Below are 69,990 nucleotides of genomic sequence, written 5' to 3' on the forward strand. Positions count from 1 at the left end.
ATGCAACCAGTGTCTGAAAAGTCTGCTAGCAGCTGTCCGCTGCAAAGCGAGAGGTGGCAAGCGAAAATCACTTTATATGTGGACAGGGCTATAGCCAAAATTAATGACCAGAAATATTGTCCACTTGGATTTCCTGGTAGGCCAATATCGGTTGACGAGGGCAGCATGTCGACATCTGTAGTCCACTGCACAAACATGGTATGACCTGTAAATTGGTAACCTCAGGAGGTGGATTATGTTTGCCTCCGTGAATGAAGCTTCATATTTAGTAAACAGATGTGAATGATGATAATCTTCTGGTCTAACTCTTGGCAAGAAAGACACTATCCTGCACTCCTCACCCAAATGTCCAAATTTAAAACCCTTTGGGAAACAGTATCTACATGGACTGTTTGGCAGTCTGACCCAACAGAATATTCAAAATTGAACTTAACGCTTCAAGTAGAGTAAAAGTCGCTACAGGAACAGCTTAGTTTGGACATCTGGCTGCAATAACCCAAATGCTCCCTAACTGCAAAGTGTAATCCACCTCAGTTTTTTTTTTTTTTTTTTTTTTTAATAGCAAATTTGGTACAACATCCAAATGCTGTTATTATCAGATATGCATGTTTTCCCACCTCCTGTCACTCCGAGTTTAAAAAAGGAAAAAAAAAAAGAGAGAAACCACACCTCACTTTGGAGTACAAGAGAACAATTTATCTTCCAGATTCCTCCCTAACCAATGCTCCCTTTACTTTCTATGCAAACCTTCGAATGTGGGGAAACGCATTGACTTCTTGGCGGACTGAGTCAGTGACTAGACGGGACATTTTAAATGCTATATATAGGTAGACGACAAACTCCTGGTACCAAACTCCAAACACCTGTAAATATGTAACACTATATTTAAGTACTGATAATAATCCCAGTTTTGTTTTGTTTTTTCATTTCTTCTTTTTTTTGTCTTTGAAATTTTAAAGATAGAGTTGTATTTATCGTTGCTGTCAGCATATACCGTAGCTTGAAATGACAGCATTTGTACATAGGTCACCTTTTAGTATTATTTCACATTGAAAAGTAGAGGGCGTTTGTGATGGAAATGACTATTGAGTTTCTAATAGAGTTTCTCTCTAGTTTTGTATGGTAGAAGGAAGGATAGTGCTAACACGGTACAGTAGTGGCAGTCCACTTGTTTTTAAAGATATATATCACACACAAAAAACACACACGTATAAAGCTGCTAGATACAATCACTAATTTTATTGTGTTGACAGAGAAAATCAGCTATGAACGACTGTTAAACCTTAATTCTCCAACAGCATATAACGACAACGGTCAGTTTTGAAATGTTTGATTGCTCTGTGTGATGAAGTGGACACTTGTGCATGTGTGTGGGTGCGAGAGTGTTACTATATTGTGCCCACGGCTGTGTGTTTGTATGTGTGCGTGCTAGATTCCAGGTAGGTTGGCGGTGTGCATGTGCGTTGGTGTGTGTGTGTGTGTGTGTGTGTGTGTGTGTAACCAAATGTTTGGTTGGTTGTCTTTTTCTCCCATTGTAATCTGATTACCCTGCATTATTGCAAGCTGAACCAAGGTTTGATGAACCTGATTAAAACTTGCTGGCTGAGAAGCAAAATGTAGGATGTGCATTTATACAAAGTGTAGAGAATGCTGAAATAACACTTCTCATTCTGCATTAACCAGCACAGTGCAACTTCCTGTCATGTACTGTATTATATATGCAACATGTGTCTGTCCGCTTTAATATATATATATATTTTTTTGACCTGCATTATATAAAGACTTCAGTTTTAACCACTTTGCTGCTAGTCTTTTATCCTCTTTCAATCTTGGAAACTGTGCATATCTTTGGGAATGCATACAAGTGTACATTCTTGACATTGTGTAGATTAAGAAAGATGAAAAAAAAGCTATATAAACCTGTTTCTCTTCAGTGTATTGTTTTAAAAACGGTTACTTTTTACAGCAGTTGAGTGGTTATGTTTCAATTCTCCGATGCTTTGGTGCACTGATACTATACGTAAGCTTTTTTTCATCTTACAGCGCTCGATGTAACATTTACGTGATTAGTTCTAAATAGTGGAAGACATTTGTGTTTTGAAACTTGCAGTATAAATGGTACTATTCTTAACTATTCTGTAAAACACTGCCTGTTTTCTTACTTTTCGTTCTTTCACTTTCTCTATTTGTGCACATTTCTTTTTCCTGTGCATCTTTTTTTTTTTGGTTTCCTTTTAGTGCCATCTGCTTTCACATCCTGACAACCTCAAAAAAGTGCCTCACGTCCATCCTAGTTTCCATCTTAACGTCTCTTGTTCTGGTTTTATTGGTTTCTACACGTCTAGGTATTATCATGGTTCGAGAATACCAAGTATCTGTTGTAAAATTTATAGTACCAATAACTCATGTCATAGTTGTATTTTCTTTATACAGATGTAGCTTGTTACTTTTCATAAACATAATGTAAATATGCATACATATGTTTGTAACTGTTTTTATGTTACATCATACACTTGTAATTTGACATATCAAATAACATTATCATAATAAAATGGTGAGTTTTAATCTTTTGCCTGCGCTTGATTGATTTCTTGATCACAGCCAACATATACAATGTTGCATAGAGAAGACAAAATATAAGAAGACATACATTTAGTGAACCGCAACATTAAATGGGTGGGGACCTCTGAAGATTGACAACCAAGACTTCAGCAACAGATCCTTTAGGTTCTATATGTTGTGAGGTGGGACCACAAAATGTAGAACTAGTTCAAGCCCAAAACCCATCTAGCCATCAATTCATCCGTCTTCTGTCACTTATCTGGGGCAGTGTTGATGGGTCAGCAGTCAAAGCAGAAATGTCCAGACCTCACTCTCTGCAGACATCTTCCCCAAGTCTTCCAGGAGGATACTGAAGCATTCCCAAGCCAGTTGAAAGATATAATCTCTCAAACATGTCCTGGATCTCCTCCCAATGGGACATGGCCAGGAGGCATCCTAATCAGATGTCTGAACCACGTTAACTGGCTCTTTTCGATACAGAGGAGTAGCTGCTCTACTTTGAGTCGATGTCAGTGGTTGCAAAGGACGCTGCAGAAAAGACTTTATCAACAGCTGAGAGACCCAATGTGCTAAATTCCTACAAAATTCACAGCAACGTCTGCCGGTAATGGTATGCAATAGAAATGTGAGCTGGTTCTCAGAAGCCATGAAGGCAGAATTTTCTGTATATATAGAGGGCCTTTTAACATCGTGTTGTCTTCAATGACGTTCCTCAAAAAGATTCCTGATTATTCTTTTTTTTAATCTTTAGAACTTGCTAAGACTTAAAAAAAATTATTCTCACTTAGATGGGCAGTAGTATAATTAACAGTTATGTTGATAGGATTACAGACTCATTATCCTGCAGAATAAGGTTTCCACTATCAGGAAAAGCAGTTGTCATAAGTGGTTGTTAGTGGTCTAGAACATTAGGTGGGGGGTAGCACCCACATGGAAGTCAGGACAAAGTTTCCCAGCAGAACATTCCCTAGAGCATCACACTGCCTCCATGATGTTGGCGGCTTCCTTTGGTGCATCCAGCCGTCATCACTTTCATCATACCAGTCGGCTGACAGTTCAGTTCTGATGCTGATTACCCCATTGTAGATGCTTTCATATGTTTATCTACACTTTAAAATAGAGGATTTAAGTGTTCACCGTATATAATTGGATAAATATCCTCAGCTTTAATAATAAACATCAATAAAAGTGACTCAGAAATGCACTCATTGTGAGCACAGCGATGAGAGGGCCCTGCAGCAGTCCCACCGGGACGTCGCCCGGGTGGTGTTTGTAGTCAGAGACGCGCGTGTATCCCACATACAGAACGACACCAGGAAGAACTGGATGGTGGGTCGAACCAGTCTCGTCCATTTCCCCTGCATCCGGGTCTGGACATAGAGCTTTACACACAAAAGTACAGATTCGAGCTAAACTTAAAGGTTACATGCACATAAAAGAACCAATTTTTGTGGAAAAAGAACAAGAAAACAAACAAGACAACCCCCAGGTTAAGATTGGAGCCATTTATCTATAGCTACAATCTTTTCGGACCATTCCCTGTAAACCCTAGACATGGGTTCAAAGTCCCTTAATTGACCTTTCTCTTCCATTCTGATGCTAAATTTGGTCATAGGTCTAAATGCCTAAATGAGCTGCTGCCATATAATTGGCTGATTAGATGTTAGCATTTGTATTTGTCATCTATTTTCCGACATCAATGCACAAAGTTTATTGTTTTAACTTTAACAATATATACCTCTAATTTTGGAAATAGACACGCTTTACTTACAGTTTTGCTAAAACTGGCGGAACCTAGGCGGAACCAAAGTTGCGGAACGTAGTTCCGAAATTCGCCCGTTTCATTCCGGGTCATTGTCTTGGTCGGACCACAGTGGAGGCGGATATCCACGGTAACGGAATGAATGGATGCTAAAGCCCCCTGTGCTGTCATGTTTTTAGTAGATACACGCGCGTGAAACAGCTCGCGGCTTCAGCGATGGAGTGTGACATTTTGGACTCGTTAGAGCAGCTTGGGTAAGCGAAGTCACTGCTAGCATAACTGTTTAGCTTCCACATCCTGCGGCGTGTTTTCAATCAAAATAAAGCAGCCAAGACCCCCGTCTAACTCCTGGATGTGTTTGACTTTTGGTGGTGTGTGCTGGTCCGTAGCTATGACGGCCCTCTGCTTGAGGAGAAGGCGCTGCTCAGAGCCGCAGAAGGAGGCCTGCAGTCGCTTGAATATGTGGACCTCTGCAAGTGGCTGTCAGCCAGGTTAAAGCCCCTGTGTGACCTGGAGGAGAGCATCACCTCAGGCCCAGGTAAGCAGCATCCATTCTCACCTTAATCTGATCTAAAAAACAGTGTCTAATCTTTGCGCTCACATCTGTTTTGTTTGCTCTTCTCCTCCAAGACGATATGGACAGCCTCCAGCTGGAGATGAGTGGTCTGCTGAGGGAGCTGCACTGCCCCTGTGAAGTTTCAGGGATTCTCAAGGGCACTGGGCAGAAAACAAAAGACCATCTCAAGTTTGTCTGTATGTATCATTCTGTGTAATCCACTCTGTGGGCTGTAAACTGTAAGTAAGTAGGAAGATTAGATTTTTGTGTCTGTTTTTCAGTGTTTTTAAGCTCTGAGCTTCAGGCCGCCCAGATTGTGAGAAGCAGGCAAGTCTCTGATAAACAAGGCCAGAGTCCAGTGAACCAGGAGCTCACAGCAATCTGTGAAACTCTGAAACTACCTGTGCCAAAGGGACAGGAGGCCGCAGGAGTTTTCTCTCAACTTCAAAATAAGGTGAGGCTGTTTAAACTGCACGTGATTTCAGTTAGGATGAGCAAGAATAAGGCTCAATTTACTGATCAAAATGTATGTATAGTAGTAGCAGTGTGCGCAATTCTTTTACGGTAATTGCAAAACGATCAAACAAAAAAAGAAAATGAACAAAGATCTGCTCCTCCTTCTTTAACACAAGGCATGATGCAATCTTAAAAAAAAAGTATGCTATAAACCAGCGGTCCCCAAACCCCGGGCCTCGGACCGGTACCGGTCCGTGAGTCGTTTGGTACCGGGCCGCGAGAGTTGAGGCTCAGGTGTGAAATGTATGGTTTTCAGGGTTTTTATCGGTTTTCAGCGTTATTTTGTTATCATTTTTATCGTTTACTCGGTTTTCCTGGGTCTTTTCACGTGTGTTATGAATAAATCTTCTTTTTATCGGTACCGGTACTAGTTTTATTTTGTTGTATTTATCCGCGACACCTTAAAGGCCGGTCCGTGAAAATATTGTCGGGCATAAACCGGTCCGCGGCGCAAAAATGGTTGGGGACCGCTGCTATAAGCTGTAGATAAGAACCCACTCGGACACACTGAGAACATGCAAACTCCACACAGAAAGGCCTTGGGGAGATGGTGTGGTCGAACCCAGGACCTTCTTGCTGTGAGGCAACTACTGTCCCACCCATTCCAAAATAATCAGAGTAACACATAAAAAAAACCTCTTGGCTGTGTAATTTAAATGTGTAGCACTCTCTGCTCATTATTATTAGGTGGCACAGACAGACATCGACACATTTTCTTCCTGCATTGCTTCATTAGCTGTCAATACTTGAGATAGCAAGTTAGGAGGAAATTGTTGTGTGTGATACATTAATCATTGTATTTTTACATCACTGTCTCTCTTTGATCGTTTTGTTGTTGTTGTTGTTGTTTGTTTAACAGGTTGAAAACTTGCTTAAAACCCTTCCTGGTGCCTCTGTTGGAAACCCAGTGCTGAAGAAATCACTCAGTAGTGAACAGTGGGTATGTATATGATCGGCTAGTAGCTACACTGTACTGTGTATGTATCTGGTTGTATTGTTGTTACAGGTCTCTTTTTAATGCTTGCAGGAAAAATTACAAAGCATCAACGCAACTCTATCGTCGGAGTACGAATGTCGCCGCAGGATGCTGATCAAACGGCTCGACGTCGCTGTTCAGTCATTTGGGTGGTCAGACAGAGCCAAGGTATGTTTACAGTCACACTTCAAACTAACGTCTGCTTGTTTGAAGAATGTTTTGTGGTTATTTGGCGAATAGCGAGAAGCATTCAGATAGTTGTTGTGTTTTAGGTGAAGGTGGACAGCATGGCAGGAGCCTACCAGCCTAAGAGACACTCTCTGAGGCCTCAGTCCTTTGTGGACATAGCGGCGCTGCTGGCTGCCAGAGAAGATCTCTGCAATGTGGTGAAGACCAGCAGCGGCTCGAGCAGGGAGAAGACCGCTTGTGCCGTCAACAAGGTGCAGCAAACGTTTCCCACGGCCAGAATAGTCGGGCCGATTTGGACGTTTTCTTCATAGATGTTCTGTTTAACCTGTCTTTGCAGATCTTGATGGGAAGAGTACCAGATCGAGGAGGACGTCCCTCAGAGATCGAAGCCCCACCTCCTGAGATGCCCCCCTGGCAGAAAAGACAAGATGGCGGAGGTGGTGGCTGGGGAGGACGTGGTGGTGGGGGACGAGGTGGAGGAGCCTGGGGACAAGGAGGACGAGGTGGTGGAGGTGGATGGGGAGGAGGAGGAAGAGGAGGAGGTGGTGGTTGGAGAGGAGGTGGACACGGCAGACACGGAGATTACGGAGGACACAGTGGGCATGGAGGGAAGCAAGGACGGTACCAGTATTAGCTTCCACTCATTGTCTTTTGCTGGGTTTTGTTGTTGTTTTTGTTTTCTTGCGACACTAGACGTAGTTTTTCCACATGACCTCAACTGTTTGTTTGGTTTTTATGGATGAAAAGCTGATGGATGATTGTCAGTATTGGGTGGAAAACCTTAAGCTTTTATCTGTGCTCATCGTTCCCCCCCACATTTTTAAAGTGAAAGTAGCATTCAGTACATGAGTTTTCACTCATACAAAAGTGGCAAACACAAACACTGTGGCCATAATATTGCAGTTACAGTCCAAATGAAGACTGCATTCTAAACACTGGCAAAGTGACTTTAAATGATAAATCCAGCTGAGATCCTTTTATATACTACAAAAACAAAAACACATTCTGCAGCGTTCAGGTGTTAAGTATTTAGTGTTGCAGTAGTTTGACACAGCCTGTATCTTTAACATTGCTCAGCACATATACCATATCCATGCTTCAGAACAAAATGTAACTTCTTGCCTCTTGTGCATATTACTGTAAATTTGCACATCTGGAATATTAAGAGGCAGATGGATTGAAGGATTTTTAAAATGATGACTGCATTTTTAAATGTGACCTTTATAAATTACTAGCTCCCTATGCTGCATGGACTCTGATGACTGAAACCACTGCTAGCTGAATAACCCGATTACAATGAGGACAACTACACTGTAGTTCCATTGATTGATCCTTCAGTATGCCCCTTTAAGCACAGGAGACTGTTTTTATTTTTTCCCCTTCCAGGATCCTGTAATAGTTATTTATATAATGGTGAGAAGCCTTTTCTTGTTGTTTTTAATTAATAAACCTCTTTCAATTCTACAATCATGTTGTATTGAAATTATTAAAAAACAGCAGAAGTGGTATAGCACATTTCTACCACAAGGTGGCAGCATGGACTCACATAAATTGAAGCTACAGATGACAGTTTATTTCCAAGTTTTTATTCTTGGCTGAAAATAATTTCTACACTTTTTTTGTTTTTGTCCAATGGCATACCAAGTTCAGTTCAATAGAGTTTGTACAGTTTGTACAACAACCAATATTCATCAAAGCATACTTTTACATTGTGTACATTATGAACAACCTGTACATGGACAAAACGCTTACACCATATTTTCAGTCTCCAAACTAAGACTCCGTCTTTCTGCCAAAACCAAACAATCAGAAGGAAATTATGGTCACCCCCCCCCAAAAAAAGTTCCACTTAATAAATCTCAGCAACATTTCACCCCCTCCTGTTGAGTAACATGTTTCTTTGATGCAAAAAATCCACCAAACATCAGGTCAGTAAAACTAGTATTACTTTGGCATCCAGAACAATTTTGTTCTGCACAGGGAAAAAAATGGATCTGGATGCAACTCACAGCTGCAGCAGAGCAGCTAAACCCAACTCCGGTTTAATATGACTGCACAAGTGTTCATTAACAGTCTGGCAGCCATTTGTGGAAGCAGGAAGTGTATCTACAGAGTGACATTTCTCATTGGAGTCGGGACAAGTGTGGCAGCCAGAATACTGAAACTAGAGATACACCATCCACACAAGTTTGCACTTCAAACCGAGCACCATGGCCAGCAGAGGTGATGCAAAACTCAACACACTGCATGCACTCTTATGGTAACACTGTTGCAACACCACCTCCTTGTTTTTTTTTTTAGTTTTATGCCCTTCATTGAAACTTCATCTTCAGTTTAAGATAAAAACAGATGAATGCATTAAAAAAAAGATTTTCCAGTTTTACTCTAAACCCAGCATTTATTTTAGCTTTTTAAACCCATGCAGCAAATTTCTACTTTGATCAGTACAGTGTGTGTTTTCTTTTTTTTCCCATCACTTCCCATGCCTCTTTCAGCAGGTGTATTGGTTCAGTAAACAAATGTTGGGCAGGTATGGCGTCTTTAAAAAAAAAAAAAAAAAAAAGTACTATTAATAATACAGATGACTACACTAAATCACACAGCCATATCCGTGTTTATTGCATGAATTGGCATCCTTCTGTCTGCACCAGCAGAGGTCACTAAATAAAGTTTAAATCCATGGATTTCATATCAAACACATTTTCCAAGCTTTTCCAAACTTAAAAAAAATAAATCCTTCATTATCGGAATTAATAAAGCAACAGCAATTCAAAACATACTGACAATAAAAGTGTTCTTAGGCAAGTTAAAAATCAACCAATGATTTTTGATAGATATCTAAAAGAATTTTTAATGCAGCTTAATATTGGTTCTTTATGTACAGCATGGTACTCTGAAAGTGCTGGGCTTTATAAAGTAGCCAATATATGTAAGAAATAATATATAATACTGTTTAGAGACAGGTCACAAGTCTTTGTGCCCCTTCATGTGGCACAGCGTCTTGCACATCTCAACAATCGGCACCTCCCGGCTTGCCGGCTCTAATACACGGCCAGAACAGAATGTAAGCAGCCACCTTTCAGAACAGATTCAAACATCTGCATCACTGCACTGCAGTTTGGCACAACTGTGGAGCAAAATCCACTGCAATCATCTGTGCTGATGCCCGTGGTCAGATCAGCCGGGAGTTGCGGAGGTACTGGATGAGGACCCTGTACACGAAGGTGTACTGGGACAAGGTCTGAACCATCAGCATCCTCTGATTGCGTAGCGCCAACAGGTGCTTGGGAACATCCAATGGCTGAAAGAGAAAATATTCATTTTTGATAATACAAAGATAATACACAGAAACCCCCCCAAAAAAATCACTTAAAAAACAAAACAAAACAAAAACTCCTTCATTAGGGTAAGAAAATTACCTCATTGTGCTCTAGACACGCTATCATGATCTCAGACAGGATGACAACTCCAGTCCGACCCACTCCTGCGCTGCAGTGCACCAGCACAGGCTGGTTGGAGTTCTTTGGGTCACTGATGCTATTCGTGTGTCTTCTCACAGACTGGATCTCCTCCAAGTAGGCTGGAGAAAGATGAGAACGCAAACTTTATATTTAACTACATTTCTGGAAACCTGAATGTAGCAGAGGTTATTAGGCTCAAAAAGGTAAAGATCTGATTATAAACTGATACTGATCCACTCACTGAGGAAGCCTTTGAAGTCCTCGGGACAGCCGTGGTCAGGCCAGTCTGTATACTGCAGGTGCCAGACAGTCCTCTCTTGTTGCGTCAGGAGGTGTTTGATCTTTAGCCCAGTGGTGGCGTAGCAGCCGGACTCTGTGCGGAACCGCGTGGTGATCTTGAAGCGCCCATACGTCACTGTGTTGTGCCGGGAGCCAAGTCGGGGCCAGTATCTAAAGCTCTTTTCTCGACCGCTCTCCTGAACGAAGGAGATGATGCGCATATGTCAGTGCGCATAGAGACAGGGAGGGAAAAAAAAATATGAAGGAGTTTAAAATTAAATCAACATACCTCTTCGGCAGTGACCATGGCAATGATGGAGACACCCTGTTCCCACACCATCTGCCAGAAATCCTGACACGTGTGCGACATGGGACCCTGCGAGGCAATGTAATTCCACTCCTGCCCACCTACTGTCATCTAATGAGAAATAAGACATAAGGAGCATTCTCAGTCATTTCTTTTAAAAAGGGAGAGCCAGTGCAGCAGAAAATATTATTCATCCATGGAAGATGTTATGTTGTCATGCCTGAAACTCCAGAAAGAGGAAGAAAAGGTAACTAACACGCTGCCTTACCACAAACCATTAAGCACGACTGAAATTTAAGAGTCGCAGAAATCTGAGGGAGTATTTGCACAGTATTTCTAGTTATCTGGTTTGCAAATGTATGTACATACATCCCCAAAACAACTTACTCTAATGTGTGATGCATTGATGTAGCCCGTGTTGTTCTCTTTAGTGGGAACCAGCTCCACTCGGGTATCGTCATAAGGCAGGACGTCTTGGAAGCGGTTTCTGTCTCCGCTTTCTGGCAGCTGGGCGATCGTGTACTCCCCTCTTGGACGTTTTGGGATGCTCTCGTACTCCTTCAACACTTCACCCTTCTCCATGTGCTGCTCCAACACTTTGCACTGACAAATGCAAACGGAAAATATGTCACTGTCATGGACAATGCTGTCAAAGAAGATATTTTGGATGGAAGTGAAAATATATCAAATGCTTAAACTGAGAAAATGCATTCTTTTAACAAACAGGTCACAACAATGACTGTAAAATCAATACTGGATGTCTAATCTGTGGTTACACTCGGGTGGTGCTGCATGGGCTCAGGAACACATCCAGAAATTAGTGCCTGAACAGAGTTCACCGTGTCTCCCACAAATTCAAAGAAGTGATGTGTAATCATAATCCACAACCACCACTGTCTGTTCTGGGACAAAGCTCATTTTCACAGACTAATTGAAAATGCAAAGTCTGTTTTTCACATCATGTCCTCCAGACTAAAGAGGAAAGAAGCCATCATGCTTGTTATTAGCACTTAGTTCAAAAGTCTGCATCTCTGATGACAAGTAGTTGCATTAGTGCCTATAAAAATGGCATCTTGAATATTTCTAGAAAGCCAGCATAAATGCTGAAAGGCATATGCATACTGCATCTTTTACAGTAGCCTGGCTTCGTGGTAGAAGGAGCTGATCTAGCCTGCCTGTAGTCCAGATATTTCACCAACTAAAAACATCTGACATCACAGCATCAATGAAAAATATGACAGAGAAGACCTGTTCAGCAGCTAGAAGATAAAAGACAACATTCGTCTCCCAAAAGTCCAGCAGCTGGCCTCCTCAGTTCTTCAGACTCTTACAGACTGTTTTTGAAGAAGAGGAGATGCTACACAGTAGTAAAAATGACCCTGTCCCTGCCTTTTTGACTCACATTGCTGCCATCAAATTCAAAACATTTTCTTTTTCTCATTTGATGTTTTCTATGTTCCATTGTGAATAAAATTTATGGTTTATGGGATATGCAAATCATTCTGCATTTATTTAGTGTCCCAACTTTTTGGGTTTACTTTCACTGTTAGCGCAACAACCATAAAGATTAGCAATCCTTACGAGTTCAGTTGTGTTTCAAAGCTCTGAACAAGAACACGTACCCTCCATAAAAAGTCCTCCAAGAGTCTAAACGAAGTTCAAACACATCCCATTCACATAGAAAATCACTCACGAATTCAAACATTTTTAGATGCCTTACCCTTTCATCATTCGAGGCTCGTTCAGGCTCATCCTTAATCTCGCTGTGGACTGGCTGCCTGGATATGGACAGGCCATTGAGGTGGGCAACTTTCAGAGGGCCCATCTTCTTCACCTCTGACTTGGCTCCTTTTTTCATGCCCTAGAAAGACGTTAAAGTGGTGACAGAGAAGAAGTGAGAATGACAGTGAACCCCAGAGAATAGACGGACAAGAGGCGGGGACAACGCAGCCTCGCTGGGCGTTTCTAGAGGAATGTCACCTATCTGGTTTACCAAGGTAGACCGACCGCATTCTTTTCAAATACGTTTGCGTCATTACAAGCTGGCCACTGAAACTTCTTCTAATTCTTTCAGGATGTGCACTCATGTGATGTTGATGTAGGGCAGAGGCATCAGGTTACAGAGAAAGCAGTTTTTGTTTTCTGACGTTAACAGTGCAGCAACCGGCCAAAACAGAAACAGACTTAGGCTTGTACTACTGGCAATCACACTGACGATTCAAGAAAGAAAATCTTGTATGTTTTTCCCTTATTGGTGATTATTGTTAATCAGCACAGGTGACTGCGTCTTCACTGTCATTACAGTCTTACATTACAGTCTGCTGCAACTGCACGACTCCAAACCACTTTGCTTTCGAATGTATTCACCATAAATACATAGTGCACTTAGCGACAGTAACAAGTCATTAGGTATACAGTAAAACCAGTTTTATGTGTAGGTAATTATTATAGGAACACCAACACAGGAAAAAAAACCCAAAAGACAACAACCCTGGTCTCAGACAAACCAAGCTAGTGTCACGTAAAAACTTGTTTTCTTGTTAGTAATGTGTACATCATTGTAAAATTATGACAATGTTGTTAAAAATGAAGCAATATACAACAAAATTAAATGTCTAAAATAAATAACAAATAAACCTAAAATAACTGCATATTGTAGAAAATGATATTACCATGTCTTTGTTGATCATCAAGTGGGTATAGGAGCTATTTAAATACCATGCAAGTATCAAAACACTTGATACACAGAAATGCACACAGCCCATATTTAGGAACTTTGCCTGTAAACATGCCATCAGGGCTTATATAAGGCTGTGTGTCACAGCTATACAATTATGGCTATCCAGACACACCTTCCAACCTCAGGCAGCAGCCTTGCAGCCTGCCATTATTATCTTCTTGCAAAAGATGCTTCTGCGAGCTCTAAAATGTCTGAGCTATGAGCAAATGCTCTGTTCTTTGTTGTAAGTGCGAACACAAGTATCTTTATGCGATTCTGCCATCTGAGGCACTGAAGACCCAGCAGATTACTTTGATTTTTTTGAGGGCAATGTCACCACAACAACAGTGAAATACTTGTGGCTAACATTACATTAGCTCCGATTGTACTCCCACAGGCCAGAGCTATGTCGTAATTATAACCCTGAGGGATAATCAGAAATTATGGAAACTTTAAAACCGATCTGAATCCAATAAACAAGGACTGGGTTGGGTCACTGGTTTTCATGTCGCCTTTCGTGCTTCAGAACAAGCCAAACTCAGCTGGCTTGTTTTCCCCTCGGCCCTTTAGATGTTTGTTTCTCTCCTGCTCTGTGCTCCTATTTGCTGTGTTTTAATGCAGTTGAGTTCCCAATAAAACTATGGGAAGAGTATAAAATGGGGACACAAACACAGCCCATTAGCTGGGATCTGTTTAATTTTTAAACCAGACACCTCTTACAAGCTATTTCCCAAGCTGTTTCTCTGCATTAAATTTATTTTATTTTTTTTATAACTCTCTTGTTTGCTGACAAAATCAACATTTGGGTTAGTTCCAAACAACTACTGTAATTAGGGCTCTGTTTAAAAAAAAAAAAAAGTTAGAATGTTTAATTCACGTCTTTTCTATCAATCAGGTCATATACATGTGCTGTACTCCCATTGGCCGCTCCTTTTGCTGAAAGATATGTGGCTTCAGCTTCAATACTTTTAAAGCTATAGGCACCAAAAGAGCTAATTTGGAGCGAGGTGGAGTGAGAAGAAAATTGGTCTGGAACAATGACCAAAAAAAGAAAAGCCCAGGAAGAGTGCTTTTCCAACTTTTTTATTAATGCACTACCGTACTATGCTCCTACTGTAAAGAAATACATTGATCTATTATAGGTAATGTAGGTCCAGTCATCCATCCCTCTCACCAGCCATCTCCACCAGCTAATGTGAGGGAGTAGCGAGACGTTCCCAAGCCAGCTGAGAGATGTAATTTCTCCAGACTGATTCTCATTCCTGCCACTTTATCCTCGGCTCCATTGTGACCTGGAGGCCACCACCTGATGAAGTCAGTGGGACCATATCAGCTGCCAAATGCAGAGGTGAAATCCTGAGGCCATCAAAGTGGAAGCTTTCTGCCACTTGGCTAAACCTAGAAGTTCTGTATAAAAATTATAAACAGAATCCGTGACCAGGGCAGCCCTGGCGGAGTCCTACATGCATTGAGAACGAGTCTGACTTATTTGCTGGCTCCAAGCTCCTGCAACAGTTATAGTGTTCAAATGGCTTGTAGTAACAGGGCAGTCAGTCCATACTCATGACGCATGCCCACAGGATACTACAAAGGACGCAGTCTCCAAGTCCACAAAACACATGTGGACTGGTTGGGAGAACTCCCAGTTAAAAAAAAAAAAAAAAAAAAAAAGAAACAGCATATTATTAAAATACTCTGAACAACGAGGGAAATTTGGAAACAAGACTCACCGCGGGAGGTAAACCTTCTACTGCTTTCTTCCCAGGAGGAACATCAGACACAGGCCTCTTCTTGAAGTCTTTCTTGGGCCTCGGCTTCTCCTGACCACTCAAGTCTCCCTCTGAAACCGAAGGCATAATCCTGGGCTGCTGTAACTCTGATACTAGGTACAGTGGCTCACGTTCATGGATCAGGGTATGAACCTTATAGGTTAAGGTGCTGGTTATAGAGGGGTCAAGAGAGGAGCCTATGGGATATGCAGGAGGAGGCTCTGTCGGAGTCTGCTGCTGCTGAGGTGTCAGGGAAGAGAGAGATGTCAGACTGTGATGCTGCTGTGGCGGCTGCTCGGGAACGAATGCCTCCTGAGAAAGTGGTGTGTGACGTCCACTGTCATCTTCAAAGTCCTCTTCTTCTCCGCTACTGTGAACTAGCATGGTGGCGTCTGAAAGGGACTTTTTATGTCCGTACTGCACATCTTCCTTAATGTCTTCAATGTCTTCTGGATTTTTTTGTTCTAAAAACACATTGAGCTGGGATCCCTGAGAGCGCCCGCCATGCAGCACTGGAGGAGGTGTGGCCATTTCAGCTGCTGAAGAAGACGCCGTGCGCTCTTTGACCCTCATCCCCTCAAAACTTTGCGCCAACCCAGCAATCTCAATGGAGTTACGTTTCTGAGCATGGTACTGCTGCCTTTGTGGAGGTCCGCTGTAAAGAGGCTCTGACACCTCTTGCAAAGAGTGTGCAACGGGCAGGCTGTCCTCCTGAAAGGTCTGGACTGAGTGGTGCACACGCCTTGTTATAATCAGGTCTGGATTGCTGCTGCTGACGTACAGGTGACGTGACAGATCAGGTGTGCTGTTAGCTGGTCTAGGATGAGCGTATGGGTAAGGTGGAGGTGATCGGTACACGTGTGTCTTCATGATGTTGGGGGCTGGATACTCTTGTGCCTGTTGTAACTGGACATTTGTGAGCTCTGGGACACTTACTGCCCCCACCACAGATCGCCTCTCTGTAGGGTAGGGGTATGGAGAAGGGCTGTGGAAGCTGGAGCCCAAATGCAAGGGATAGTGGTGGTGCTGAGCTGCCCCGCCATGCTCCCCCCTGATTTCTGGCTGGCTGTAAACTAGAGGGTCTGGTCTACTGTAGGCATAGGAGTTTCCAATATTTAGGTTCCTCATAGAGTGGCTTTGCCTGTGCTCTTGAGACAAAACCATTCCTCCCCCTGCACCTCGGTTCTTCTGACGCATCACTGTCTCATAATCGGGAGTGGCACGGTAGGAAGGTGGGATGAGAGCGCTGTGCCGGTGAGAGGGGACGTAGTCTGGTCTGGTTATGTCGCTTGTAATAGAGGGGTTGGAGGACATGGGTGAAGGCTGAAGGTAGTGCTGGGGATTGGTTAGGGAGCTGGTACTGTGGGCACTGTACACGCTGCCATTACGTAAACGTCCTCCACTACTGTATTCTAGAGGAGAGCAGTCCAGGCTGGTCTGAGAGTGGTAGTAGAAACCGTTCTGACTGTTCATGTACAGGTTGTCTATGAGCAAGTGAGAAAATCCCATTATAACTAAAGAACAGTTTAAGCATTTAGACGTAACCAAAACAAAAAAGACAAGAAGAAGAGTTTACCCTGTGATGATGTGTAAGGCTCTGTGAAATGGCCATTGTAGTGCATTTGTGGAGGGGGCATCATGTAGGTCTGCGGCTTTGGCTGGAAATCAAAAAAGAAAAAAGAAAGAAAGGGATTTAATCAGTGCTAATATGAGCCAAACGCTGCCAAGGAGCAAAGAATCAAACACTGCTTCTAAACAATGATTATTCATTATAACAATACCCACTAGAAAGAGTGCAAAAATTTGTCAACTTTTCAATTAAAAACAAATGCAGAATTATTTTTCTTAAGGACGCGTTTCAAAATAAACTACTGTTTTACAAGACCATTATGCTGTAAGCTGTATGTATTTTCCTTCCCCCCACATTAAATACATTTTCTTTGTTTGTTTTTTTAATAAAGCAAAGATGCAACTTTTTAAATCTGTGTGTTTTAAGTGAGTGTGGGCATTACCAGAGATACCCTAGTAGAGGATCTCCGTCTGACTGGGTTGACAACTGTGGGCTGGGGTTGGCTAGCAGAGGAAAAAAAACCCAAAACAAAACGTGAGTCAGCAAAGATGAACTTACCCACTACTGCTGTTACAAAAAAAGTGTTTTGCAATACTTGATGTTGTTCTTGGACACTGATATGGCACACCTGGAAAGGTGCAGACCAGGTTAAGTCCATAAAACATGTCGTGCTATTCTTCTCCAGCACACCAGTGTACATGCTTGATGAGTCATGTTTTGATTTTACATTCACTTTTCATTTACCAATTGTTAAAGACAGTTTAGCAGAAGTTAGATTTTCTCTTAACAACACAACGCACTGCCCAAATAAAATGCAGTCTAACCTTGTTTTAGACTTGAAAATATGCAACACAGAAGTGAAAGAACGTGACTAAGCTCTTCGTCTCATGAAAGTATCTGACTCATTACTCAACACGTATAGAGTTCTGACACTCATAATAGTCCCTTGATTCAACCCAACGCAGTTCAGTTACATTACTTCTAGATTCACAGATGCTGAAATTCATCTAAAAGTCAATAAAATGTGCGTCCCTGTGTACTGGTTTTAAGTAGTAACTCAAGTCTAAAAATGTATTTCACTTAAATTAAGAATCACTGTGTGGTTCAAAACCCAAGGCCCGTTTCAAATATGCAGGAAGCGTATTTGTGGTGGCACTGTTGGGTAAGCAGCTGAAAGGAATGAATAATGGCACTTGTCTGGCAGGCATACTGTAGGCGTTGGCTGACTGTGTTCCTCACCCCTTATTAGAAGGCAGAGAGGGACGAGAGAGCATTGGAAAACGAGGAAAGGATAGAAAGAGAAGGGACTTCTGGGAGCCCTCAGAAGGCAGGGGGTCACACTCCTCTCTGAAGAGAGAGGAGGAAAGGAGTACAGACATGAGACTACACCAAAGATGACACCCATGCATAAGACAACGATGAACAAAGAGACAGCTTGGGGTAGACGGGTGGAGAGAAAAAAAACACTCACAGGCTACTCATGTTAATCTTATAAAACTTGAGCCTGGCCAGACACATCCGGCACACATATTTGGAGGTTTCCATGTCTTCCTACACATGAGAAAGAAAAACAAAAATTAGATGGCTAAACATGTGGTACGGACTAGTATTTGCTTAGTTATGGACAAATAAAGGCAATCCTGGGAATGCCAGTGTGATTTCATGCCCCCCCACACACACACACACACACACTATGCTAAGGTTAATGATGAAGGCCATCTCCAAATTATCAAAATCCAATAACAGACAGCAATGTCACTAGGGATGGAAAAGACACTGCAGTTACTCACGGTCTGATACTGAACACTCTCTTCTCTGTTGGCTAGCTCCAGGGCAAAGAAAGACCTGTTGTGACTCATGTTGTTAATATCATGCCACCTACACAGCCAATTAAAGCACAGCGGCACAGAGGAAGAAAGGAGGGGGGAAGAAAGGAAAAAAAAACAACACATGATGTCATGGTGGTCACAAAACCTCAGGGCGTTTTTACAGACATGGTTGCTTTAAAAACATGCAAATGTGGGAGTCAATCAAAAGCCATCTAGAACTCATACTGGTACATAGATAAATACTTTAATGTTCACATACTCACAAAACTGACAGATAACATTCCCAAACATCCTTATCAGCTATCACAGTCTACTTGACCCACTACCTCCTGAGCCATATTCAAGGCTGGAGAACATTAAAGAGACAACCTTAACCAAGAATAGCTTGTAAGTAAGCTGTGCCACAAAACTCGGGTCTTCCAGATTGAGTTGTGTGGGCGTCAGACTTTTGTTTCCCCCTCATTCTTAGAAGTAAATCAGATTTCAGTTCTTTAGGTATAATTGCAATCATTTTTCCTAGGCTCACCTGTATAAAACAAGCGGACGCTCGCTTTTGTGCTTGACAAAGATGCCGTCAAGGCAGGAACCCAGGGTAACATCTGCACCTGTATTGTCCTGTTATGACCAAAGGAGAATTTGGTAAGCCAGTGTCATACTTGTTAAAGGATCCAGTGATGATCTAGTGGCTTTCACAGACCTACCTTGGCTTGAAAGGTTTCTTGGCCATAGCCCTCCATTTTCTCAACCTCCTGCATGTACAACATCTCTGCCTCTGGAACTGGCAAACCCCTGAAAAGATTTTTAAAAAAATATCAAGAAAATGATAACAGTACTGTGACTCATATAAACATATTAATCAGAAGAGATGTGTATTAATCAAAACAGGCTTTATATGTATTTGCTTGTGCATTTGCTCCAATTCTGTGTGACGGTGGGGTTGGAGCCAATCCCAGCTGTCATGAAGCATGAGGCCAGGCACACTCTGGACACACACGGAGACTGATGACCGCTCACGCTTAAGTTAATCTAACCTGTACATCTTTGGACTGTGGGAGGAAGCCATTGTACCCACAGGTATAGGAAGAACATGCAAACGTGCCACCCAGTGGATTCAAACTCAGGATCTTCTTGCCGTGTGGCGACAGTGCCCAACCTCTCACCTCCGTACCACTACTAAAAGGTCTTTTTCTCCTAACAACAGCTTTGTTGTTAGGAGAAACAACAAAGCTGTTGTTAGGAGTTGTCAGGTTTGAATCTCAGATAAATGCCATTTAGCCCCTTATTGTGCATCCTCAGTCAGATATTTAGGGAACCCCAGTTTGTAAAATGGTCAAGGATCAACAGAAAGGCTTCGAGTGTAAAACAGTTTGTCGTCCTCTGAAACTTTCATCACCTCATGTTTCCTAGGAGATACTAAAAAGTTAATGACATTATAAGTAGAAGTGACACAGCTTTATTAACAATTTGTTTACTTTTTTTTTTTAAATCTCATGAGGTAAAGATAGTCATTAAAATCTGATGAATGACAGTTTGTTAAATTAACTGTGTTTACGGTTGTTACAAAAATCGACTAAATGTGTTATTTGCCTTAAATGTTTACATTATACATTCCACTTCGAATAGAGACGACCAAGAACCAAAAGCCACAACTCACTGGCTCTGAACAGACCAAATCAGAGCCAGTGAGTTTCCTCTGCTCGCCATTTGTGTGACCGGGTAGACTGATACTTCGAAATCTGGCTTACTTGAAGGACTGATAAAGAAGAGCCACTTTCTGAATGGCCTCTTCCAGCACTCGCTCATCCTGAATCCAGTCCTGCAAAGACAGAGCGAGAGAAACGTGTTTGATCCAATCCACGCAAAAGAACATCTGAATTTAATGGAGAACAAGTGGAGAATGCTTACAATGGGGAACAGTTCAAACTTCTGAAGGAATTCCTGGGAATCATATCGATTAAAGTCTCCAAAGTCAGCTGTGGGCAAGAAGAAACAATAGAGCATAAAGTACAGACATTTGTAGCAAAGCAGACTCCAAGGCTCTCTCAATAAATCCTATGTCTATTTCTGCTTGCAGTACAATTCAAAATAGACATTCAGGACTTGCAGAACGGTGTAATGCCTTCTGGAAAGCTGTAGTGTATGATGACATGATGGACTAAATTTAGAAGGGGAGATGTTCGTTTGTTAGCCTGCCAGCGTCTGATAACGTTACAGCCTCAGGCTTCCTTCTGGCAACATTAACAGCTTTTCTTTTTCTTTTTTTCCCCAGACATCAGCTGTGCTTAAAGGCTACAACTGTCCTCCATTCCCAACTCTGCTGCACGTTACACAAAACAGGAGCAACACAGCTTTACTCGCGGCACACTGCACAAGTTTTCATTGCAAACAAAGCACAGACTAAATATGAAGGGCAACTGCAAGAAGATTCAGTGTGCTTTTCTAAACATTGAATGTTAGTCAGGCATTTGAATATGGCTGCAGCAGTAAGTGATCTCAGCAGCACAGCTATGCTGTAACACCCAGGCAAGTAAGCTGCAGCGCCTGATATAACTTTGCCAGCACTGTCTGAGATTCTTCCAGCTGAGCGAACGTTACAGGAGCTCAAACTCAAGCAAAGAGTGTTCAAATTCACTCACTGTTGATCAGTTTCATAGATCTGTTTAGGATGTAGAGTTCGTCTTCAGTGCTGATATATATATATATATATATATATATATATATATATATATATATATATATATTACAAAAATTGTAAAAATGTTCTTATAATCTATCCGTTAAACAGCTGAACAGAGGTTTCTGACAAACTACTGTGAGGAGCAAACCTCTAAAACAAGATGTTGAGATTTAAAAAAAAAAAAAAAAAAAAAAGTACCATTAATCCCAACAATTTGTATGCAACTTGATTTCATTTTTTTAGCTGTGCTTTAGGAGGAAAACTAGACTTCTATTCAGAAATAATTGATGAAAACTCATTTCCAGTACAACTCCTGCAATCTCTTTGCTTGAGGACTTGAGACCCCTTTATATTCGCAGCACTCGTCGTGTTTCTCGCAAAAATAACGTCGCCACAGCTTAAAGCGGACCATGGTTAATGTTTAATCTGTCCTCTTGCTTTTTTTTTTTTCCCCTGGTACAGGAGGAGCAGTCTTGTACCAGTGCTGATGCTGTAACTTCTATGCTTCTGTAATGACACATCCATCATTAAACTGGTAGTGAAAACTGACATGAACACATACTCATGTCTTCTTCCTGGCTGCAGTATCAGCAGCACTGTACCAGGTCAAAAAAAACCTGCAATGTGCACAACTGAAACAACACAGAGCAGCTTGCACCAGAAGATGTGACACCACACTGAACACGTTGTGCCATCTGTGAGGGCAAGAAGGAACACAGGACTTACCAAACTACAAATTCTGCCATCAGGCTAGTATAATACATCCACAATACCTTGCACTGCCAGGCTGGCCAAACGTATAGCTTGTTCGAGTGAGCACGATATCCTGCCCTCTAAAACATCTTTCTTCAGTTGCAGGTAATACTGATATCTGTAGCGAGAGGAAGTAACTGTTAGGAGCAGAAGACTGGCAAGAAAAACAAGAACTATCTTCATGTTTCAGATATAACATCATTAATTACAAAACATCTAGCATACAGCACCAGATAAATTAACACTCAATGTTTAATGGCCAAAAAAATAAATAAAACAAAAAAACCGTACAATCAAGTAAGAGTGTTTTAACTACTGTAGCTGATAGTCAGTACAACTTTTTAATACTTGATGTGGCGGCACTAAATTTTGTCTAAAATTCTCTAAGGTCTTTCTTGCCAGTAGTCTTGAGCGACAAACAGTAAAAGAGAAAAAAGGGCAGTGGCTTTGTAAAGACACTTCCTGCCACTGATCACCTTGTGATCTCCTGTTGCAGTTGGGTGACACTGGGTATGTAAAACACGACTCCAAAGTAAACGGTGGGCTCCAGCCCATACTTGTCCAGCTGCTTCTTCAGTGGCTTCTCCAAGTCAATCCATCTCTGCTGGTTCTGCTTGTTGAAGTACCACAGGCTAAAGTATGTTATCTAACAAGCAAAAAAAAAAAAAAAAAAAAAAGCAAGAGGACAGATTAAACATTAACCATTCTAGGGTAAACTGTAATCCAGGCAGGCACATTTAGACTTATATTACATATTAAAGACTAGACCAATAGGTTACCACTTAAGAGCTCAGTGCCAATGTAAATCTGCTTGTCTTCTCCTGTTTATAAATATAACACAGACCTTAAAATCCAAAGTTGCAATGTCTGAAATTCTGGCAATGTTGGCGTGATATCCACAAATGTTTAGAAACCATATTTAAGAACACATTTCCATTTGACACTTTCACAGTGTATATGTGGGTCACAGCATAGAATAACGAATGAAGGCAAATGCTTAATGGCAGTACTACTTTATGACGGGGAAATAAATCCAGTGAAACGTGAGTACAATTTGAAGACTGGCTAAAAATCATTTATGAAAACTACTCAATGGAAAGATTGCCATTTTTGTTATAAGCACAGCAAGATAAATTTACAAAATAATGAAACGCTTATATCATCCCACTTAGGAAACTTAGATTAACTAGAAAGGCTAAATTATATAATTACCAATATGAAAACAGACAGAGGAGCTTAAAAACTTATCTATATAGAAATAAGACTAGAGACACGAGGTTTTTCTGTTTTAATTTAACGTCATCAGTGAAATGAAATTTTCTCAAAAAATAGGAACATTAATACGAATTGTCTGGTTCTTTTTATGTAGCTGTTATGTATCATCTAAAATAAATCTAAAATCGAAGACTTCTCTAGATTGTGCTGCCCTCTCTATCCGAATATCCCACAATGAACACTGGTAAGAGAGCAGCTGGAAAAAACAACTAGAAATTTGTTTACTGGCATTTTACACTGGTCAATAGCTGCTGTCTATGAGTAAGCACTGTGTAAACATTACAGAAATTTGTTTTTATAGCAATACTAAAAAGTTATATTCAAAATACAGGACCTACTAACCCAGATACATCCATGGTTGAAATGCAACAGTGAATTGTGCTTTTTGTAGTTTAACAGACTGACTAGTTCACCACATGATTCGCCTAGTAACTCTACTAACACTAAAAAAGCAAACAATGTGACATAAAGTAAATGAAGGTGGAGGCCTTGCATTAGCATCTCTAACCAAACATGCTAAATAAATGCCAGACTTGGACATGAACCTCAGTACATTATCTTTCATGTTGCTCAATGTGAGTTACATATATGTGTATGTAAAGCATTTAACTGGGAAATGATTGAGTCATTACATCTTGGGTAATATTATGGGAAATGACATTATATGAGTAGACAATGACAAACTGGTTATCATAGTTTCTGTTGTTCTGCTTACTAGTTTCAAGTAAGAATGTGACCAGCAGACAATGGTCACAAAAATACTTTGTTGCTGAGATGGCAGGTCTTAAAGAGTCCATATAAGAGAGAACAATCAGCACTTGTATTGCGTGAAAAACACCTACATACCTCTCTTAACTCGAGTCTCTGGGCTACTGCCTCCAAACATTCCTGTCCAGTGCTCTCCACTGAGAGTGTAAACTCAACAAACTCTCCATTGAGAAGCTGAATCCGTGTGACAAGACAGCTCTTGCTTGAAACAGTATACCTTCGAGTCCTTTTGAGTTTTAAGCCAAACGGCAAGGGCATGTTTCAGGCGTCTTAAACAGTGGAGAGGGGGTCTCCACTCAGGCCAGAGGAAGTATTCTCCTTGATGTCCACAAAGTTGTGATAATGTAACAAGTCAGGGGGGTCATCATCAGCACACAGGTCTGAAAAGTCAGACGGAAAAATCAATCAGATGAGCATCCAAGACCCACAACCAAATCTAGCTTTAAGAGCGTGGCCTTACTCATCACTAAAGAATATGTTACGATACTTACCCTTAAAGACTAGACTAACACGGGGATTACCGTAAAGTAATCCCCTTAATGCTTCATTTTGACAGCAATTGGGTCTCAGTAACGTTACAATTCCTCCACCTCTTGAGTTGTTTAACAATCTGGGCACAGCAGAAAGGGCAAATCCTACGGATGTCCCCTCTGACCTGTGCACTTACTGCTAACTAATATGGTCTTTTTACTACGCCTATGGCTACAGTAATCACTTTCCGGCGAATAGTCTGATCCAAACACCAACAAGTGCGACCGATTCTATAAGAAGCAGGCACTTCAAAATCATAAACCATGCATCCATTATATTTCAAATTATTGATAGTTACAATTGGACTTTCTTTACTGCTACAATTAAAACGCTTGGTCTACATATTTGGTATTATCTAGCTGCTTTTAAGTCACTTTAAGAAAATCCATTACATTCACTACAACTGGCTTGGAATTAGCGTTTACGCTAGCCCGCTAACTTCCAGCAAATAGACGTCGCCCCCGGTAAATATTTTTTTGGGGAAAAAAACATCAACGTTACCGTTAGCCACCAGATGCAACTTGGTAGTCCAACTATTGGTCAGTCCTTAGGGATTCCACCACCAAAGTCAATGGATTGCTGCTTACTGGATAACTATTAGATTATCAGGCAGTTTGTTTGTCTGTAGTTTGTTCTGGATCCAAACTAACAGAGCCCCCATGCCATTTGGTCCAAGTGTTCACTCCAAGTTCCAAGCGTGTTTCGCTTCCTGGGATTAGAAGAGCAACAAGTGTTTCGGTCTTCATCCGCGGCGCTATTGCTTTGGCGTTTGTTTGATCAGCCTTCAATTCATTCCTGGACTACACTGAAATCAACACCAACTCAACTAAACATTTATACAAGCTAGCTGGTTAGGTGTATTTTCATAAGCAAACTGTTTAAAATCTATTGTAGTTCCTCTGGAGCGGAAGGATACATGCAGGTTTTCAGAGCGATGACATCAGACAGCTGGAATGCCGAGCAGTGAAAATGCCAGAAATGGGACAGCTGTCAGGCACTGCTGGCGAGGACCTGTCTGTTTACTTTTTACATCGACCCATAGCTTAGTCGACAGCTGTAATGGCAAACACACGATATTGCAAAATAAATAGTTTCAAGATTCAAGCATAACGAAATCCCTGACACAGTGCACGAAAATTAAATAACAGATAAATATAAAACCTTTACTGACAGAATAATACACACACACACACACATAATTTATATGTGTGTGTGTTTGTGTGTGTACATTTATTAAGCACCGTAAACACTGGTACGTATTTAAAAGATTTAAAAAATAAGAATTTACTTGAGAATTTACTCATTGAAAATGAGTTATTAAAATGAATGTGTATGAGGATGTAGACATGTATAACTGAACAGTAGAATATTGCAGATTACCTGTGAAGTGTACATAAAATCTATTATATACATATAATAGATTATTTTTTATAGTTTCCCAGTTGCAATATTTCCCAAGTTAAGAACCTCAATGATAGCCTCAATAATCAGAAGCAAGCAGTGAATGAAAAGCAAATTTTATTGCAGTTGTAAAGACACTTTCTGGTAACAGTGGACTTTTCAGGTTGAACACACTTCACACCTTATCTGAAAATGTTAACTTGTGCTACATCATACTTAAAACTGACAGGGCAGTATACTGAAACTAATTGCAGAGGTAAACTGCAGCTCAGCCACTACAATGATCAAGCTTATCCCCATCCTAAATGAGAACTTTAAAGCTCAGACTTATTTTTGTGACATTTTCATTGTGCTTTTGTTGTTAAAAATTAATCGAAAACAAAGCAGAAGTACAACACTCTTTAGTGAGGCTCGTAAATAACCAGTGTTATTTCTTTTTATATGACACCTTTTAAAAATGTGAAATATCACTTCATTCTCTGGAACACACTTCACTCGGTAAAAATGTAGACGGACATAAAATCCCACAGTACAATAAAAACTTAAAATTCATCATCGCTGCCAGAATCCCCTGTATTTGAATGTTGCTCACTGGCAGCACTTTCACAGTGTGTGTTGCTGGACACATGCAACGACTCTGACAAACTTTTCCCTAGATCCTCAAGCTCATTAGACTGTCCATCAGCTTGCTCTTGTTCACTGGCTATAGCAGAATTCTCCTGGGTTTCACTGTGGACGCTGGTTGTAACAGTTGTGCCTACTATATGGAAATCCTCTTCACTGGCTGTTGTATTATCAGTGACATGCTCACTGACCAAAGAAAAGTCAATAAACTTTCCCTCACTGTCACCCTTCTTATCTTTTTCAGTTATTTCAGTTTGAGAAGGAGTTCTTGTAGGAGAGTGTAAGGGCGTAGAAGCCAATAAGGGATCAGTATAAGCTGGGAAATCACAGTGTTTAATTGGGGACACATAAGGAAACAAGTCATTGTCTTCTTTGGTCTTTACATGTTTTCCCGCTGATTCCAGACACGGTAGGAGGCTATCAAGCAGATAATTCTTTTTTTCAAGCTCTGCAGTGGAGCTGGATATGTTGGTTGGTTCTTTAAAGTCTTTACACAACACTTCCAGCAGGTGGCGCATTTTACCCTAAAAACAAGCAAAGCGGGCTTATAAGAACAGCTTAAAAAGCCATGAACATGACTTGCCTAAAATGTTTTGTATTATGCATGAAATTACATGCTGACCTCATCTAGTTGATGACGATTCATGTCGATGTGCCGATTTAACACACGGTCTAGGACCCTTGCAGAGGACACAGACACTTACATGTCAGTAATTACTCAAAATAAGACTCATAGCTACTATTTAATCAATAACTCCTTTATCAGTCACATACAAATTTATTAAGAAGCTGTGCAAACGTCTGTACATCTGTCATCCAACTACGGCACAGAAAATGTAAAAAAAATTAAAATGTTTCAACCTGTCAGAAATGTGTCCCCTGGACAAGATATCTTCTGTCACAGCAGAAATGAATTCAAGGTACATTAATTCTTCTTCTCTATTCCTCGACAAAACACAATAATTCATTTATTAGATAATGTATTACTTTAGATTGTTAAAATTTGTCTATGTCTACTAATCAGAAGGTCGGTGAACTTACTCTGTGGATACTCTCATCATATTGGGAGATTTCCTATTTTCTGGTGAGACCCTAGAAGATGAAACACTTTAAGAATCTTACTGAACAAAGTAATTAAATAAATAATAAAATGCAATGTCCTTTTCTACTGCATGAGCTCACCTGGACGAGGAGTCGAAAAAATCGCGCTCTCTGCCCTTGGCTGCTCGACTCTTTTGTCTTGATGATGAATATGTGCCATTAAGCTCATCCTCAAACCACTCATGCTCTGTAATAAATCCCTGTAGAAAAAAAACAGAGAAAAAAGAAAAGAAGGCTGGAAAATGGGAAGTGTAATTCGATTCTGTCAAAGCGTTCTTGTGATCAAAGTATTACTGATAAATTGTGATATGTATGCATTATTAATCAAATCAAATTCTCCAAATTACCTGAGATGGCTCATCAACATCCAGCATGCAGTCCTTGTTCTTTACGCTGTATGAAAACAACCAAAAGACACGTGAAGACACAAGCAACACATGCTGAAAAAAAATCTCCCAAGACACGTCTTTAGATCTGCAGTCTCATCAAGACATTCAGCCGTTACCTTCCATCACACATCTCCTGCTGAAATGATGTTGAGTTGCTGCAGTCCTGAGTAGGTTTTCTCTGTGGTGCTCTGTAGTAGCGATATTTTGACAAGTATGAGCTCTTATCTGATTTTAAGGTCTTAGGAGTGAAAGGTTTGTCTTGTGTAAAGTGCTGTGAATGTTTCAGTAGCAAGTCTCCGCTGTATGTCTTCCGAACAGGGTCCTGGAAGGTTTTGTAGGAACTCTGATCTCCAGAAGCTGCCAATGAACAAGCTGACGACTTTCTTCGAAAAGTTGCCTCCGGGCTCCGATACTTCAATTCTGATGCTGGGCGAGTGTGATGAGAGCTGACTTTGAGCGATGGATAAACCATCTCATTGACTTTAAAGGCAGTGTTGAACCTAGGGCTGGAGACCAAGGAGCTCCTCGAGCAAAGGTAGGTGCTGTCATCATACTGCACAGATAATCTGCTCTAAAAAACACACATGGGGTGAATCTGTTGTTGTGTAGACTGAAAAAGATTCCAAGCAAATAAAGTTGGCTTTGTGTTTGCTTGAAATCTGCTAGTAAAAATTTGTTAGCATCACATGAAGCAGTGATTAATGACAACGCCAGATTTTCTTACCTGTGATGAAGAGTATGAAGTTCTGCTATTCCTCTGTGCAGGTGCTGACTGAGGACGGCCATTTTTCCTCAACCTATCCCGCTTGATCTGGTCATTGTCTGTAAAGAGGTATTAAAACAACTGAAGTAGCACAACAGATACAATTCTCTGCACTGCAGAACTATCACCAGCAGCAAAGCATGTACTTTACTTTATTTGCCTATTATTTATTTATTATACGCACTGCTAATTATGGCATTATTTGTCTAATTATTAGCTAAACTTATGACACAATCTAAATTTATTTTATCCCAACATCTCCTGCTGTATGAGTCATAAGAACAGAGTATGGCCACCATATATATGTATACTTACACTTCACACTACACAGCAAGCTTTTGGGTACTGAGGTATCAATGGCAGCTGGTGGATAAGATAGAAACTATTAGTATTATTACACAACAGAATTAAACACAATACTTAGTTTTGGTCTGAAGTATACAGACAGGCTCAAATATATACATAAATCTACACCAGTATTTGGTTAAATATCCCTTAGCATGTTGCACCTGGACCAGATCCTTTGGGTAAACACAAAAAAGCTTTGGGTACAATTCTAGGTGGATATTTGACTCTTCCTGGCAGAATCGGTTGAGGTCATTCACATGTTGGTTTCCTGGTACAGAACCAGTTTTTATACAAAGTTCACACATTTACTATGAGACTGGGGCTTTGCTTTGCTTTATCCATTCCAAAATCAGTTTTGATGTGTGTTTTAGATCATTGTCCCATTTGAATACCCAATTGTGTCCAAGTTTCAATCATCAGGTTGTTGATTTGAGGTGAAGTTGAAGAATTTGGAGGTAGTCTTCCTTCTTTATTATTCCATCCTCTTTGTGCAGTATACCAGTACCACTGGCAGCAAATCAGCTCAAAAGCACAATGCTACAACCATCATGTTTGACAAATGGTACAGTGTTCTTAAGTTTGAAAGCCTCGCCTTTAATCTTCCAAACCTAAGTCTTGTCATTGTGGCCAAATAGCTTAATCTTTGTCTGATCTAACCATAAAACCTTCCTTATAACTGTTTGAACTGATGATCTTGGAATCTGCAGTTGTTTAGAAATTTCTCCAACTTGTGTAAATCTAGAGTAAACTCCTATTGTTCTTCTTAGATCTTCAGTGGGTTCTTTGGACTTTCCTGTTCTGAATATCAGTCTAATGAGTCCTGTCAAACCAACCTTCTTATGCTCCAAAGAAAAACTACCAGTTGTCAATCATGATCGCCAATGAGATGTTAATAGGCTTTGACCTTGTCAAATTAAAAGAACCTTAAGCACGAGTTATTAAGAAATTTAAGTTAGTGTATGCATCTGAGTGTACGCAAACTTTTGACTTTTTTGAGACAATCCAGAACAAATCCATCCATTAATGGGTTTTTTAAAAAAGTAATTAAAGATGTATGCTGTAAAATCAATGCACCCTGAAAAAAGAACAGTTCAAATAAATCATTAACAGCCCCAAATTACCATGACCACAACTGTAAAATATACCTGCCATGCAGCTCACCTTTAGCTGAGTAAACCTTTTTGTAATGAGACACCATGTGGTCTTTAATGATGGATTGTGTCAACTTGCTAGAGGAGAGTGGACAGAAAGCTAAAAACACAAAACAATATATGATAAACAATTAAATGAATCTCTTCTTACAGATGACCAGTACTCATGAGCATGTAATAATACTTACGACTACTTTTCAAAGCCTTTCCTCTCACACCAGGGCTGTACCCCAGTCCAGATGACACACTTCCTAAAATGTAAAAAAGTGTTATGACTCACACTTTATCAGTTACAGGTTTTTTATGATTAAAAACTTTTCATTTATCATTTCATTTTATAGGTATGTGGTGCACAGCGCTTCTCAAGACTAAATAATTTTTAGATAACTAAAACAGCAAGTTTACCACAGCAAGATACATAGTAAGGCAATGCTAATTTAGTTAACAGGAATCTATGCGTTTCCTAGTATTTTTTTTTTTTTGATCATTTAACTAATAACACATTACAGTACAGAGTATTTTCTTTTGGACCTGGCAATATACTGTTAAGGGGTTCCAAGACTTTCGGGGGTAAATTCTGTGCTATAGGTTTTAATGTTCATAACACTGACTGTTTACAAATAAAAATAGTAAATACTCAAAAAGTGGTAACATAATTTGAAGTAAATGTTTGAATAACACTGAAAATAAATAAGACGAAGCTCCAGCAAACAATAAGAGTACATACTGGTTTTAAGTTTATAGAGGGCAGTACTAAGCTGGTATCGTGGATCTCTTCAAACCAGAAACAAGAAGAAACGAATAAAGATTTAACAGGTTAAAATGTCACTAAACGTAAGCTGGCTTTACTGAAGCATCGTTTTACAAGCTGTTTTCGGTACAGACAAGGGACTAGTAACCACTGTGCTGACCGACTTGAAGCCATATTATTAACAGTAAATACGGTGGACATGAGCTTATCTTTAGGTAGCTGCTTAAGCAAAAAAGCTAAATGTGCTAACGTCTCCCGACTCATTATCCAGCTACATGGCTAACCAATGCTAATAGCGTTAGCATACCTATTCTTGAGTCCATAATACTACACTCAGCATATCCCAACCTCGGAAATATTCTGAGGGAGAGATGGCAGAGCTCGGATCCATCCAGAAAATTCACTGTACTTAACCGTAAACATGTTGACGTAGTGATACAATCAAATATCGTACAAGTAATAACCTAGCAAAGGTTTAGCAAATTTAGCAAATGAAGAGCGAAGTAACGCTTCCCCGTCGCCATGCTGGTTGCTATGATTGCTGTCGTCATCACGTTGATGCACAACAGGAGCACGCACACACACAACATGAATGAGAAAATTGAATCGAAATGACAACCTAAGAAAAACGCCCTTAAATCCAAACCTGATTAAATGAAATATGTCAAATAATTATCTCAACAGTCTGAAGAGTACAGTACATATGATAAAGATATGACATGCACAACATAATAATAGACAACCTGACAAAGATCTCCTGTGAATATTTGTGTTTCAGCACTTGGATTTCTGGGTGTGGAGTTGCAGACTAACAGGGGGAGCAAGTGGGGCCATTGTAAAAAACAAAACAAAACAGGAAAACATATACAGCCGTAAATTCAGGACCACTTGACCCTCTCAAAGGTCATCAAGTGAGAAATCATCCTTGAAAGCCCATGTTTGGTCTCCAAGAATAAATCCCCCATCTCTCCACAGAGCCCCCGGTTTGAAGTATTTCTCTCTAATAAATAACATTTTGTTAAATGTCTGGCTGAAAAGGCTTAGGTATTAAAATAACATTTAAGTAGTAGTCTTAACAGTGTGACAGTAAGAAAAGCAGAAGCAGGAGTTAGACAGATTTCAGCCATATTTTTGCTTTACTGAAAGGTTTTCTTTCTTTTCATTTCAAAATGCATTATGTGTTTATATAACTTTTTTTCTACTTTGGTGGGTGAGGTTAATGTGTTTTGTGGCTTTGCAGACAGAATACAGCCTCCAATGGACTGAAACAGCTTTCTGGTTGTTCATGTGGCTGGTTCAAGAGCAAACATTATAATTTATTCACCATGTGGGTCACTAGATCCTTTCCAGTTGCAAAATCATCAATAAGCGTATCATTAATGGTAGCCGCTCTTCTTCATTACTGCAACAAACGCTGACCATGGTGTGCTGTTATCATAAAAAGCCAAATCCTCAGCGACCTAGTTTTACAGTAAAATGTGGGAAACTACAGTACCACAAATATAAGTTATGATTCATCTGAGTACGTGTTGGCCACGAGAACATTCTGTCAGCATCATATTGTTAATTCTCTTATTTTCCTTGCATTGTTTGATTTAACTTTTAACCCCTTGCGTCATTTACCAACAAAAGAATATAGTGTGACAGGCAACATATTTTACTGGCACTTGAATTGGGCATAAGTTCAAAGGAGAACTGGTCAATGACTACATTGGACAATAACTTTATTGTAAAGTGATCAATATTTTTGATGCTCAAAGAGCTGACTTTGATCATTTAGGATCGTAAAGACGTCAGTTTACAATAATGTATATTTGTTTATTTGCAGTGTATCCACACGATGATCTATTTCGATTTTCCCATTAGGCATATTTTTTTATTAAGTGATTCATTTCTGATCTTGTACATGTGTGTGTTGCAGGGCGCTTTTACATAACACATAGATAACGAGACAGTTCATTTCCCCCCTGTCTAAACTGTCATCCCGCCAAATCATCAGATCTATAGTATATGATGGGGGGGGGGGCTGCCGGAAGAGGTGACCTCCCTGTACCACTGAAGCTCATAAATAATACAGTTTTCCTCACATGCGTGAATGATGTAATGGGTTAAGTCTGCCTCTGATTTGGTGATCATCTTTGCGCCATGTGGTCAGACGCTGGTTACGGTAACGATAATAGGATCATCTGGTTTTGGGGGAAAATATAAGAGTGAGTATTGAAAATCGGATTCCACAATGAGAGAAAATGCCTCTGATGCAAAGCTCGATGCACATTAACAGTGAAGGCAGGTGGAGGAGAGCGCTTATTTGAATTAAAGGGAGGGGACAGCATCCTCCCTCGTTGTTCTCGCTGCCGGTGTAACGCGTGCGTAAAGTTGCTAGGTTGGGCCACACTCCGGCTGTGTTTCTGGACCGGACCATTTGCGTGCGTGCTCTAGTGTGAGTTTGGAAGTGGTTTGGACCGTGGAGTGGTGCCACTGCTCAGTGCAAGGTGCCACACGTATCTCTGTCAGTCTGTCAGGCGAACACCACGCGTCCAGGCGAGGTGGAGAAGAAAAAAAGGAGGGGGTGCAAGAAAGGAAGACAGACAATGCGGTTTTGCGATGCGTTTATTCCTTTGTGCAATCCACTCCCACTTCGATGAAAAGATGATGTGTCCAACATGAATTTCTTGTGATTTGTCAATTTTTTCCTGTATTTTTGCGATCACGCTGACTGAATTTACCTGCGTTTTCACTGAGCGAAACCTAGAGATGAAATTTCCAATAGAAAACCCGAGAAAACAAGTTAACTGGGACCCAGAACAAGGTTGGTGAATATTGCTGTTTTACTGTGGAATAACTTCAGATTTGCAATTAAATACTCTTAATGTCAGTAGCCTAAACATCTGAATGGAAATACTTGATACACAATCTCATCAGGCTGCATTATTCACAGACTCAGTATACATAAATTCATATTTATGCTTCTTTTCATTTAATTGAGCGGTCCCTTTATTTGCTTTTGTGATGCAAAATTACCATTCATATACGACAACGCGGCTTTTCTAGTTTGCACTATCTGTCCGCTCAGACGTATAAAGCAATGCTGCTGGATGCGGAGTTCTGGTAGTGACAGGCTGGCAGAAATAACCAGTGTGAGAGCGGAAGAGATTTCAAAAGAGAACTAGGCTGTAAAATGTGTCTACTTAAAAATAATGTCACCATCTAAAAGACATCATTATACTTAGGAATAGAATTTATAAGAATTTCAGACATGCGATTTTTATTTGAAGAGAAATGTTGTTGTTGTTGTTTCAAATAATATCATGACTCATGTACCCCTTGCCCTTTCAAAAGCATATAAGAGTCGTGCTAAGTCTCCAGTCACTGCTGGAAATGAATTCTGCTTTAATACACTATGCATGGGTATCGTGTTGAGGATGCTGTTTGCGCCTCCCTTAACAGAGGTTTTATTTTGAAATCAGTCACTGCCGGAAGTGTGTGGTGTGCACTGGGATTGATTTAATGTTTGAAATTCGAGGCTCAGCTACCGTTAATTCGGCAGCTGAGCCTCAAATGGGCAGGTTGTAGGCGTTTAATTACGCCTACAACCTGCCCAGTGCCACAGGGCCTAAAGCTTGCCTGAGCCTTTATGTTTAATACCACTAGACTTCTTTTTGTACACTTAACTGTACCTCAGATGTAAATATGATAGATACTGTCATCAAACTCCTCATCTGTATCCACATGCTCTGTTTGTCCATCTTTGTGGTCGACATGAGGGGCATCACTACATGAGAACATTTCCTCTGCTTTGGCCAGACATACTTGGATCCAAAGGGAGGGCTGAGAGGTTGAGATCAGATAAAAAAAAGAAAAACACCACTTTCCACTCAAGCCTTATTTAATTTGCAAAAATCAATTCGAAGCTGTTGCATGGTTCAAAAAGGATTTTGCATTAATGGACCATAGCCTCAGAAAGGTGAAATGCAAACCTTATAGTGCTCACTGCACTTTTGGTTTCAACTCTAGATGTAAAATATAGATTATAGTTTCATATTCTCTGCTTTTTCTCAGAAGTGCATGAAGTTGACTTTGAAATGAACCAAATAAACAAAATATATGACATTCAGTCATAGTTAATTTATTTAATTTCATGCAGTCAAACACTGTGATAAAAGGCAATTAAAATCTTAGTTAGATTAGTCATGGACTTGGCCTAGTTTGAAATTCACTAACCAGTAACTGTTCCACTTCAGCTCTAAAAAAACATTGCACCAAATATAGCATACGATACTGAGTCTTCCAGCTGATTCACCACCCAGTGTTTTTTTTCTAATAGATTTGTGCTCTATTGCAGTCAGCACCTTTAAAGACAGATACTGTAAACCGAAAGAGTTTTTCTCCACCTTAAGCTGACATCACATTGGTGTTATTGATTCAGTCTTTTATATAAGAATTGACTCTGAAGATGAATAGCTCTTAGATCAGGGAACAAGCCACTTCCTGGACATTCTTTGACTCATGGGTCGATGTGTGTGTGTGTGTGTGTGTGTGTGTGTGTGTGTGTGTGTGTGTGTGTGTGTGTGCGAGTGCATGGTCATGCTGTGGGGACCTGAATCTGTTTAAACACTCACACTACGGGAACAGAAAGCAAGTCCCTTATGTGTTAAGTTGAGGTTTAGGCAAGATGGAATAAGTCTCCAGGAAATATTAAAGAAATACATTTCCTCTCGTCTAAAGTCATAAATACTTGATTAAGCATGTGTGCTTTGTACTTAGCATATCCCAAAAATAATATCACCCAATTAAACAAAACAAATACATTTCTCATCCCTACCTTCAAAGGTTACATCACAGACAACAAGCTCCACCCATGGCTCAGAGGCACTCCATGCTTTCCCTTTTTAGAGTTGTGGGGGCGTCAGGGCAGGGGTGAAGTCTAGAGCTCTGAAAAAGCTCACGCAGTGCTTTATATACATTAAGGAAGTCAACATTTGGCTATCTCCATAGGTGATGTTTGATGGTTGACCTGCTACAGTACACATGCATTTGTTATGAAACCTCTTTGGAAGACAATAACTGAAAGTGGCACTTATCCCTCACTTACAGTCTATTAGAAAAATTGGATCCTGCTTCCATTCAAAGAGAGTAACTAAATTTTCACCTTCACCTCTGCCAACATTACTGTAAGGTTTTCATTGGTGTGCTTTTTATATATCTGTGTTAGCTTCAGGCAGTCATTCCATCCATCCATCCATCCATCCATCCATGTGTTGTAACAGAGCAGGGTTGAAATCAGATGTTAAAATAAGAGTACAAATTATGATCTGTAAGGCAGATGTGAGGCCAAGTGATTGTGGACTCCTTTTCACAAGTGAAATCTGAAATACATTTTACATGAAGAAATTCTCAGGATAACAAGCTGCTGAGATGACAAAGGAGTCTTGCTATGTTTGGCGGAGCTGTAGGCTGGATAACTAGATTTTTTTTCTAATAGTGTTTGACTTTGCAAAAAGCTTTTTATTAGCCCAGTGTAGGAGGTATAAAATGTTTTCAAAGCTTCATAAAGGACACATAGGTTTTAAACAGTTGTAATGAAATTATGTTAATGTCTCCACAACACAAAATTTGAAATATAAACCAAAAGAAAGGCTGAAGGTGAGAGAAAAGGTGAAAATAAGAAAAAGAATCTGCGAACAAATCAACAAATGAAATGTCCAAATGCCTGTTGATTTAGGTAAAAGGTTCTTACAAAAAGAGCCTTCAGCCAATTATTATAACACATCATAAATGACCATCAGAGAGACAAACGTGCAGTAAACCACTAGTGTTTCCATCTTTGTAATCTATATTAAAAAAAATATGTGTTACAGCAGCCCTTTCTTCCCTCCTACTTTCTTTGCTAGTGGCAGTCCAGACCAACTTGGTCCCTCCCAAAAAGGTCCAGCCTGGCATGGTGAAGTCAACCCTGGTCCAGGCAAGTGTTGCCACCATGCAAAACCCAATGGGCGACGCGAAAGCCAGTGGTCACTGTCCACTGCCACGTCTGTCCATCTCATCTCGCTCTGCCAGTGTTGTGGCTAGCATGGACACCAACTCTGATGGCTCGACAGCGGGGCTCCACTCAGTGATGAAGTGGAAGACGGTGCTGGCGGTGTTCATTGTGGTTGTTCTCTACCTGGTTTGTGGAGGTCTTGCCTTCAGGGCTCTGGAGCAGCCATTTGAGAGCAACCTGAAAACTAGCATCACCCTGGAGAAGGCCTCTTTCCTCGAAAGGCACCCATGTGTTACTCCCAATGAGCTGGACGCCATCATCAAGGTAAGTGCTTGAAAGTGGACATCATTGTCTGGTGTTTGTTTCCTTCTTCCAGGCATTTTGGCAGCCTCTGTGCACTTTATTATAGTACCGAGCAATTAGGTAGAGGTAAAAGGATGGGGAGCTGGCGCTATTCCCAGTTGTCGTAGAGCAGGAGGCAGGGTCCCCTGGATGGGAGCAGAGTTTAAAAGGATGGCAAAGCATGGTATCCTTTACGGTGGGCCTATCTTGTGATTAAGAAGTAGCTACGATAAGACTGCACAGTGCCAAAAACTGCAGTTACTATAATGGCCTCTTTAAGTGGGCTCCAAAAGTCAATCCTCACAGATTCCCATGGTAAAATGCCCAACTTTACAGCGTTAAAGAACACATTTATAGCTTGGCACAAAAATAGTTTTGACCTCTGTGGATAATTTCCCTCTTAATAAAAACTACAGTGGGTGAACTCCTTCATTTTTGCACTAAAGTAAGGGATTTGGAGCCACTGAATTTTATACAATTTAAAAATTGTTTGTGCTCTCAGGGCTTTTTGAGGCACTTTTAATCAAATTATATGGCTGCTGCTTGCTACAGCCTGACCAAGACATTTGTTCTGCCCTTCCCATTGAATGGCGGTTTCCTGAGTAACAGCTGATAACTGATAACAATCAACCCTCCCGTAGAAACCTAAATGCATTTAGTTTTCTAATAAACACGGATCTTTTAGAACACATACACCAGTACATGCAGTCTGATATTACATAACAAAAGACAGCATAATCATTGAGAAGAGGGCAAAAAATGTCTTCACAATGACCTTTATGCTGTATTCACAACAAACAATTTTTTTTATTTAATTGCAGCTCTCTCTAGTTTTGTTGCTGTGTAAAGACAGAGTAATGATAGCAATAAGGCCAATTTTTTCCCATTTTATTTGACAAATAACTAACGTGTATTTGAATAGCTAAAAAACCTTCAATAATAGATGTATTAGTGCGGTATGAAATTCCAGAGTGCAGCTTTAACAACGCCCACATGTTTTAAATAAGGAAACAAGCTCATGGCTGTGACAGCGCTGTTATATTTACTGTGAGAAATGTCAGGAAACCAAGTTTTTTTTCAATGTTTTCTTTTTAATACTGTGTGAGGTTGCTCTATTATGACATACAAAAAGTGTTAAAATCTTTAGAGATAAGATAAGAGATAAGATAAAACTTTATTAATCCCTCGGGTGGGTTCCTCTGGGAAATTCGGTTTCCAAAAAAGCACAGCACCGACAGAAGTTACAGAGTTACAGAATATTATATATATATATATATATATATATATATATATATATATATATATATATATATATATACACACATATATAAATACAAAGACATATATAGATAAAATATACAAAGGGGATAAATAGAATAAATAGGAATAAAATAAAAATAAAAATACAAGTGAATTGCACATTTCAAGTATGGAGTCTATTGCACCGCTGACTATTAACAAAAAGTATTGCACAAAAGGTATTGCACAGTGAAGTGAAGAGGCACTACAGCTTAGTTGTTCCCCCCTCCTTTGTCCTCCTGTCTCCCCTCCCTCTCCCCTCCAGAGAGGAGGAGAAGCAAGACCCAAGAGAGATTTCAGAAACTCAATATTCTAAACAGTCTCCACAAAATCCCGTCACTATCTGCTTTTCCCCTCAATACAGCATCTGCTGCATAGAAGCAGGGTGCCGGTGTTTTACTGGGCACAGCTGTTCGTCCAAAAAACTCGCCTGATAACTCTTAAACCTGCGGCATATGGTCTGACGCTGTCTTTAGAGTGTTCCACATTTTACCAAGCCAGCTTGTGAAACTTTTTTATAATTGTGTGCACTATCAAGCAGACCCACAAAACAGAACCATTCCCATCTCATTGAAACTTAACGGCGCATTTTACAATGCATTTTTATGGTGTCAGCCGCTTTATAACACACTATGGCAGCGGTTCACATTGCTCTCTAGCACCACATCCAAAATTATGGATCAAGATTTAAGGTCACTACACCCAGCTGACACTTACAACTGCAAAGGGGAGTGGAAAATGATTTGAGATGTACGAGTGGGTGAGTGGGAAGTTTGATTTGTGAGGGAGTGGAGTGATGCACTCAGTTTGCAGAGAACATCTAGAAATAAAAGAAAGAAACATTCTGGACAATCAAAAGAACTGAGTAACACAAGAGCTGAAATACAAACACAAGCACACAATTAACAGGAATCAAAAGAGACTGAAAATAGTTTTTCTTGGCAATAGAGAGAGAGAAAAAAAAACAGCCTTTTAGAAATCTTGTGCTTTCCTGTTTTTCGAATGTAGCTTGAAAATAGTAAAGACTTGGAAACAACCAAATGGCAATGCTAATGGTGTGTTCCACTTTCCACTAGGATGGCTCCATTTGACGTTAATATCTTCAACACTACTCCAGTGAATATCGGACTGCCTCTCTCCTTCTCCACACCCACCTCTGTTCTTTTCTTCTTCTGCTTCTAGCTTCTTCTTTTATTTCTCTAGCAGTGCTCAACCTTTGAGCCACAAAAGCCCTATCAAGAGCTTTCAAAAATCAATAACAGTATGTCTTATGGAGGAGTGTGTGGAAATTAGAACCTTTAGCATGGAGTGCCTGGGGTCCGGAGGGAATCAATTATTCATTACACAGACCAGCAGGCACACACACCTCCTGCTGCTCAAAGTAAAAGTGCTGGAATCATAGACATGAGATTCTTCTAGACAAATCATCTAATTCAGATAGATAAGAAAATGTTTAATGGCATGTCAAGTCATTGATCTGATATAGTTAATTAAGAATAGTGGCAAATTAGTCATGCTCGGTTTGTGCACTTATGTGTATAATGATGAGCTTTTTACTGCTACTCCTCTCCTTTCTATCGTAGCTTCATAAGTGATGTACTAACATAATCAAAACATAATATGTAAATTTCTGTAAATCAGTAGATATAATGTTGATCTGCTGAGTTGTTATGGGATTCCAATACTAAGTGTAAGCCATGTGTGAAGCTCATATGAACAAATAACACTCCTTTTTCCTGGTGTCTCAAGCAAAAGCCTGGAGGACATGCTGCTTCACAAGTACTCCATCAAAAAGTATGCCCGGTCCTCTAACAGTTTCCATTATCGGCCTGTGTGTGCTATGTCAAGCCTGTCACTCAGCCGAAGCCTTTATGCGGGGACACAGCAGCGGTGACTCACTGTTGTCAAACTGTTTGGTGGAGGAGTTGACAGAAAAATGGCAACCTTGGGAAGCATGTGCATGCCTGAGATGGAAGCAGACAGTATATCACATCGCAAGCTCTTGTTAGGGCACAGCGTGTGTTGATTTAATGTGTGTGAGTGTGTGCCCATGCAGGTCTGTTGACCTCCTCATGTCTTCTTCAATATTTGTGTCGTCCACGCACCCACTGTGCGCCCACGAAGACAGCAGACCTAATTGGCTTTCCTGTTGCTGTTTTGATGACTCACACTATGGCACGATGTGAAGCCGTGCTGTTACTGACACCAGTCAGGTCTCATTTATTGATGAGTCACTTATTTAAAATAAACTTTTGTATTCACCGAGCTACCTGCAGTAGAATCTACGTCAGGACGTGCTGCCATTTCCGTCATAATCTTATGTAGCACAAATTGTGCTTTTCCGGAAAACGTCAAGCAAATTCTACATACTTGATCAAATGCGAAATCAAAATGCTCCACTAACTAGTGAAGGCTAAGCTCTTTAGATGGCTGCACTGAAAAAGAAAGGCAAAAAAGATTCATTTCTACTCATTTCCATTTCAGGTTTTCCTTGAAAATACCTCCACAGCTTAACACTGGGCTTTTAAGCATGAATAATAAACTTTTTTTTTTCTTTTCACTATTATATTGCTATTTTCATTTGAATCTGATCACCTGTTCCACATGAAAAGTCAATCATAAAAACCAGCCATATACAACCATTCTGTGAGGACATACTGAAAATCACATAATATTTTGCACAATGCTATTATTCATTTAACATAATCTAAAAAAGTGCATTTAAATTAATTAATCAGGAAAAAGTGTGAGCACATCTATAAAAGCAAAGGTTTTGGTAGTTTGCTTATGTGGAGCATTCTGATGTGTGTGCATTCAGGATTAAAGACATCAGCAATGATCTTAGAGAACCAATTGTTACTGCCCATCAAGGGCATTTCCAAACAATCTGAGATCCATCATTCCAGAGTGAGAAAGATTATTCATACGTGGAAAGCTTTCAAGATAGCTCCAAAGTTTCTGAGGAGTGGAAATCACAGCAAATTCACAAGTTTAGACAATGAGTCAACAGGCCCGAAGTTAGCAGGTGAAATGTTAAAACTGGCTTACGTTTGCAAAGTTGCATCTGAACAAACAACAACGCGTTTTGGATTTTGGAACAATGTGCTTTGAACAGACATGCACAATGCCCCATTTGGCAAAAACGAAACTCAGCATATCAGGACACCTCATGCCAACTGTTAAGCATGATAGTGGAGGCGTAATGATTTGGACTTGTTTTGCAGCCACAGGATCTGGGCACCTTATAGTCAGTGAGTCAAACCTGCACATATCAATTCTAGACAAAACTGGGTCACGCAACAAGATTTGATTACAAGCACAGCAACAAAACTACAACAGAACGGCTATAAAGGGAAAGAGTCAATGTGTTGCAATGGACTGAAGTGCTGTCGTGGGACCTTATGAGAGCTGTGCATAAAGGGACACCTGCAAACCTCAATGAACTGAAGTAATGTTGTAGTTATATGTATCCCAAAATTCCTCCACAATGATGTGAGAGACTGATGATGATTACTGAAAAGGATTACTCAAGCTACTGGTGCTAAAGGTTCTGTAACCTGCTGAATCACTATATGTAATTAGTTTAAATCCACTGTTTCTGTATTTCGGCTTAGTTGTTAAAAAAAAAATGGTATAATATATCATGTGATGCTGTTCATCTGAGCTGGAACTAAAATAATTGTAGGACCTGGTAAGGACCAGATGATTTTATATTATTATTATACCGTGATACGTAACCTTAGAAAGAGACCGTGCACTTTCTTTTTACCCTGATTGTATATGATGGACCTCAGTGTCCTTCATTGCAACAAGCATTAAGTCTTCAAGGGGGTTAGGTTAAAGCTTTAGATATTAGTAATGTTGAAAGTGCTGCAGAGGACAGTGCTTGGCAATGTATCACAATGAGGTTGGGTGAAGGATAGAGCAAGGCACCATGCTGGCAGGATCACCGCTGTCCCCTGCTGTGGGGTAGAAAGGCACACCGAGAGGATAAAAATCTGCAGTGAGTGTGTTTGCTCTGTAATGATCCTGCACTGAAGAAACAGAAAACACATTAGCCACGAGGACTCGTGAGCACTCTGCAGTGATTCTTCGGTGAAATCAAAATAGAAAGGAGCACGAGGCGTGAAACGAAAACACCATTTGTCTTGCTAATTAATGTGCTGCAACACAACACAAGTCACCATCCTCATGGCTCCAAAGTGCATGTGCAAAAGGAGGATTTTTCTCTCATGAAGCATGAACATGGCTGAGAAACAGACAAGTGCCAAAAATAGATCTCCTCATACAGTATTCAGATACATTGTGTGGCTATTTATAGCTCTCCCTTGACTCCAGAATTAGGTTATTTGGGGTTTATTATATAATTACCACTTTGATATTGCCCCCATAAAGCAGCTGTGTCTGCTAAAACCTATGAAGTAACGTAATTGAAACTGCCTAATTATAGATACAAAAAATCCGTCTCATTAGGGAGAGAGGGCACTGATGGAGCCGAGGTAATCACATGTAAGATTCTGAATAGGCATGTGCAGCGATGTGTTTAGTGGTCCCAGACTCTCTGCTGTAAAATGCGTATCACGGCAGTTCATACATATTTTATTATACCGCTCTGCACTCTCTGAAAGGTTATCTCACATCTCACTGTATAAAATGGGGGCTGCTCTGTGTGACTTTCATGTCAGCAGAAGTTTTGAGCCTAAAGATAAAGAACTATAAATGCTTGTGTAGAGAACACAGCATGCCCATAAACAGAAAATGTAGAAAGACCAAATGATAGTCAATTAACTTTTCATGGCAGCATAATGGAGCACAGAAGGCAATCAATGAAAATAATGAAGCAGTAAATGTTTTCCCTGCACTAGACAAACTAGTCGATGGAACGCAGAAAAAAAGGCTGACGTGAACGAACAACAGGGAAACAGCAGTGTTTGGGCTGCAAGTGAGAGTCTGTGTGGATTTGGTCCATGTGAACTGTGAAAACATGGAAACTGGGTGTGTGGAGAAACAGCTCCTCGAAGAGAGCCAGACACTGAACAGTTTAAACGCATCCTGTGGTCAGATCAACTTGATGTGCACACGATTAGTAATTCGAAAGGCTCAGAAGAGTCTGCTGCACCACCTTTTACTTAAGTTTCACTGCCTTTCTCTCATTTAAAAAAACAAACAAGTCTTTTTTAAACTCACAAGCCAAAGATGATCAAGAGGAAATTAAAAAAAGAGCAATTATACATGTTTATTGCAATGCTTAGTTATTGAGTTTCCAATTACAGTTCACAACAGTCAGAAAATGGTAGCTCAACACAATACGAGTCTGGACTGAACTACAACAGTGATCAGCTGATTTAATTAACTGTAACTCAATCCACAGCCTCAAGGCCAGGGACGTCTCCAGAATTTCTTCATGGGGGTGGCCATGTGGGCACCACCAAAAATATTGTGGTGGCACACCAAAAGCAAAACAGTGCAGGAGTGCCGGAAGTGATGGGGTGATGACTATAAAATGTGAGGGACCTACAAAGTGACATAATATGAATGACAAAAATCATATATGCAGTAATAAATAAATTATTTATTCCGCTACCAAGGACCCCCCTTGGTAGCGCCCCTGCTCGTTCCAGGGATATAAGAATGATTCAGACCTCATTTAACTTGCATTCCCTTCCTCTATTGTTCAGAGCCTTTTTTCTTTGTATTCAGGTGGTGACCTTCTGGGCTGATGTTGGAGATCGTTGCACTGGATCTAATCTCAGTTTCCTCACGAGTGTTACGCAATCAATTGCAATACATAGAGGCACATGTAACAGAAACAATAGTAGGACGTTGTTACTCACTCTGTTCACACCATTGGGGCTGTGTATAGTGAAATCAAAGCAGACACGTGTTTGTTGTGTTGTCATCAGCTGAGCTGGCATACAGTCATAGCCTTGATTAGCTTGTAAAAGCTCAGCGGCAAAACAGGAGCCAGCTGCTATTAAGCATTTTGGCATGAATTTCACTAATTATGTCGAAGTACACATTTCAGTTTTAAACAATTTTAAATACTTTTAATCCATATCATTTCTATATTTCCCTACTTTCCAGCATGCTATAGATTCTGTGAGTGGAGGAGTGAGGCCTACTGGAGACACATTGTACAATTCCAGTCACTGGGACCTGGGCAGTGCCTTCTTCTTCGCTGGAACTGTCATTACAACTATTGGTAAAACTATTAGATAATGCTCTCTTTATTACTCTAAAACACGATGAACCTGCTATTGCTGCAACATGCAATTTTCATTGTACGTGTGAACCATCAAAATTCATTTTGAACTCAATTTTAACAATCTAAGAATAATGTAGACTGAGGCGAACCTCAAATCTCATAAAAAATACATGCACGAGGTACTCTCAAAAGCACAGTCTTCATTTATACAGCGCGAACAGATGTAAGAGGATGTACGAGAAGGAAAAGTTTGTAGTAGTGAGGACTACTAAATGGCATCAATGTTAAGCCTTGCCATTCTTAAGTATATATGAGAGAGAGGGAGTCCCATTCACGAGAATTCAGTCTGATGTCATTTTGTTGAAGATGTATGTGAGACCTGACTCAATATTCAGTGTATGATGAAGACACTGTTGAGGTTTTTTTTTTTAATTGTCTCATTTTGCCCTTTCTTGCTTTTTAAAGAGAAACAGTAAATTGTGACTCACTGAAATTCTTTTAAAAATGAAAGTAAAAAGACTTTGGGTACCTGGCTTTGATCAGATGGAACATTTTGATATACAATCCCATAATCAAAGCTGAGGCACTACTGTTTGTATTCCCTCTATCAGCTGTGGGTAACCCTAACCATCCTTTAGGTGACTGGAAAAACAGCATGTCCCTGACCTCCTTAATGGTGTAGTCTAGAAATTTAATTAACCTGGTAGCTTGCTTCATTTAATCTAGTGCACAAATAGAAGATCAACACAAATATCAACCCACAGGACCCCCTCCATTAATAAAAAAAAAGAAGCAAATTATATGTATTTTTATTTAAGAGAAAAAGAAAATATTTGAGAAAACCTTCAAAGATAGCAGGATACGATCAATATTAATTAGACATTCTACAGAAACAAAAACAGGGAGGCTTTAACTCTACAGATAAACAGGATAAGATTGAAGCCTCCTTAAGGACATCATCTTTTTCCTTTGATCTATTATGTCCAGTGGCTTGAAAAATTGAAGACACTCATTTTAAAATTATATGAGCAATATATATACTGTTAATGTGTTTCTCTTACAGAGACTGAAATTTGAAATAGATCCTTGCATGCTTTCTTTTCCTGATGCTGAAGCCATTGACTCCATTTTTTTTTACTAATATACTTTTTTTCACTAATATACCAATATTTTCTGATCCAATATCCACAATTAGAAGTAAAAAGCAATGAGAGGTGGCTTAAGACTTTTGCACTGTACTGTATGGTGTCCAACATGTGTAAACATATTACTTCTCTCAGTAAAGATAGTATATTCTACACAAAGAACAGGTATTATGCTAATATTCTGCTTTTCAGCAGGTTAAAACAGGAGATAGTGATTTGTGTCTCCTGCCTCACTGACGCTCCTCAAGCTCCTTCCTTTTACCTCCCTGTATCATAGTATGTCATTATTAATTCAATTTTCTTTAAGGGAATCTAATTATTGCCTTACTTACCTCAAGCCCTGCTCCTGGAACTGAAAGGTATTACATAAGGGCTTCAATTGATTATGTTGCATAAGGAGGTCTTGATTGTCTTCTGCTTCTCATCTTACCACTCACTCTTCTCAGCCCTGCTTTGTTTTTTGACCTTCCTGTCCTGTTTCTTCATTTCTTCTCCCCTCCTCCTCCTCCTCATTCTGCTTTCAATTGTTCAACAGGTTATGGAAACATAGCTCCGAGCACGGAAGGCGGGAAAATCTTTTGCATCCTTTATGCCATATTTGGTATCCCTCTCTTTGGCTTCTTGTTGGCGGGGATCGGAGACCAGCTGGGGACCATCTTTGTAAAAAGCGTCTTAAAAGTTGAAAAGATATTCAGGGTGAGATACAAGTAACACATTGTGATGTTTTCTTCTTTACTGACTGTGTAAAAAAGTCAAATATGCAGATATCATTCTAACATTTAGCTGCATTTTTATTCTTACCCTAATGGCATATGTAATGGTGTCTTCTTTTTTGTTTGTGAGCCATGTTTCATTGCTTTTTGTGGCTCACACTGTCACTCTTACATCATCTTTTTAGTTGCTTATATTGGTTCTAAATGCACCTCCTGTTCTTTTCAGCAAAAACACAAGCAGATTAGCCAGACGAAGATAAGGGTCACATCCGTTATCCTGTTCATCCTGGCTGGCTGCATTGTCTTTGTCACCATCCCTGCTGTCATCTTCAAACACATTGAGGGCTGGACCACACTGGATGCCATCTACTTTGTCGTGATCACGCTCACTACAGTGGGAATAGGAGACTACGTGGCAGGTAGAGCTACGCTCCAAAATTCGGGCACAGTAAGATGTTCTGTTGTAGTTTTGGGCTTAATTTCTGACCATAACGACATTTTCCTTCCTCTTCAGGTGGAAATCGCAAGATCGACTACATGAAGTGGTACAAGCCTCTGGTGTGGTTCTGGATCCTCATAGGTTTAGCGTACTTTGCAGCCGTCCTCAGCATGATTGGAGACTGGCTCCGAGTACTGTCTAAAAAGACCAAAGAGGAGGTAAGTCTTGTATATGTATTATTTTACAACTCTAGTCTGGATCTGAAGGTTCAGAGGCAGCATCTTATATGTTATAATTATTAAAATATCTATAGTGAGTTAAAAATTATCTGTGGTTTGTGTCTCAATTTTTTTTATTTTTAGGATCTCACTACGGTGCAGTATTCAGAATTAAAAGCATTCTTATTTTTCTTGTATTGTCTTGTGCTTCCATCTCTTAAAGACCTCAGTCGCACAGGCTTAGAGACCAGGTGGCATCCCCCTGGCATAGCAGTGTTTCACTATGGAAAAATAAAAGCATCTCGTCTTTTCATGAACATTTAAGCAAATCAATATTAACCTGATGCCAGCTGGGCGTAAGAGTAAGAAGAATAATTGGAAATGAAGCATTTAAAGCAAGGGCAATGAAAATGGGGCATAGGTCAATTGAGTCTAACATTCATGAGTGCAGTCTTTTAGACAGTAGCTTTTCTTTAATATTTCCAAGGCTGGTATTGGTAAATGTAAGATCCAACCTTACTAATGGCTACAAAGCTATAATTTAGCACAACAGTTAGAATGAACAAAACAGGTTTCAGATATTAAGTAAAAGCAACACACAAACTTAGTAATTAATGACTACTACATCACAGACCTGATGAGGGTTAAACACTTTTGCTAGAGCGTACATTTATTACATTACTAAACTTTTGTGTTAAACTGAAAACAGGCTTGTGCCAAGTTAGTAATGAAAGGACCTTTTGTAATATATTGGAAGAGTTCACGGCTAGCAGTGAAGCTCCCTGACAGCTTAATGTTTAATCAACAAATTATTGGCTTTAGAATTATTTTGATGGGTGCGTTTCTTCTCTCAACAGTATGCTGGCTCTCTGAAATGAATGAAACACTCTTCAAAACTTTGAGAATCAATGTTTCACTGGAACTTTTGCCACATTAAATATAAGTATCCAACAGTGTAGTGGTAAATATGTATATATATATATATATATAAAATAAAGAAAAGCATAATAGGGCCTCTTTAGAATAGCAAATACAGTTGAAAGTGGCAGGGAGACTTTGCCTGTAAAAAGCCACTTTTGACCACTTTTGTAATTATGAAATTACCTTTTCTTTGTGTCAGTAGTAGATGTTATATGGTGCTATATTGAATGTTATATATGGGATACTGTTGCTAATCTGTATATTATCCTTTAACTGTTGCTTTGTTTCCATGTTCATATTTCATAGGTTGGGGAGTTTAAAGCACATGCTGCTGAATGGAAGGCAAATGTCCGAGCAGAGTTTCGTGAAACTCGACGGCGTCTGAGTGTTGAGATCCATGACAAGCTCCAGCGGGCAGCCACCATCCGTAGCATGGAGCGCCGTCAGCTTGGCCTAGAGCAGCGAGCTCACTCCCTTGATATGCTGTCACCAGAGAAACGGGCTTTGTTCGCCAGTCTGGATGCTAGCCGCTTCAAGACGTCCTCCCAAGAGAGCATCGACAGCAAACTGAACAACCTGAGGTTGAAGGGGGCATGCGAGCCGTACGATCATCAGGGAAACGAGCAAACGCAAGAGACCGCATCATCTTCAGAGGAAAATCTCTTCAACCTACGATTCGGATCCCTCAGTAAGCTGGCCAGGCGCAACAAGAACCGTGAACTGCGGAGGAACATACCTGAAGATGTTCGGCGGGCAAGTTTAAGCATAAACAATGGCAGCGCCATGCTCGGGGAGGAGAGAACGGAGGAAGAAGAAGATGGTGAGCCAGATGAGGAAAACAAAGAAAGAAAAGAGGGAAACACCAGTCTGACAAACCTCTCGCAGTACACAATGGAGCGCTCAAAGTTGAATGGGTTCACACCGGCACTGGCCAAAGACAGTGAGAATAATTAAGTATTGAATGCACAAACACTTCATCCACATACAAGGAGTGTTGAGACAGGAAGAGTGAAAGATACTCAGACTGGGAGAGTGCACAGTCCTTTGAGATGTCAAGAAATGTGCCTTTCTGTTTTCTATGCTTAGATTGGAACTGCTCCCAAGAAGTCAGTCATCATGCCATAGCTATGGGAAGAAAATGTGTTGCCAAAAATGAATAAAACTAACGGTGCAGAAGAGGGTGCAGTAGAAATACCTCATTGAGATGTTGCTGTTAAATAGGCTACTTAAGAACTTTGATTTCTACAGGAGCAGTATTGAACAGCTCTGTTGTTGTTTTTTTTAGCCCTCAAGGCTCTTCTTCCATCTGTTCATGCTGAATCGTATTTTTTTAACAATGTGGGCAGGACCGCTTGAGAGCTAGATTCATGCCATTCATTCAGTAATATTATTGATCTATGGGTTGTCATCTCATACTCCAGGGGTCTATTTTTAGCCCAGCAGCATGCTACAAAGTGACTTTAATATTTATCGAACAGAGGAAAGTAGGTTGTGTTTTTGCTGGATCAACAGGCCGTATTTACCTAGATGACATGTAGAACTATTGCTACATTATGTTTGGCTTTGAAAATGTAGCCTGATGCGAAAAACTACAATATGTTAACAGCTTGAAAAAACAATCTGAAGTGCATGGTACCAACCATAACCAAACTGGAAAGCTTGAATTTGCAGCTATCATAATGAGCAAAATACACTTCTTTCATTACTACTCTTCTCTCAGCAGACAAACAATGTGTCTCTGTAATGATTGTTACCATTTTCTGAATTGTGAATCAACACATACATACACAAACACAGACTGTCGGTAATGTAAAACACAATTGCATTTTTTAAAATGACATTCAAATGATCACAAACACGTTGAGAGTGTTTGGATGCATTTTAATTGATGAATGTGATGCTGTTAATTTGTATTCGCCAAGCATGTTTACATCTATGTTTACTTCTTTTTTTAAATCACCCAAGTTGTCTTTTTCATTGAACTGTAAAATATACTGAACGTGTTTCTTTTTTGTATTGCTTTTTTAACAACACAACTCACAAAGCATCTTGACACTGCTATGTGTGGACGGGGGCATTTCTTAAAATTTTAGTCCATTTTCACTTGATTTGTATTTTGCAAACATTTACTGACACTCAAAAACAGCTTTAAATTTTACAGGATTAAATGTACCACTGTTGTACTTTGCATGCATTCCTCAAGGTGAACATTACACACACACACACACACACACACACACACACACACACACACACACACACTGATTGTTCCAGTAGCCTGCTTATTTGATAGCATTAACCTTTCCATGACCCTAACCTGTGACACACTGAGCGGCTGTTTGTTGTGTACAGTTTATTTTTGTCACATTAAATGTAGTGAGTGCCTTTTTAAAACAGAATAAATGAACAAAACATAAGAGGTATATTCATTCTGTAAGTACTCACAGAAAATGAACGCAGTATCGACAAAATTTGGACTTAGATAAAGTAGAGCCTGACCAATTTATTAATGGGCCAGTATTATATACAACACATAATGGTATCTTTTATTACCTTTCAAAAAAAGGAAATAAAAGATGAGAGAAACACCCTTCAACCATGTCGCAAGTGTTGACATTGCATAATATGTCCACCAGAGGGCACACTGTAACTTCCCTTATGACGAAGCAAGTAAATATGTTTATATATGTAAATATATATATATATATAAAATATATAAAAAAATATGTAAATATGTTTAGATGATTGGAATGTCAGATTTTCACATCAACAAATATCAGTATTGGTCTTAAAGATCCTAGATTGGTCAGGCTCTGGATTAAAGGTAGCCATATAAACATATAATTCAGCCATTCTTCTCCTCCATAATGTGCTCCTTACCACATATTCTATTGATAACTACAGTTAATGAAGCTTGCTTTAAAGGTTTTGCACCAATAAAAACAAAGTAATAGAAGCACTATTGTGATAACTACACAATAGTGCTTCTGATTTCTGAAAGCAGTTTACGCCAAAGCTGCCCTAATTAACGGCGCAAAATAATTTTCTTCTGTTTCTGTAATTGTCAGTCCATCAGTGTGCACAAGTTCTTTCATTCAAATTATATTTTTAATGCTAAATATAATTATTATTGTTGTCCACGAATTTTCAAATTTACTGTTTAACAAATAGCATAAACAATAGTAAAGCACAGCACATTATTTTCAAATTAGGATGTCAAATTACAGTTATTTACAGAACAGAAACTGCAGTTTTAGGCACTGAATAATTTTTTGTCCTTTGTGCTGATTTATGTTTGGGCATTCAGTTTTATTTGCCTTAATAAATAAAACAAAACTTTTAAACTAGTTTTTGACAAATTTCTAAAATGTTTGTATATATTGTTTTTATGATGGGTGGTTTAATACAACACTATTTCAGAAAAGGGTTGCAGAAAACTGAAGGCCATGGTCTTCATGCACATGCACCCTGCTTTAAAATAGCTGACAGCCCTAAAAAAGAAAGAAAGAAAGAAAGAAAGAAAGAAAGAAAGAAAGAAAGAAAGAAAGAAAGAAAGAAAAGAAATGCCATGGAGACAGGTCAGTGAAGAAAGAGAAATTATCTGCATTTAACAATTGGTGTTATCTGTGGAGCTTTCTTTCAGATAGTGATGTGACCTCATCCTGCTGCACTCCTTGTTTTCTCTTTTGTCTTTCATTGTCTCTCTGTCCCCTTATCTCAATGGCTTTCCTACACATGATGAATCAGCAGCAGATTTTAATCTCGCTCTTGAACATTATTGCCCTGTGTCATTCATTAGTCTACTTACTCATGTGTTCAAACAATTAATCAGAGTCGTCTATATTGTAGAGGACGGTGAACTCATTTGATGGACGCGTCTGTGTGTGATTGAGCTGGTAATGAAAATGCCCTACAGTAAGACTCACAAACCAAACATATAAAGTTAGGTATGTAAAATCTGACACAGCAAAAATGCTAGAAAATAATATGCAGCATACTTTCACCCCACACACACTTACAACACGAGAGAAACAACATCGAACTCAACATAAAACTATAAAAAAGAAAAGAAAGCAAAGAAAAAGATCCTCATATTGTCTCACTTTTAAATATTATAATATTTTTAACAAATTCTTAACTTTGTGTCTCAATTGAATATAATGAGGATCTGACGTGGGTACGGCAGCATGGTATACATGTACACGCTAAGGGTAATATGCCAAGTCACACATAGAAAACTGGATGAATAAAACACAATTTACCAAAACACAGTGGAAATAAGTGTCAAGAGTTGGGACATAATAACTTTACAGTAATTTTACATTGACTCTTGGAGGGATCAGGTGACTTCCTGAAAGTAAATTTTATAACAAACAAACAAACAAACAAACAAACATACATACATACATACATACATACATACATACACACACACACACACACACACACACACACACACACACATACATACATACATACATACAGTTTCCCCCCAAATTAAATAAATAAGTAAACGTTCTTAGCGTGATGCTAACATCTACTGACAGTATACTTCTAAATCTCGCAGTTGGGGCATCATGATGAGTGGATTCTTAAATCTGGCTTCACCCAAAGGCCTCCTTTGTCTAAATGGTCCTAAAGGTAAGTAAGAATAAGGTTGTGGGGATGTTTGACTTTGATGTCTATTGAACCGATATGTGATTTGTCATTTTTATCCCTCAGAGTCAAACAGTCACGATGCTGCATAATTAAGAGTTAAGAGTAAATATCATGGTTAAATGATATACCTTTGCCAAGCTTGTGGCTCCGTAAACTACTACACCTCATTTCCTGTTCTGCTCCCCCTATAATGGCCACTAGATGGCGCAGTCAGGGTTAAATTCATTGAAGGTTAAATTGAATTTGCACACACAAATGTGTTGTTTGTTTTTGATGCTGCAAACATTAATGAGTGGGACTAATGAACATCCAAGCTTTTAAACCTTCCCTCATGCCAAAACCATTTCTTATGGCTTCAGTTTTCCCTCATGCACAATGACATTTAAGGAGACTGTGACTGATGTCATCCATCAGCGTTAGAGCGCGTATGAATGTCCATGAGAGCATGCGTATCCCATCCAAAGCGGCCAATAACATGCCTGGGCACACATCCTTATCTTAGCAAGGGTAATCAATGGGAGGATAGAGGGTCTGAAATAAATTCACACACTGTTGTAAACAGATCCAGAAGATGGATTATAATGGAGAAATCTGCTCAGTTTCCTTTTCGTTTGCAGATGTTTAAAATGACCATGAATGACTCACAATGAAAGCATCAGTGGAGGTCAACACTTTCCCTATTTATGTATCATATCTTTACAGTCATTTACAAAAAAAATCTGCAGTCTAGACTGCGGCTTTTCTCCAACTTAAAATTTAGCCCAGCAAACTATGTGACACAGACAGGCCTGCCTCAAGTTCATTATTCAGAATGGTTGGAATATCTATGACATTTTTGGTAATTTCCCAACAGCACGAGTGAGAAGATACAAACAACACTGCAGAAAAGAAATTGCATGACATAGAAGTCACATTACTATAGCTAACACAGCCTAAATTGTAATAATAACTTTTTAGAAAAGCTTACAGTACAGTGTATTTAGCCTTCTATTTCTGGTCTGACATTTGGACTAGCAAAAAGAAAAATTCCCGATAGTGATGTGTGAGAATATTATCACCACATGATGGCAGCGTACTACATCTTGTGCTATATTATCTGTAGACCAGGTGCAATGCACAGGCACAGATAAATGCTAATTAGTAACACGCAAGTGAAGTAGGAGAATTTCACCCACCATGAGCCCAGACTTCCTGGATGAGCTGTCAGGACAATGAACTGCACATCATGCCAAATTATTTGTGAGATAACTGCAGTACAAACTCTCCAAAAAGCACAATGCTACAAAGCTTTTAAAACGGGAGTCCATTGACCCTGACGCTATAATAATGCTCTCCACGTTATGAAATAAAAATGTTTACAGATTAGAGAAATTATTTTAGGTGACAATAACTGGCTAATTTTAACTGAAATGCCAGCTAGACGGATCCTCAAGTCCATGTTGGTGTAAGCGCGCTCTGTCTCCTAATTTAAATGCTGCATTGACGAGCAAATTTCATTTTACTTGAACTCAGTATGATTAAACCAGAAGATAAAAACAAACAAAAAAAATATGTAGGCTTAATGGAAGTGAAAACAGCAAAATAAAACTTTAAAAAGAAGTAAACCACCACTGAACATTCACACACACCCTCAGCACAATTTAAATTTGGGAACGGCACCTGATGACCTGAGAGGCCTGATTGGTTATACACACTGAGAGAGTCAGAGATGTATTTGGGGACCAACTTCTGTATTGAACTGGGAGCCTTTCAAGTGACTTCAATACTGGGGTAATGTGGAAATTACTGTGTATGTGTCATGATTCTGGCTGCAGCATGCAGAATTCTTTGAAGTTTTGGATAATCCTGCAAATAGACCTTTACAGTAGTGTAACTTGCTTAATATAAATACACGGAACAATTTCTCATAGTTACTATTAGAGCAGACTTATCTAACTTTTGATATATTTTTAAGTGATAGAAAGCAGCTATGGCAACCTGAGATCATGGTCCAAAACAATGCCATGGTTTTTGACTTGAAAATGATATGCAGAATTTAATTCCCAAAAAGCAATTCATTCAAATTTAAAGCACTAAATTTATCACAGTGAGTAACCAATACCAGCTAAAGGAATTTGCAAATTTTCCGACATTTGAATTGCTGGTTGTTTCTTCTAACATGCTTTCATACAAGACAAAAAAACCCAACCAAACAAAAACTACTATTTGATAGATATTTCATATGTTGCTCATATATCAAATATGTAGTGCATACAAACAAAGTTTCACTTCAAGGAAAGAAACCTGTCACCTGTGACAGATTTCATCAAATACATTAAACTAATACATAAAGAGGGCTCCACTACAGTACTCATAGGTTCTTTCCCCTACTTGGACATGTGATTATATCTTGCCTCCAGGCTTTGTGGGGTTATTTTCAGAACAAATACTTGTGAGGAAGAGACAAGTGTGAAAGTGCTAAAAGCGACTGGAAGGATGACACAGAAGAAATGTTGGAGGGAGTGTCAGACAGGGCCTAGAGGAGCAGAGCAAGCTTGACATAAAATATCACAGGAGGGAGATGTGAAACCTGCATAACGACTTGCTTGACAACTGAGATAATGAAGTAAAGTGTAATATGATGTAATTTATACAAGTCAAGGAAAAAAGGTGCATCACAGAGATAGCTACACTCTGTGGTTACTTACAGGTACACCTTGCTAGTACTGGGGTGGACCCTTCTTTGCCTTCAGAGCTTCTGTCTTCATGGCATAGATTCAACAAGGTAATGGAATCATTCCTCAGTTTATGGTCCAAACATGTGTGGAGACAATTCAAGAAATCAGTTTTGAGATAAACTGAACATTGTGACATGAGTGTACCCATGATGGGCACACTGTGGTAATAAAGGAATAGTCACGGTCAGCAACAATACTCGGGTAGGCTGTGGGGTATAATTGGTGCTCAGCTTGTATTAAGAGGGCTAAAATCTGACAACATTGCACCAACACCACCAGCCTGAGCAGCTGATCCAAGGTCGGATCAATGTATGCTTTCATCTAGTTTACGCCACATTTTGATAGTATCATTTGAACATTGTAGCAGACATCAAGACTCATCAGAGCCGGAAACTTTTTGCCCTCTCTTCTGATGTCTAGTTTTGGAAAGCCTCAGTTTTTTGTTCTTAGCTGACAGGAGAGGTACCCAGTGTGGTCTTCTGCTGCTGTAGCCCATCTGCTTCAAGAGTCCACACGCTGTGCATTTAAAGAAGCTCCTCTGTATAGTTTGGTTGTAACAAGTGGTTATTTGAGTTGGTGTCATTTTCAGGTCAGGTAGAAGCTGTTTGACTGTCCTTTGACAACAAGAAGCCATTTTCACCATTTTCATTTTCTAGGTGAAAATGGCTTTTGCTATTTTTTCAGATCTTCTGTGAACCTGAGTGATGGTTGTGCAGGGAAGTCACAGTAGATAAGGAGGTTTGAATTTCTCACATCAGCCCACCTGACACCAACAACCTTATCACATTCAAAGCCACATATGTGATCTACTGTCCAGATGCTCAGTGTGAACTTCAGCAGGTTGTCTTGACCATGTCTAAATGCCTAAATGCACTGAGATGTTGCAATGTGATTGGCTGTTTAGATTAATGATGACTAGATTAATAAGCAATTGAACAGGTGTACCTAATAAAGTGTCTGGTGAGTGTATATGATGGGTTTAAGTGACACTGCGCGAGCTGTCTAAGCCAATAGTGCCAAAAGAAATATCTAAAAAAAACAAACAACTCCAGGGTTTGTCAGGTGGCCACAGGCTCTTTGTCCGTAATGAGTTCTTTCTTTTTCCTGTCACCGTCTATAATGTCAGCTGACATCAATCAAGCAGTACAGAAATTTATTTGTTAGAAAGCACAAGACAAAGACCAAAAAATAAATAAATTCTTCTGCTTGGGTTAAAAAAAAAACCAACAACACAAGAAAAAACACTTTATCAGCTAATGGAGCACGAGTCTGTGAGGTCATGTCAGGGGGGCTCATATCAAACTGAGAGTGAGATCACATTTTTAAGTGAAAAATTCATTTCAGTTCAATTTTATTTCTGTAGCTTTGAAGAAAATGTGTCTGAGAAAGACGGACTAATTAGGGGTAACTGATTTTACTAATTAATGGTCTAAATAAGTACCAAGAAAAAGAGTAACCATGAAAAAAGGAGACCTATCTCAAAATAGAATAGGATAGAGTGCATGTACATGTATATATTACCCTGAGTACTCCCATAGTACACCTGCAAGCCACAGCTTCCAGCGCTAGGATTGGTCAAAGTGTAGTTATACTTCCCGACACACTGATTCAATGCTAGCTTTCCAAATGCCAGTAAGGTGGACCCTCACATAATGGGAGCAATTTAAGCCAAGCTGTCAGCGGTCTTCATTGCAGCACCATATCTCAGTTTGCACTGCTTCATCCTGTTACATTTTTGTACAGTCAGACCACCAGTGCAATTTACTGCTTCATTCATCCATCATTCCTGAGAGAGCAGGCTGTCTGACACGTGCCACTGCTGAAAGGCTGCCAACATCCAGGCAGAGGTAGGGCTTCACTAACAAAACCTATTGATCCAGAGGTACTTGTCTTCTCTGATGTGCTTACTTTACTTATAAAGATGCCAGTCTGTTACAGAGTCAAGGGGAACTGAAGGTGAAGGCTATTCGGTGATAGGTGATGCTTATCTGATAGTCTGGATGGAAAAAAAGAGGCAAAAAGAACACTCAGGTGGAGCACATGCACTTTCCAGCCTTTGTTGTTGTGTAACAGCAACCTGAGGAGTGTGTCACTTTAAATACATGTGGGGGGAAAAAAAGCAAAGCCTTCCCATCGAGCACCTTTAAGTTTTTATGATTTTCTTTTCTTTCTTTTGAACAACACTTACCATCGTTTTTTTTGGGTTTTTTTTAAAGATTTGTCTGTGGACATGTGGATTATCACCATCACAATCTTGTTTTTCTGAAGTTTTCTGAAACACACAAGTGAAGAAGGAGAATTTCACTCACCAACACATGAGCACAGACTTCTTAGATGAGCTGTCAGGACAATGAACTGCATATCATGCCAAATTATTTGTGAGATAACAACAGTGCAAATTCTCCAAAAAGCACAATGCTGCAAAGCTTATCTTTTAAAATGGGAGTCCATGGATACCGACTCACTGTTGGTTAAGAACTCAAGCGGTCATTTAGGGGAGCTGCACTTCTTCTTTTTTCTTTCTAAGTTTTCATGCTCACATTAAGATGACTCAACTCCCATATGGATACCAGCAAATCTGCCAGAGACTAGGATGCTAAATGAGAACAAACACTGACAAATATTTCACAAAGTTCTTTTATTTACAGTGCTTTCAGTTAAAGTTTAAGAGTGCAAAAATGAATATATCATTCACTCTGACAATTGAGAAAAGTGCATTATTTGAAAAAGAATCATTTTAGATCATAATGTTGTGTGCGTGGTGATGGAAAGAGCAAATTTATTTTGGTTTGTTAAATGCAAATGTTCTTTCCACATGGCACCTGACCCAGACAGTTGTCTGACAGAAAATACAAACAACGTGACTAAAAAGCTGAAGTGAAACCACTCCGACCAGTAACTCACTGATAAGAGACAAAATCAGATCAGCAGTTGCAAATAAGCACAGGCATTTAAATATCTCTTTTCCAGTCTTGTTGTCCACTCACGGAAGTAGTAAGTCACTGCTAAGGATTTTTATGATTTTAATGAAAATCAGAAGGTGCGATCAAAACAATGTAACCATTTGCACTGAGTAGTCACTGAGCTTTATTAAAGTAAAGAGCAAACATTTCATCAGTTTTATGAAATATAAGTTATAGGATAATAAAAAAAAGCTCCCGATCATTTCCTCTAAAACTGCAAAACTGCACTGAACTCTGCAAAAGATGTGCTCTCTGAATGCCTTTCTTGTTATTTTTTGGCCATGCTCCACCAATCCACAAAGTTCAGTGAAATTCTGCTGGTATTTTTTTGCATAACCTTACTGACAAAAAGTTTTATATGCCTCAATCCCTATGGTTAAATAGGTGACAGAATTCCTCTCTTCTTTTCCTGCAAAAAGAGGACAATCTGACTGGCACATGCCTGTCCTGTGCTAGTAATGAAGCAGTAAAGCAGTGGGTCGGCAAGACAGTTAAGGCTTGATAGGGCAACGCTGATCTTGTAGGGATAGAGGATCCATGCAATGTTCCTGCAGTCATTAACCAGTATGCGAAGAAGCATCATGACATGAATAGGTCCGAAGCAGAACAAAAGGCCAAGAAGAACCAATGTTAATAGCTTTAAAATCCGCTTTTGTTCCTGCTTGTCAGTGGCCTGATTGGATTTTACAGCTGTGCAAATCCTCCAGGTGGAAAAGAACACTAGGAGAACTGGAATAATAAACCCCAGAAAGAAGCGCATTACATTAGCCCGGAGGAGAGTCGCTGACAGTGGACTAAAAATGTCAAAGCACACTGAAAAGTTTTTCTTTTCATGGTATGAGTCCTCCCAGGAGATGGTGCTGGTGTTGAAACAGACCACCAACAACCAAATGGTAACAGTGACTGCTGCTGCAGTGCTAACTTTCCTCCACCATCTGCACTTTAATGGGTGAACCACTGCTAAGTAGCGGTCAACTGCAATGCAGCAGAGGAGAGCTTCGCTGGTGTAGAAGTTGGTGAAGAGAATGTATATGGACAGCACACAAACATAACGCCCATGGATCCAAACTCCTCGCCACAGGAAGTCCAACCAGAGAATAAAACAAACAGTGAAGGTTAGGTCACTCAGAGCCAGACTGAACAGATACACACCGAGCTCGTTCCTCCTTCTAATGTGCTGCCAGGATACGTAGAGGAAGAAGGTGTTGGAAGGGATGGCGATGGCGACGACAGCCATGTAGAACAACAGAAATGAACTTCTCCTGGATGCGTCGTCGACCAGGTTACATTCTGAATGATTACTGGTCAAGGTTGAGTTTTCCATTGTAGAGGTTGTGTTCATATGCTTACACCTTGTAGAAAAATAAGGAAGCAATACATGAATGGATGTAAATACATAATACCTGTAAGAGTCTCTACCAAGTTCACAGACCTGCCACGTGACTACATCTCAACTCATGAAAGGACTTTTTAAAGTTGTCAAGTCTGACACCACTGGGAACTACAAATTATCAATGGAATGTGAAAATGGAGAACTCTACCTATGCACTATTTTTTTAAAAAGAGGAAAATTTACTACTTAGAAAGAATAGCTGAAAGATGCTGTTGAGTGTAAGCCCTTTTGTTTTGGTAGTTTAAGATTAAAAGACAGAATGTTTCAATTGTGCGGATTGATTTGACATTCAGCATGAGTGTGAGTCAACCTTATGCAAGTGCAATTAAATTGTTACAATAGCCTTGCTTTTGCAGCATTGGGTTGTTTACCCAGTGTTTTGAGTTCATGGAGTTTTTAGTTATATTTGAATATTTTCTGTTCGCTCTTAGTTTGCTTTACTTGCCCCGACCCCACTTTTTCCTTAGTTACCATTTATTTTTGTTTATATTGTTCTATATATATTTTCCCGTTTAGTCTTGTTCTCAGTTCCTGGTTGCTTTAGAGTTTTTTTTTTCCTATGTCAATTCCCCTGTAACAAACTCATTCGTGTCTGTTTCCCTGTTATCACGTTTCACCACGTACTTTACTGTAAAACAATTTCCTGTCAGTGTTACAAGATTTGTTTAGGCTTTGGTTGTGTGCTATTTCAGCAAATTATGAAAATGAACAAGCTTGCTACACTGGCACTGTGTTTCACTTTTCCTCACAGTTACATTTCCTGATATTGTCTACCACGAAAAACATGTGAAAAGTTGCAAATACAACTTTTCCTAAGTACTCTAAATTCTCAGTTATATTGCAACATGATAGAAAATCCTAAGGTCACATTTTTATTGCAATGGAATTATTTGATAGGGGCTTGTTAAATTTTTTTTTATAGTATTCCTTTAAACCATAAAGTCATATTAACAAAGTTCTACTTACTCTGTATCAAGTTGTATTTCCACTCAAATTTCTATAAATTCTTAGAATAAAACCAATAAAACAGATAGGCTGACGTATTCTGTTTCTTCGTCTGCACCGCTTAATCGATCTGCTAGAAAGAAGAGGAAGGGTCAGCAGTTGCTGCATTTTATCCTTAACAACTGTATCATTTACTGGGTGACAGGATATGACAAAACAAACTACAGGACCAGGTGATTTTAATTTAAGCCCATATGAAAGTGTGTGTCTCTGTTTGGCGTGTCAACAGACATGAACTCAGGTAGAGGTGATGCCAATAATCGTCCCATAAAGTGATAGATGTCTTTTCAGCTCGTTGTTTGAACAGCGCAGATATGTCTTTATGGTTTTGTTTCAATGACTGCACGCTCTAAAAGAACAGGTGCTTTTATTTATTAGTATCTCATGGAAGCATGAATAGCTGTCAAGTGTTATAAATACAAGTGGTTAGTAGGAAAATTCCACAGTGTGCTTCTCTTTGTGCAAAAATACACTCAAATATTCATACACAATAATACTGAACACTGGATCAAAATGAAACCATTAACACCACAGCCAAATATTTCAAATTACACAAATCACAGTTAAAATTAAACATCACCTTAAAGACAAATATACAGAAGAAATAAAAAAAAAAAATTAATATGCCTAAACTTAGATCACATGTAGGTTACATATAGGTTGCACAGCCCCAAATAATAATTAGATTTTCATTATATTTACATTTTATGTTGAAAGAAGGGGAAAGAAATCATTCAAACAGAGCTATCACTGTGCTTTCCACTCATAAAAAGCCGCCTCACATTTTGTGCAGTTTTCTTAATCTCTGTCTTTGCACTCTCATTGATTAGACAGTATATTATAGGATCCAGTGTACTGTTTAGCGTTGTGGTGGTAACTGTCACCATGAATGCACTTTTGAGCCTAGTTGCCCAGACGCAGGACCCAGGCTCCAGTATAGCCCTGAGCAGCATGACCAACTGGTAGGGCATAAAAGACACTATGTAGGTTAGAAGGAGTAGCAACAACAGCCATTCCACTTTCCTGCGCTCTTCCACTTGGATGGAGGTGTTACGTTTGATAGAGCGCATGATGTTATGATAGCAAAAAGTCATGATGAAGGTAGGAACCAAGAAACTCAAGGCGAACCTTGTAAGGGCAACAGCGGCATCTTCTTGTGTCATGGGTATCTGCTGATCACACAAGTATCTTGAAGCTTGCAGCGCCCCCATGTGGTGAAGTAAGACAACGTGGATGGCAATCTCCAAAGCCCAGACAGCTATACTCACAAGCACTGCTGTCCTCACCTCCCTAATCCAGTTAAAGTGGAGTGGGTAGACCACTGCCAGATAGCGATCAGCACAGATGCAGCAAAGGAGACCAGAACCAACAAAAAAGCTGTTGTACATGATTACAGCCATGAGGTTGCAAAGTTCGTCACCTATGTGTTGCCCCATGGCCTGTACTATCCAAATAGGCAGAGTGACTGTATATAGTAGGTCAGAAATGCACAGGCTGACAAGATAGACTGCCATGCTGTTCCCCTTCTTCATCAGCATCCAGGCCACATACAGAGACAGGCAGTTGGCTGGAAAGCCCACACTAAAAAAAAGAGAGTACACCGTTGGATACATGTACCTCTGCACCGAGGAGTTAGCCGTGCATGAGTTTGTGTTGTTGGTGATCATCGAGTCCATCCTGACACAGCGGTGACTGAAGCCCGAATGGGAAGCTCATTCGATTCGAGATCTGAAAATGCAAATAATGGGGAAGTGTTGTTGTGCTCAAAATAAAAACAGTGTTTGATGATTTACGGAAGCTGTCCTGTTTTTACAGTACTAAGCAAAATGTGCTCATCAAGTTTCTTAATTCCGTGTCTGAGTACAGGTGAATGTAAAATCCCACAAATGCAACAGAATTAGAAAACACTTCACAAGTATATATTTGTGTTTTTTAAACCGTGGGACTGTTCTAAATGTGCCAAAATGTATCATTTACTTTGTTAGAGTGTCCCCATTCTATACACATTTGTATAACTTTCCAGGAACAGCATATATTTGCATGTCATGGCGTTCTGCCAGTGTAGCTCAGAGGATTAAAGTGGGATATGGCCATTGATGGGAAAAGTATAGACATTCTGTACATTAGTGGAAGTACGGATACAAGTGTTAAAAAAAATACTCCAGTAAAGATTAAAACACTAATTAAAATACTAAAAAGGCCCACTGAACGACACAGGAAAGTATTCCCGTGGCCATCTTCCTGTAAAACTCCTCCATCTGATACAGTGTAAACACTGCAACAGTTACATCCTTTTTGCACACGTTCTTTTCTACTCTGTAATATTCCTGTTAACGTTCTTGATATTTATTTATAATCAACTCTGTCAATCCTTGATATTTATTATTGAGTGATCTGTGTATATTGGGCTATTGCTTAAATGTCTTAAATGTGTAACATATGCTATTGTTAAATAGTGTAGTCTGTTTCTGTTACTGTTATTTATACTGCAGCAACTGTAACCCACATAATTTCCTTAGGGATTAATAAAGTATGCTGATTCTGGCTGATTAATTCAACTTCTGAAAGTGAAAAAGAAAATAGGAATACTGAGTTTATTTAAGTCTAAAATCTAATTTTAATCTAGTGAAGTAGATTTTGAGTAGGATTTTACGTGATGTCCGCGAATGCAGCACTGACATCCACACCGTCCCAGCTGATAATTAGCGGCCTTATAACAAACAGCTGCGCTTCACTATGCACGGAGGCATTTGGCAGTCTTTTCTATCCAAGGTGGCCAAGAGCGTTAAGTGGTTAAGCATTGCAGAGCGGTTTGATTTCTTCAGGAAAGCCGCTCATTCTAGTATTGCCCTTAGAGAGTGTTAAGTGGGATTCTTGCGTTTGTTATAATGTGACATATAGTAGGGTGGAACTTGACGACTGTTTCCCTCTTTTGTTACAGAATTGTGCCATACTGCTGCTGTCTTGTTCTGTCTTGTTTGCTTTTATTCTGTCTTGTTGTGGCCTGTTGTCATCTTATGGACTGGCCTTGACTGACTCCTGGTTTTATAGTCTTTTACTCGGAATTGTTTGATATATTTTAATCTTGCGTTTATAAAGAACTGTATCTTAGGGTGTGTTTATTTTATTTATCTCTTTTATTAATTTGTTTAACGTTTTATGCTTTGTTTTGTTGCTTTAGTGGAGGTGCGGCCGCTTGTTGAGGGGCTAGGCACGTGAGGTGGAATCCCCTCCCCTATGCGTGAGAGTGTACACACCGGGCATAGGTAGACTGCACCATTTAGATTTCAGTGTGAGTGACAGTGAGGTTTGCAGTGGAACTATACGGGTCAGTAATTGGTGGCACCCTTGGGCACTCCTCTCTGTAGGTTGCCTCCTCAAGTGGTCGTTCTCCACTATTTGTTTAGTTATTTTATTGAGCTGTTATTGTTCTAGGGTAGCATCGTGACAGCGAGCCTGGTCATTTTAATCACTGTTTGTTAATAAAGTCTTCTAATTAACAGTCTTGCAGTCTCAGCCCTGTTACCTTAAGAACTTTTCTGATTTTACAGTTCTGTGTTTTTAGTAGTTTTCCGTAATAAATTTTGATTTGTAAAATTGATCAGCCTCACCTCTGCTATTAATAACGAGCCTGTGGGCTTTGGTAGCTAGTGTAACATTTACATTGGCTATAGAAATCTTTCCTGGGGTGTAACTCCCTCCCCAGGTGGCGTTGTCAACATCCTGTGGTCTCCTTAACTGGTTATCCTCCTTCGCGCCACCACATTAACAAAGGTACTCAGCTTGAATCAGTAAAGTAACGAAAAAAGCTTTATTTTCTGTTACCTATATTGTAGAGGGTGACTTTGCTTCTAAACGGGAAAATGAGTAGGGAAGAGGTTTGTAGGATTCAGTAGGCAGGGGAGCCCTAAAATCTGCTTTAACTGCTCAATGGGGGGAAAAAAAAAAAGTCACAACTCACAATTTCTATTGTGGGCTCCAGTAGATTTTCTTAGTGTACAGGCTGCGATAACCTGATCTGCTGCTGTTTGTGGATGTACACAACTGAATTCAACAAGATGTCTGCAGATGTTTCATGATTTGTCCTGTATTTCCATTCTCTACACTGACCGTACACTACGTGCTGTCTTTTTTTTTTTTTTTTTTTTTTTTTTTTTTTTTTCTAGGTGGCATGAAGGTGGAATCATTGATTGAATCTAAGCATCATCAGCTTAACTTCAAATTCATCTCTGCTACACTTGATGCAACTTAACTCTGACCATGAAACCACAGCCACACGGCAGTCACACACCGCACTTTACTTTGAATTCACCACAGTTCCCTCTGAACTGGCCCCTGCAGGGCCAGCTGGATACTGAAGTTCTGCAACCACAACTTGTGGACACCTGCAGTTGTCATGGTGCTGTGCCAAAAAACATAAATATAAGAAATTAATAAATAAAAACGCCAGCCCACTTTAACCGTTGATTATGGCATGCAGTGTTCCCCTTTTCATCTCTTTGTGTGCCACATACCCTGTTGATTAATAGGTGAACAGGACTGCCTTTCATGTGTTACTGTTTAGGCTTTAATCTGTTTCCTGTTCGAAGGCCCACAGTGACCTAAAAATAACTGCCTTCAAATCTGTTAAAACCAAAAGTAATGAGCCTGTTGTGAACATGTAAAAAGTGAAAGAACAGAAATTTGTTTAAAAATGTAAGGAGTAAAAAGCTGTCAGAAAAATAAATACTCAAGTGAAGTACAGCCTCCTGAAAAATTTAAGTACAGTAACGAAATATTTTGTTCTTCGTTACTTCCCACCTCTGGATGTGCACTCTTGAGACAAAGCAGGCATAGACAGCCCACTAACCACATATCTTGCATAGAGAGCTGGTTCCTGCTTACCAAATAAAGGCTTGTTGGAGTTGCTGCTGTCCAGTGTATAAAACTCATGCCATCTCTGATTTGTGGCCAGATCTGCTCTATTAAATGTCCCATGTAGTGCAACACAGACATTTAACTGTTGCAAAATTTAGGAAGTGCATTTTATTTAAAATGTTTTGGTGGTTTCTAATAGAATTTGACATTGCACAGATATAAAGTAACTGCAGACCGCTTATAAATCTGCAAAATGTTAATTTTTCCTACTCAATCTTTAATTCCATACTTTTTGTCAACATCCTCACTTGTAGTGGGTCACTGGCCCACCAGGGGGGGCTCATGCCACAGATTGAGAACAGCTACTTTTAGCAGCTCACTGAACCTGAAGTATAGAGGATACAGACTTGTTTTTAAAAAGTGTAAGACTCGTGATGGACAGCTTAAAGAAGCATTAAAAATAACAAAGAACCACATCACAGGGGACAACAAAAGTCTGGAACGTTTTATTAATTTATTGTCTACAAGTGATTAATATTGAGTGTTACATTAAAAGTGCTGTGAAAAAGAGGTATGCATTTCAGTGTCCAGCAGTGATCTGTGATTTTAAACAGTAAATAAACTACTTAAAGCATTGTTAATTGTATTTAAACTGTAAATTTAACCTCCTAGGACCTGGCGTCCACATATGTGGACATCACATTTTAGGGTTGTCCAGACCACAATACTACTTTTTTTTTTCTCTACAAGGGCCCAATATCCACTTGTGAGGACATACTGCTACTGTTCTATCAAAATTTAAAGCGAATGTCCTCATATGTGGATCTCATTTTTCTTAGAAATGAAATTCAGGTAAAAAAAAAAAAATCACATAATTCTTTGTTTTGTTTTTTTACAATCATCAGGTCCCAATCAGCCCAAAGAGAAATTAAAAATGCATGCCATGAAAGAGTTCAGGTCTTAGGAGGTTAAAACCCTTACATATATCCACGCAGAGTTTATTTTTGATGCAATGGGAATAGAAGCACAATACTTTAATATAATGCAAAGAAAAAAAAATCCCTCTTTGAACTTTTTAAGTTCATCACTGAAACAATCCAAGTTGGTAGCAGTAAATCTGCATCATGCCACAGCACAGAGCACTCCAACTACATAACCATGCACACAAGTGAAGTGGAAAATCTAACCATGCAAATATTATGTTAATAGTATAAACACTGTTAAACTGCTGCCGTCTCTTTTGCATATTTGTTTCATTATCTCAGCTTGTGTTTATCACATGTGCAATATAAAATAAAGGTGGGAATGCTATTCAATTATGTAGCAGGGTTATTATGGCATTAAATCTGAAATTGTGTCTAATAGATATCAATTAGAGGATGAGCAGTAGAATGGCACATTTGAAATTTGAGCCTCATATCCTGTCATGCTACAAATGTCAACAGGATGTCAAGAGAAAGCTATACTGGATCACTGGTTTTGAAGAACAACCACACCCTTACTTGCCATTGAATTTTAACTTCATTGAAATTTAGCACAAACGAAAGCTCAAATATGGCCTTAAATGTAATTATTTGCAATTATAGTTATATAATTATATTTTTCAAAATGTGATATCTAAACAGATACAGGTTCATGGACGGTTGGTAAAACAAAACTTGTTTGAGGTATGAGGTAATGTCTCCTGTTATTCACTCCTCTGTCAGAGTCTGACGAAACATGGAACAAAGCCCAAGACAATAAAAAGGTCCTACTGTGACTTTTTTTCTAACAGTGTATTTTCATTCTTTAACTTCAGGAGTGTTGCATGAATCACATTTCAGACGACTTGCTAGTTATCTTTAGCCTTTCCTCCATGCCACCTGTCTTCTGCATGCTACTTTCTCTTAGCCAAAGCCAGGAGTTATGTTCCAACTGGAGAAACGGTCAAAGAACGCTCAGACTTCACTACACCAAGCAGAGTCAGACTGACAGCCTTTCAGTATCACCTCTAGGAAATAAACATGTTATGGCTAAATATCCCTTTCTGAAGAAAAAGTAATGCATGCACAATGTTAAACAAAAAACAACAAACATTCAGATTACAAAAACAACATTTTTCTCCTTGCCTGAGTAAATAATTGTCCATTTAACTGGGTAAACCATCACAGCACACATCCAAAAGATCGCAGTCCCGCATATCACTTTGAGCTATGATCACAATTTAAAACTTGTCAGGCGTGTGGACAGTCGGCTGAAAGATGCTGTTTGAGTCTTGTTCCACAACATGAAGAGTTCCTTTGCTCGTTTCTGGAAAGTTTTCCCTACTAAGACGTAGAGAATGGGGTTAAGGACACTGTTGAAGAAGGCAAAGTACGTAGAGATCTGTTGGATGACGATCAGTGTGATGTTCCATTTCAGAATGCCAGTGTTTCCGAGAACATCTAGTATCTTTGTCACGTGGAATGGCACCCAACAGATCAGGAATGCCAGGAGAACTGCCAGGATGAGAGTGGTGGCCTTCTGATCCGTTTTCTGAATGTTTAAAGCCTCCATTAGCCTCTTTCTCAGTGACTGAATAATTTTGACAGTGCAGAACAAAATAATGATAATAGGGACGATGAAGCTGAATGTTACGGTTGTCACCTCAGATGCCAGATATTGATTTTGTGGTAAGTCAAGTGAACATTGAGTAAGATTTGACTGAGGGTTGAATTCTAACTTCCTGTAGATGAATATGGGGAGAGCAAAGACCAAGCCAAGACCCCACACAAACAGACATCCCAGTTTGGCATAAAACGGCCTGCGTATCCTCTCATGGGAAAGCGGGTGCACCAGTGCCACATAACGATCTATGCTAACCATAACAAGGAAGTAAATGCTACAGAATGCATTCATGTAGATAACAGCTGATGTCACTTTGCACAGGCTTTCACTGAAAGGCCAGTTAAATCTCTTTCTTGTATATTCAGCCCAGAAGGGCAAACAGCACACCAGAGCAAGGTCAGCTCCAGCCAGGTTGCTGAGGTATATCTCAGCCACAGTGCAGGCCTTCTTGTGGAGGTAGAAAACCATCAGCACAAACACATTAAAGATGATTCCAAGCACGCTGATGACCAGGATGTAGGGTGGAACCAGAGTGAAGATCAAGCTGTTTTTGTCAACAAAACAATGGTCTTCACTTGTGTTGCTTTGGTTTCCAGTCATCTTGACAGAGTAAGAGTTGGAACGGATGCTGCAGAGAGAGGACAGCAACACAGGTAAAACATTATGAAATGCTATGTTATATGGAACACAGCGATATACTTCATTGTCATCAAAACTCATAATGCAAAAGCTGTTGCTGTATTTCCAGTTCGTTCCTAATAAATAAACACTGTGGCAAGTTCAGGCACAGAACCTGTTTTGGTGACTCCTGAAAGAAAATCTTTTTTTTTTTTATGAACTTTTCTCACCATCTCTAAACCCTTACTAAAATTAAAAAACAATGACAAGAGTTAATTTTCTTAGTTTTGTGATAAGGATTAAAGCCTCTCTTTTAAAAAAAAAATCAAAACAAAACAAAAAAAACCCCTTGCGATTAGGGTTGGTTCAGGTGACGGCAAACCATTCATACTTTTTTGCCATCACTTATTCAATTCAGGGATTGTGGGAGAAACCCAGAGTACCCAGTGAGAGGATAGAAACACTATGCAAAAGGTCCCCGACTGGATTTGAACCCAATAGCTTTGTACTTTGAAGCAGCAGAGCATACTACTGCACCACTGTACTGCCAAGCCTAACACTGAAGTTGCTCTAGGCTCATACAATTAGACAACTTACTATGACGCACAACGTATTTTCCTTCTATTTCTCATAAACTTTAATCTACTTTCTACCATAGTTTGTGTTTTCCTTTGCTTACCCATGAATCACTTGTTTCTCTTCTTTTTCCACTCATCTCCCAACTATTCACAGTAAAGATGGCTAGCCCTTCCTGAATCGGGGTTTGCCAAAGGCCTCTTCCTGTCTCAAAGAAGTGTTTCCCCCCAGGGACTTGTATGCGTGTCAGGTTTTTCTCTATCATAGTCTTCATCTTTCACTATAAAGACCTTAAGGGAACAGTTTGTGCAAACTGTTGCTAAATAA

The 69,990-nt window shown here is 39.6% G+C and overlaps 7 protein-coding genes across 13 annotated transcripts in view; 2 read left to right on the forward strand and 5 right to left on the reverse strand.

The window, feature by feature from the left end:
* The first annotated feature begins 4,400 nt into the window (after positions 1-4,400).
* Positions 4,401-8,028, forward strand: fam98b (family with sequence similarity 98 member B). The gene is made up of 8 exons (XM_084914749.1): positions 4,401-4,578; positions 4,714-4,862; positions 4,955-5,077; positions 5,162-5,334; positions 6,256-6,336; positions 6,424-6,540; positions 6,645-6,812; positions 6,899-8,028. Exons 1-8 carry the CDS (start codon positions 4,541-4,543, stop codon positions 7,193-7,195), a joined length of 1,146 nt encoding a protein of 381 aa, XP_084770875.1. The 5' UTR covers positions 4,401-4,540; the 3' UTR covers positions 7,196-8,028.
* Positions 8,029-8,131: 103 nt separating this feature from the next.
* On the reverse strand, positions 8,132-25,351 carry ptpn21 (protein tyrosine phosphatase non-receptor type 21). Of its 2 annotated transcripts, XM_084914747.1 has the most exons (20): positions 25,001-25,351; positions 24,047-24,348; positions 22,402-22,571; positions 21,946-22,043; positions 20,401-20,468; positions 20,241-20,311; positions 19,197-19,284; positions 19,022-19,110; positions 18,457-18,544; positions 18,138-18,217; positions 17,906-18,013; positions 17,109-17,169; positions 16,673-16,754; positions 15,058-16,580; positions 12,329-12,469; positions 10,996-11,211; positions 10,591-10,719; positions 10,264-10,498; positions 9,981-10,141; positions 8,132-9,862 (listed from the first exon to the last, which is right to left on the reverse strand). In XM_084914747.1, the coding sequence occupies exons 2-20, from the start codon at positions 24,224-24,226 to the stop codon at positions 9,734-9,736; spliced, it is 3,717 nt and encodes a 1,238-aa protein (XP_084770873.1). In that variant the 5' UTR covers positions 24,227-24,348; positions 25,001-25,351; the 3' UTR covers positions 8,132-9,733. The 2 variants fall into 2 exon arrangements, with proteins under 2 accessions (XP_084770873.1, XP_084770874.1); XM_084914748.1 differs by lacking the exon at positions 17,906-18,013 and having other exon boundaries at positions 25,001-25,348.
* Positions 25,352-26,000: 649 nt separating this feature from the next.
* On the reverse strand, positions 26,001-31,575 carry spata7 (spermatogenesis associated 7). 4 transcript variants are annotated; one of them, XM_084915445.1, is made up of 12 exons: positions 31,335-31,575; positions 30,465-30,527; positions 30,287-30,376; positions 29,093-29,140; positions 28,739-28,836; positions 28,131-28,585; positions 27,973-28,018; positions 27,707-27,825; positions 27,566-27,616; positions 27,386-27,463; positions 27,147-27,204; positions 26,001-27,048 (listed from the first exon to the last, which is right to left on the reverse strand). In XM_084915445.1, exons 1-12 carry the CDS (start codon positions 31,348-31,350, stop codon positions 26,443-26,445), a joined length of 1,728 nt encoding a protein of 575 aa, XP_084771571.1. In that variant the 5' UTR covers positions 31,351-31,575; the 3' UTR covers positions 26,001-26,442. The 4 variants fall into 4 exon arrangements, with proteins under 4 accessions (XP_084771571.1, XP_084771570.1, XP_084771572.1 ...); XM_084915444.1 differs by having other exon boundaries at positions 27,386-27,469; XM_084915446.1 differs by lacking the exons at positions 30,465-30,527; positions 31,335-31,575 and having other exon boundaries at positions 27,386-27,469; positions 28,131-28,580; positions 30,287-30,355.
* Positions 31,576-33,137: 1,562 nt separating this feature from the next.
* Positions 33,138-50,706, forward strand: kcnk10b (potassium channel, subfamily K, member 10b). Of its 2 annotated transcripts, none has more exons than XM_084915001.1 (7): positions 33,138-33,237; positions 36,919-37,331; positions 44,733-44,850; positions 46,534-46,694; positions 46,938-47,130; positions 47,226-47,368; positions 48,596-50,706. In XM_084915001.1, coding segments are annotated over exons 1-7 (1,677 nt in total). In that variant the 5' UTR covers positions 33,138-33,236; the 3' UTR covers positions 49,244-50,706. The 2 variants fall into 2 exon arrangements, with proteins under 2 accessions (XP_084771127.1, XP_084771126.1); XM_084915000.1 differs by lacking the exon at positions 33,138-33,237 and adding an exon at positions 33,274-33,836.
* A 7,580-nt stretch (positions 50,707-58,286) lies between these two features.
* gpr65 (G protein-coupled receptor 65) lies at positions 58,287-61,091 on the reverse strand. The gene is made up of 2 exons (XM_084915329.1): positions 60,988-61,091; positions 58,287-59,980 (listed from the first exon to the last, which is right to left on the reverse strand). Exon 2 carries the CDS (start codon positions 59,968-59,970, stop codon positions 59,005-59,007), a length of 966 nt encoding a protein of 321 aa, XP_084771455.1. The 5' UTR covers positions 59,971-59,980; positions 60,988-61,091; the 3' UTR covers positions 58,287-59,004.
* A 568-nt stretch (positions 61,092-61,659) lies between these two features.
* Positions 61,660-62,702, reverse strand: LOC146365943 (G-protein coupled receptor 4-like). Its single transcript, XM_084914043.1, has one exon. It carries the CDS (start codon positions 62,700-62,702, stop codon positions 61,761-61,763), a length of 942 nt encoding a protein of 313 aa, XP_084770169.1. The 3' UTR covers positions 61,660-61,760.
* A 2,784-nt stretch (positions 62,703-65,486) lies between these two features.
* LOC146365944 (B2 bradykinin receptor-like) overlaps positions 65,487-69,990 on the reverse strand; it is a 5,637-nt gene continuing 1,133 nt past the window's right edge. For both annotated transcript variants that reach the window (XM_084915652.1, XM_084915654.1), the window contains exon 2: positions 65,487-69,097. In XM_084915652.1, the coding sequence (XP_084771778.1) occupies positions 68,080-69,097 (1,018 nt within the window). In that variant the 3' untranslated portion in view covers positions 65,487-68,079. The remainder of the gene's footprint in view (positions 69,098-69,990) is intronic.

The sequence above is a fragment of the Perissodus microlepis genome, chromosome 19 (genome assembly GCF_051167445.1).
Source record: "Perissodus microlepis isolate ML-2025 ecotype Zambia chromosome 19, ASM5116744v1, whole genome shotgun sequence".
NCBI classification, from domain to species: domain Eukaryota; kingdom Metazoa; phylum Chordata; class Actinopteri; order Cichliformes; family Cichlidae; genus Perissodus; species Perissodus microlepis.

Coding starts and splice junctions, on each gene's coding strand:
- kcnk10b (XM_084915000.1), top strand. CDS start 33,782: ATGAAATTTCCAATAGAAAACCCGAGAAAACAAGTTAACTGGGACCCA. Junction 33,837..36,918: donor TAACTGGGACCCAGAACAAG/GTTGGTGAATAT, acceptor TTTCTTTGCTAG/TGGCAGTCCAGACCAACTTG. Junction 46,695..46,937: donor AAGTTGAAAAGATATTCAGG/GTGAGATACAAG, acceptor TGTTCTTTTCAG/CAAAAACACAAGCAGATTAG.
- ptpn21 (XM_084914747.1), bottom strand. CDS start 24,226: ATGCCCTTGCCGTTTGGCTTAAAACTCAAAAGGACTCGAAGGTATACT. Junction 18,218..18,456: donor AGAGTGTTCAGTATCAGACC/GTGAGTAACTGC, acceptor TCTCATGTGTAG/GAAGACATGGAAACCTCCAA. Junction 9,863..9,980: donor CGTGTCTAGAGCACAATGAG/GTAATTTTCTTA, acceptor TTTCTCTTTCAG/CCATTGGATGTTCCCAAGCA.
- LOC146365943 (XM_084914043.1), bottom strand. CDS start 62,702: ATGGACTCGATGATCACCAACAACACAAACTCATGCACGGCTAACTCC.
- fam98b (XM_084914749.1), top strand. CDS start 4,541: ATGGAGTGTGACATTTTGGACTCGTTAGAGCAGCTTGG. Junction 4,579..4,713: donor GACTCGTTAGAGCAGCTTGG/GTAAGCGAAGTC, acceptor GCTGGTCCGTAG/CTATGACGGCCCTCTGCTTG. Junction 4,863..4,954: donor GAGCATCACCTCAGGCCCAG/GTAAGCAGCATC, acceptor TTCTCCTCCAAG/ACGATATGGACAGCCTCCAG.
- gpr65 (XM_084915329.1), bottom strand. CDS start 59,970: ATGAACACAACCTCTACAATGGAAAACTCAACCTTGACCAGTAATCAT.
- spata7 (XM_084915444.1), bottom strand. Junction 28,837..29,092: donor CTTGCTGTGTAGTGTGAAGT/GTAAGTATACAT, acceptor ACCTCTTTACAG/ACAATGACCAGATCAAGCGG. Junction 28,586..28,738: donor CTTCATACTCTTCATCACAG/GTAAGAAAATCT, acceptor TGTGTTTTTTAG/AGCAGATTATCTGTGCAGTA.